Genomic DNA, 72089 nt, shown 5'->3' on the forward strand with positions numbered 1-72089 from the left:
TTTAGTTTGGCTTATTTTATTACACCGTTTAATTAATTTTAACAATTTAAATTTCAAATTGAAATGCAGAAGTTAAATACCGCCTAAGTAAATGTTAACAAACCCATCCTTAATTAATTATATGAAGGGTACACACACAAAGCCTTTACAAAAGCAACATATCTACATGCATTACTTGTACACATTTTTAACAGCATACTTTAACACCGTACCGGGTCGTATAGAAAAGACCCTATAAAAAAACCGGCCAAGGGCGTGTCGGGCCACGCTCAGTTTAGGGTCACGTAGTTTTCCGTATTTTTCTCAAAAACTACTGAACCTATCAAGTTCAAAACAATTTTCATAGAAAGTTTTTATAAAGTTCTACTTTTGTGGTTTTTTTAATTATTTTTTAAACATATGGTTCAAAATTTAGAGGGGGGGGGACGCACTTTTTTTTCCTTTAGGAGCGATTATTTCCGAAAATATCAATATTATCAAAAAACGATCTTAGTAAACCCTTATTCATTTTTAAATACCTACCCAACAATATATCACACGTTGGGGTTGGAATGAAAAAAAATATCAGCCCCCACTTTACATGGAGGGGGGTACCCTAATAAAACATTTTTTTCCATTTTTTTATTTTTGCACTTTGTTGGCGTGATTGATATACATATTGGTATCAAATTTCAGCTTTCTAGTGCTTACGGTTACTGAGATTATCCGCGGACGGACGGACGGACGGACGGACGGACGGACGGACGGACGGACGGACGGACCGACGGACGGACGGACGGACGGACGGACGGACGGACGGACGGACGGACGGACAGACGGACGGACAGACAGACAGACATGGCAAAACTATTAGGGTTCCTAGTTGACTACGGAACCCTAAAAACGAAGTTTGACAGCGGTTCAGGATTGAATCTTGTTGTCCCATTCTAATGCATATCACTACTTCGGCTCCTTAATCAGTACATATATGTATAGTACTACTTTTTTCTACTCCCGTACTGTTATTCGTGAGTTACAAGGTCGCGCATAGAACTTTAAAACCCTACATAAAAGATGTCAGGACAAGTCTATCTAGTCTATACCCTGAAAACATTTAGTAGCAGTAGCACGATATAGCTGTTACAGTTCAGTAAATACATTGCTACCAACTTAACAAACCAATTCGCAGAGTCGAGACTCCTTCGTTTTCTGCTGCGTTCATTGGCGACGCGTCGAATCGCATTCAAATGTATGAGAACTCGATTCAACTCGGCTCGATTCGTCTTAGTGGCCAGGCTTCAAAGAACCATACCATAGACAGTTTTATTTTCATGTTTGCACTCAAACTGCATATTCAAAATGGTAGGCGGTCCACTAGATAACTAAGATGACTGAAAGTAGGTATTTGTTGATTTATAATTTTCTTTCAAAATAAGTACTTGGTCGTAGAAAAAGTATTGTATGCAACGGTGTTTAACTGAGTCAAAAAATGCTCGTGGCTTCTTTATTAACAATTTTCGGCTTCGCCTCAAATTGTTACCCACGCCACTCACCTTTTTTGACCTCTTTTAACCACCAGTTGCATAAAATACTATATCGCACTAGTGCGAGTAGAGAGGTACTTTAATACCTATATCGAAACTTCAAAGGGCCATATGTATTTATTTACTGATAGATATCGTACAATACATGTGCGTAGAGGAAATTCGAAACGCCCAGATGACATCTGTACTTCCTTGCAGACATACATACATATCCCATAAAGGGGTAGGCAGAGCACACGATACTACTAAAGCTTCAGTGCCACTCCTGGCAAATAAGGGGTTGAAAGAAAACGAAACTGACATTGCAGTGACAGGTTGCCAGCCTCTCGCCTACGACACAATTTAACCCATATCCCATAGTCGCCTTCAACGACACCCACAAGAAGAAAGGGGGTGGTGAAATTCTTAACCCGTCACCACACAGGCCATTCCTTGCAGAATAGCGATCATTATGCTTAATCAGAATCAATATACATATAATGTCGTTTATTGCGCCATTGTAAAAAAAGTTACAAAACATACGAAATGTCTCATGGACTCTAGTACTTAGTTGCTAACATTTTCTTAAGCTAATTAGGATTAGATTAGATTAGATTTCTTTATTTCATGATAAAAATTACACTATAAATTTGCTACATGTCAAAATTATGTTTATCTTATTATTATAATTTTATTTAGGTACATATTATAGAACGTAGGTACAAAAGTCTTATTAAAAAAAAAAGATAAATTCATACATACCACTAATTTAATAGTTTACGATTAAGTAGCTATTTATCTATCAATCAGTCAATCAATTAAAGGTAGTTAAGTGTTTGATCTGCCAATGACTTTAGATGCAAAAATGCGGCGAAGTGGTGCACGGGATTGAGATGTGCGTTATGATAAAAGACTTTTTTTCTTGGAAGGTAAATTAAAATTACACACAGCACAGTACGACATGTCTCGTGTGGTTAGGAAATTCTGTAAAATGATATCCTTTGTAATTACCTAAAACAAAAATCTCAATACTACTAATAATACAACTAGAGAACAAATCAAATTATTTCATTCAATATTTTTGATTTGTCCCCTAGTTGTATAGATTGGCAGCACCATTTCTCTCGCTATATCGTAATCCTGCAAAGGATTCATATAGGAGGTGCAAGCACTAATTGTTCACCCTTAGAGTTGGTCAAACGGCGCCTAGCCTTATCAGAGATAACCTAGAGAAATTTCGTCGGGTACCACGGCGGGCGTGTGGTCTAGTGGTAAAGACGTTAGCCGCGTAAGCTGAAGACCCGGGTTCGATTCCCGGCTCGGCCACCAGTGGGCCTTGCCATTTTTTATTTCGTGTATGATATCTATTTCAATTTATTACTTCTAATAATACTACGGACATGTGTCTTTGACCCCAAAAAATATTTTAAATAGGGATGTACCGACTAGTCGCCGACTAGTCGGGAAAGCCGACTATCCGGCCACATTTGTAGTCGGCGATTAGTCGGCGACTAGTCGGCAAAAAAGACCGATTAGTCGGCACTTGATAAATGATACGAAAATAGTACAAAAATAAATTATCGGATGATTTATGGTCGTATTATGTACGTATTCGTTATGCCTTTGTTAGTCAAAAGAATAAATATCTGTAATCATCACAGTCATTAATGACCTAACTAAGACTATCGGTTTCATAGGCAGGACCACTATCTATTTTAAGCTAAAAAATGGAAAATGTGTATAACTATTATTGACATTTGAACCTGAACAAAATATGAAAAGCGCGATAGAACCCAAAAAATGACATTTCAAAAATTCTGGTGAAATTAGTCAATAATTATGTTCTGGCCGACTAGCCGACTAGTCGGCCGACTAATCGGCCACCCAAGCGCCGACTAGTCGGTAGTCGGCCTAGTCGGCCAAATCACTAGTCGGTACATCCCTAATTTTAAATTAACAATCATGAATAGGTAATACTAATTAGGACTAATTCGGATTGTTTTTTCGGTAAGTTTATTCCTACCGTTAATATCCCTAGCCATGCTATATCCATCAAAAATGGCCACAACATGATTGTCTTGAGTACGTTGTTTCAGAAAAGGGTCAATTATGTCATTGATCGGTATCAATCCTTGAATGACTTGACGAATTCCTTTATCTTCTGCGGGATCTGTGCCATTCCCGTCAGTCCCTCGTTCAGTACTGGCGTGATGGTGTGCGACATTGACGAAGCTTTCTTCACTAAATTTTTGGGCCGGTACGGGTTCTGCGTCAACAATAAAGACTTTATCGGGTAGTCCTGGTAATCTTCGGACGTTTCTTGGTATTTGTAGCGTTTCTCCCCCAATTTGGAGCGTAGCTTTTGCGTCAGTGTCATTTCTTCTGACGAAGCTACGGGTTGTGGTTTCTGTTTCCTCTTCTGTTTTGTTGTTACTTCGATTTCGGGTAGTTCCGGTTCCGTGTCCATCGCTGCATTTATCGACTCGTGTAGGGCTAGAGGAATCTTCCTCATTAGATGGTGAATAGGTTTCGTTTCGTCCACTGGAATTATATTCATCACTTCCATTATACCGGGCGATATGTCTCTCAATGTCTCCGTGAAATGTGGTGCTGCTTCTCTCACTGACTCCATTATCGTCTCCCCAATCGCTGCTGGTATTTCCTGTAGATGGTAATGGTAGGTCCGTATGTGGTCGGAGAGTGTAGATGTCACTAAAGGGAGTAGTATTGGTTGTGGCGTCGGAAGCTTCAGTCGTGGGATCCTCGGTGTCAGTGGTCTGCGGGGGGACAGTAGTGAGAGCAGCAACTGTCTTTTTCTGCGGCTTAGATTCTGAGGATGCAAGATCGGCGTCTTTTCCGGATAGCCTTTGATTGCGTCTTGGTTTTCTACGGCGGACGGGCTTGACAGACTCGCTAGAGTCGGGGGAAAGAATACCATCCACAAGCAAACCAATCCGCCTAATGAGCGGTATGTACCGGTGATTGAATACTGCATTGTCGTCAGCTTCTCGTTTTGCTGATTGGTTTCTTCGCTTGTTGCGGGGTGTGAAGGAGTATTTAATCTTTCTTGGTTTTAGAGGAGACCTTATTTCAAACCTCTTTCTGAATTGTAGAGGAGATATGGTCCTAGCGAGTGAGAATATATTTTCTGTAAAGAAAAAAAAGTATTAATAAGTACCTACGTAGTAAAAGTTTACGAGTAATCAAGTTATTCAAGTGCAGTGCAAGTAGTAAGTGATGTTTTTACGTAAAAGGTATTACATTGCCATTCACAAAAAGAATATAAAAATAAGGGCGATATTTTAACGTTATACGAATAATCTATTAGGAAATCATTATGATCCAGTAACAATTGTCCTACCTTCTGCTTGAGGACCGCTATATGTAACGATTTTTAAATTTTGTACCTACCTGCGGACTCGAACGGCTTATGAGATAAGGATGGTAGAAATTTACCACTATGCAACCGAAGTCCTCCGCCTGAAAGAAAATGTAAGGTAATTTAATAACCAACATTACCTACCTACATTTGTCGCAATAACTTATAGGAATATCGATGTTAAAAATGGTAAAAGGTAACTGATTTGCAGGATGTTTAAACTTAATGAGCCCTACAATTTTAATGAAAACATACCTGGAGTCTTCGATAGAAGACTTCCTATCCTGTGTTTGGCTGAAGATTTTTCTGTAGCGAATAGATCTTTCAGGAAGAATGGTTTTCTTCGGGGTATTTTAGCTAAAACAGAAATATGTACCTTTACATTTTATTTACAATATTTAAGGGTTTAACTGGAGCAGTGGTTACGAAATCGGAAAGCGAGCCCTGCCCCTAAGCTATGAAAACGCGGGGTCGAAGATGAACGGATGAACTGAACATTTATAAATTAAAAGAGTCCTTTACATAGGACATAGGTCCTCAACCCTATATCATCATACATCGGGGTTTTCGGAGCGGGAACGTTTGACATTAGCCAAAGAGTAGGTATTTACTTAAAAACAGATCGTACTCTAGCAGGTTTCTACCGAATGAATAATTAATTGAAAAATAAAATAAATAAAGATTAATCATACAGATAGGTATATACATATTTTATAATGGCCATTCATTATCAACCTCTTCAGTTTATTACGTCTATGCATTTATAAGAAAATGCTTCATAGTTTATTCTGAAAATCGTGTCAACTCTTCAATTTACAGCAGGTAATTAATTAAAGTTATTTTTATTGTTACCTTATAAGCAGAGATCGGATTTCTGTGCGTCATCTCATACTAAAAGTCATTAAAATGACGTAAGTCACTAAAAATGTCGCAAATCCGTCCGATCTCTGCTTATAAGTTATAAGACTTTTACGGAAATTAAAATAAAACTTTGTCACAGATTGTATACAACTCGCAGAGAGGTAGTTATTCATTAGGCATAATATGATATTTTCTTAGACTAACATATCTGTTTATCTCTATTCTTTCTCAAATCATTCCCGCTCCGAAAACCCCAATGTATGTATATCATGATGTCAATGGTGTTTACCTACATTCTCGAGTAACACATGCGATCACGCGTCTATCTAAAACTTCAAAAAATCAAGTTGGAGGCTCATTTGTGACCAGGGTGGCTAGCCGAATGGCACAATCGCTCACGAAACGCTCACGAAACGAAGCGCTAGTAGATATCTATCTCTATCGCGCTTGCGTATTGGCGCGACAGAGCCAGCGGCGTATCGCTTTCGTTTGGCGTCGGAGAAATGCCATTCGGCTACGGGGCAAGAGTGGCATATTGACGTTTTTATTTACCACCTTTTCAATATTTTTTGGTCTTATTCTTTATCTGAAACACCTAATTATTTTATCTAAGTAAGCTCTTAATTACGTAACGCAAATATAACTCAAGACACCATTAATATTAATAGTAATCCCGCTCCTTATTTCAAAAGCCCCCTCTTAATTAATCAGTAACTAAACATAGTGCCTTTTGTAAAGACACCCACGCTAACACGCCTAACAAGAGCGCCCGATTAAAAATAAATGATAGCGGCATTCTTTATAAATTACAAGGCAAATTGTGAAAGAATATTTGACGTGATGAAAATGGAATATATTAATATTCTTATAATTATTGTATGAATAGGTAACTTTAGTTTTCAGTTTGAAACACTCCAGCGTTAATTTTTTTAATGCTAAAAATTCTTAAAGTAGGCAAAATTCAGAAAAGTTTTTATGACATTTTAGTCTTCTAATATACGCTGTAAAAATTATTCGGTTCCCTCATTTTACACCGTGTATGATTTTGCAGTCGAACAATATTCAATGTCAGTAGGGTGGTTTAGCCGGTTATCCGACCACCTCTGGTTGTCGGCCACCACGCAGTTAATCTACAATAACATGACAACTATATAGTATTTCTTCAAAAAATGAGGGTAGATACATAAAGTCTCTTGATATTGACATGTCCTACATTTATTTTCTTGGTGACGTATTGATTCGCTCGTCAGTGTACGGAAGCAATTTGAGCAGTGTGAATGGTGGACAAATTTTATAAAAAAAATTAGGATACAACATTTTTTCGAGGTATATAAACATATTGTTTTCGTGGCTTTGAGACCATTGTTGAGGTTAAAGTAGATTGTGAATAAGTTGAACTCATGTTATTTCAATTTAAATGTTCAAAATATGTAATATAATTAAATTAAATTGGGTGGTCGGGTATCTAAATGTAATTTTACAAAGATATTTAGTTGTCGGCCCCCGGCCGAGAACGGACTTGAAGGACGTCATTTTTAATCGATTGTCTTTCCTATATTATTAGAGCAAATAAAATAAATACTTCAAAAAACACTTATTTTGAACAAAATTGATATTGCATTTAACAGCCGGCCACATGCTTTCTTGGAAATAATTGGTTAAAATCTGATTTATTTTTTGAAATATTTGGCGGCCGAGAACAGGCATTTTTAAAGTTGATTGTCGGCCTAGCCAATTTATGACGGCCGAGAAACAAATAATTTTAATTTAGTTGTCGGCCCTGCAATATATATATTCTCGACCCAGATTCAAAATAATTTGTCTTTGGGGGTCAATTAGTTGCGTTGTTTGTAAGGATTATTTAAAAAAAAAATGCATTTATTTATTAATAAATACAATAATATCCAATAGCAACACAACTTGTTCTTAGGTAATTATTATACTATACATTTTTGCTACAGGTATTTTTTTAAGGATTACACCAGGTTTTATACAGTCTAATACATCATCATTATGTACCTACCTGCATATAATATTTTTACTTTAGCAAATTTTGTTAAATTGTGTTGTGTTTGTTGTTGTTGTTAGTTTCTTTTCTCGTAATTGCGCCCTGAGTAGCAGTGAAGAAAAATTTTCGTTATTTTAATATTTTCAGTCGACGGGACGGCTTATGAGTCTTGTTTTTACGAAAGTTACTGCTGTCTGACCTCCCCTTTTTTACGTCGACTCCTGTCTTAACGAAATTTTTTGTCGACAAAAAATATATTATTATGTAATAATAAGTATTTCCTATATTTGTTCCATACAAACTATTGACATGAGCCGTAGCCTAAGGATGCCAGCAAATTCAGCGTGTCAAATGGACGTTACGGACCATTATAAACCTCAATAAATGTAAAATATTACTAAAAATACATTGTGACATTGACTATTACTTGTTTTATTCCAAAGTAAATCCTGTTAGTTCTGACATAAGATTCATTTTAAAACCCTAATAACAGTGGCCGACAACTAACTAAACAAGCGGCCGAGAACCAAAAGAAGTGGTCGACAACCGGCTAAATTGCTACTTTTTCATATTCGGAGCTATATAAAGAAAACTAAGTTAGTTAGTCATAATTTTTTATACCAAAAGGAAACTGTATTAAATTCTTTGCCTAAAAATCATACAATGACAAAATTTTGTCGAATATGTTGTACAGAAAATCCATTTGAATGCGTAGTTTTGCTAAACTGGCCGACAACCGGCTAATTCACCCTATCATCATTAGCGCAAGATTTCGAAAAACTATTCTATATGACTATGAACAGTTACAGGGATGTGGTATATTTAATCAATATGTAAAAGAATGTCCTATAATCTTTATTTATTTTATTATTTTATAATCCCAAGCTACGTTTTACTTCCAACCGGCCCCTCCTCCCCCCTCATGTAATACCTTAATACCTAAAATACCTAAAATAACGAAGCGGGAATATTTACGAGTACCTAATCATTTTACTAAACCTGTGCAATACATATTTTAGCACGGTAAGCGGGAAAATAAATAGGTACTACAGCGTTGCTGAACAATAGCAGCCGGAAGAGAAAATAATTTATGCACAATATTAATTTGGTTCTCAGTTTGGTGTCTACGCGAAGCATTTGGCCCCACCCGGCCTAGCCGAAGTGACAATTGTTGACGAAGAAACGCAGTCTGGCTCTGTCGCGCCACTATAGAAGAGCGATAGGGAAAGCTAGCTACGTTACGCTTTCAATGCATAAACGATTGTGACGTTGGTTAAGTACTGAACGGGTTTGTTTATTTACAAAATGTTGCCCGATAACTTGGGTATACTTGTGTTGTGTTCGATAACTCGAGTTCCGAATGGTTGTACTTTTAAAATAATAATTAATTTGTAATATTTTCCGAGGTTTCGAATGCGACTACTAACTATGTTACGCGCATTGATGGTTTTATTTCAGGCCTTAAAAATATGAAAATAAAATATTTATTTCTAAGTAGGCATATTATACAATGCGCATATGGCGCTTAGGTATGTATGTATATATGCAAGTAATGTAGCTCTTAGCAGCAAACAGAAAAAAATATCTACCTGCCGTCAACCGGGGCAATTTAAGGACCAAACTCTTGTTTTCTTTTAACTCCTTAAGTCCTTAGAATGGCTCTAAGACCTAAGCAGTTTCATGAATGCAGCCGTTAAATTAATTTAATAAGAGATGTTAATAAGCTCTTAAGAACTAACTTATTGTTTATCTCAAAATTACTTTTTTAATACAGTTGCTCAAAAAGTGCCCGTTTTTTGGCTGTTTAGCGTGCGAGAAGTTGTATTTTACGAACTAGTGCGTAAAAAGTATATACGTTCCATTTTACGACTACTTACCAAGCTGTTTTCATATTAGTCTAGTTTACTAAGACAGAATAAAACTATAAACATACTATTAAGTGATTAATATTTACATACATACAATCACGCCTGTATCCCATAAAGGGGTAGGCATAGCACATGAAACTACTTAAGCTTCAGGGCCACTCTTGGCAAATAAGGGGTTAAAAGAAAACGAAACTGTGGCATTAATATTTATATTGTGGGATTAATATTTAAAACGTTAATATTTCATATGTGTCGCGACAGGCGCGAATATCTAATGCCACAATACGAATTTCCTAGCGGCAACACTGAACAGCGCCCTCGTGGGTGGAACTGTGGTAAGTTATTCCAACGTGGCAAGTAGTAAGGTTAAACCCGGTATGGCGCGAAGCGTGCGAGTGCATGAAAGTGTAAGATACAGTGAGGAAGCCCACAGCTGTCCTGAGTCGTCTAAAGCTAAGTATTTTATGTTACTTGGTGCTCGCAGTGGTGGTATGGTTTCTCTATGCAATGATCTCCTTAATAGAAGAACAGTAAGTTCGTATGAGTTTAGCTTGCCACGGAACCTGCCGTGGAAGCTATTCCTGAGACCATCTTAGGTAAGGCAGACTAGGTTTCTCTGTCTGGGTAAGACTTGACGTGCCCCAGCTCTCAACTCTGTCTGGGTAAGACTTGACGTGCCCCAGCTCTCAACTCTGTCTGGGTAAGACTTGACGTGCCCCAGCTCTCAACTCTGTCTGGGTAAGACTTGACGTGCCCCAGCTTTCAACTCCACCTGGGTAGACTTGACGTGCCCCAGCGTGCGAGAGCCGTGGCGGCTTCGGCAGCCCGGCTAGAGGTGTGTCGATGTGCGGCAGTATACCTCGGCTCGGATGTTAGGCGTCCGAGTTATCCGACCTTTGATGTGTCGGCGGACTCCCCGCGGGGGGTCCTTTGAACCTTCGTCTGGCCGGGTAAGATGGTTCTCCTTTGCTGTAGAGATAATCGTATATGTATAGTAGGTGATGGTTGTATGAGAATACCATATTCATGAGCAATTAAACCCACAGATCTCGGTGGTATACAACTAGCCGCCATAAGTAAAGCGAAGCAGATTGAAGCTCCCCTGGCCCAGGAGAAGTGGATCAGAGAGAGCGAGGACAAAGAATCCTTCATAGGAGATTAAGGTATGTATGCTAAGCATTCTGTTACCCCTACACCCCCACATTAATATATTAGTGGCCGCCTTTCCCCTTTTACGGTCTTATTTATATACCGTACGTGGTTGGGGGAGAGTCGGCCACAATGGTGGTTAATGCTGGGATCCAGCAGATAAAGAATCAAGGCTTATAATATAAATAAAGAATGCAAGGCATACATTTTCAATATAATCAGACATCTTTACTAACAGAAATCATAGATGGCGCTACTGGTAACAGAAGCTGCGAGATATTATTTTATGCGAATATGTTTGAAGTGTTTTCTTACGAAGTCTGGTTCGGCATTAATTTAGGCTCGTTTAAATAAAGAGGCTGGCATTTGTATTTATTAATTGAAGATAATTTGAGTAAATAAGTCATATTTTATATTTTGCGTAACAAGCGGAATATCAATTGTACGGAATGTACGGAGTACCAACTTGAAGAAATTGCATCATGGTGGCCGGAAACAGAACGATTACGTTTCCGTTATGGATGTATTTATGATTTATTTTACAATTAGAATGTAGTTGTAAATTATCAGGAAGAATATTCAGAGATAAAAATAAATAAAAAATATTGGAGCATTTGTCTGTATTTATCAAGTATGATATTCATTAATTTAATTTTAAAAGAAATACCATTGTGTAATAGTGCCTTCGTGTTACCAACATAACCGCAAGAATAGGCTACGCAAGGCGTCTAGTAATGGTGCCAGATGAGGGCAGGTGTTGCTACACTAAGAAGATTACCCACAAAATCGACGGAAATGTAGATTGTCGGGATTATCAAGATAACTAAAGAAGATGAAGAAATCGGTTACTAAACGGATTCGACTTGGAAAATTTATGCAAGAACTAATTTTCCAATTAGACGGTTAGATAATTAAGTTATAACAAGCTGTGCCTAGATATAAGTAGGTAACCTATTCAATTTTATGACATATTAATTGTTTAATATATTGAAAAATTGGCTGATTTATAGGAGTATAATAAGAAGACAAATAATAGTCGTAATAACTAATAAGTATCTTATAGGAAATATGCGCGTAGTAAAGACGGGTTGGCACTCTATATTTTACTTCGTATGTTTTCTTTTTACTTTAGAATTATAAATTTAGTTTTAAGAATTCGGGTGTATGGCTATTTATAAGGAATCAATATAATTATTATGAGAATTACCGATAAGAGTCCGAAATTCGTTTCATATTTTATCGAAAAATTGGGGGGGAATTAAGTTGACTTTGGCAACATTGAAGGTTGTACAGTACTCGTCCGTCCATTTTGAATCGTTGGCGGAAGGTCGTTGAACAGTCGCGAGTTCCACAGGAAGGTTCCTTAAATTATACAGGTAATCATTGTAAATATTGTAATAAAAAGTGCACCGACGAAGTGATGAGCGTGTAAATAAGTTGGATCATCAAAAATTTGTTCATTTACGTTCATAGGTACAGTGAATTCGCCACCGCCAACCACACCGGACAAGACAAACAACTTTTACATCGGAATTGGCCAAACCCCGGATAAGACTACTTAATACCCGGACAAGACTACTTCTCGGTAAGTTTTAAACATCTACATTGCAGCAATACAACTTAATTCTTTAAAACAAGAGAATGCGATCGTCATTTACTTCGAAGTGAGCGACGGCGGCCATGATTGTTGTCCAAAGTTTGGGCTAACTTTGGACGTCCAACCAACCAAGGAAAATTATCTAATTTTAGTGAGGTTTCTTTCGATATTTATGAGGATCACCATGGAAATACGGGTCTATTACGTTCTTTTATTAAAATATTTTAACTTTCTAGAAATTAACGAAGTGATATTTAGTAGATGAAAATGGACCCTATCATCATGGTAATACGGTTCTTATTAGCGCGGTTTAGAACATCGGATGTACATGGCGGATTTTAATATTTTCACAGTCTATAAAGGACCTTTTTGAACATTTTCTAGGGTCCTTAAGATATATAGTTAGGTATATTTTTATTTCATCATGCATCTTATTGGAAGTTTAGAAATACAACTTACTTCCTTTCTGATTGGGTTTGCAGTTTATAAAAATAACAATTGTGCTGTGTGTATAATATAAGCTAACATCTTCTTTACAGGATATTGTGGTGACATCTAAGTGTTTTTAGATTTATTAAATAAGTGTTTCGTGAAGTGTTCCAATAATTAAACAAACAAATGAGTGAAATAAAACTAAATAATTTTTAAATAATTAACTATCAAACAAGTGAAGTAAAAATAAAAAGTTAATAAATAAATAAACCAAACAAATAAACAAAATAAAAACGTTAACTTTCATCATTTTGCAAGCGAGCTTAAGTTAGTGACAGAAGATTTTGTATTGTGGTACCAGTGTATAAACGTCAACGTCACTTACTGATTTTGACATGACTTAGGCTGCTGTAATCTATAAATGATAAACAAAGATTACACATTCGTATGTCAGTGTGTATGTTATGTTGCCTATCATAAATTTATTATTTTACTTCCTTTCATAATAATTTCAAATAAAAGAAACATCTGTTCATAATTAAGTCAATTGTTTTAATTAATTAAATTTAAATGACTTCGACTTTTCTTTCTTTAGTTTCAAACTTGAATGGATTTTAGAGATTTTTAGTTGGATTTAAATTTCAATACTTTGAGATTATTAAAATAAATAATATGTGGAGTTATTAAAAGTTAATTAACCTAAAATATTAAATTACTTTATTGGTGTGACCGTTCATATTATTAGGGAATTAAGGTTAAACGGGTTTGTTTCTGTGCGTTACAGGCTAGACAAGACTACGGTCTAGACAAACAACAGAATGGACGACATTCTTTTAGCAAGGCTTAGGCTCATTAACGACAAACTCACAACGGACTTAGAAGTAATTCCGGGTACTGTTAATTTAGAAAATTTAGTGCAGGCTCAGATCACCTACAGTAAATTAGAAGCAACACTGAAAAGACTTAGCGGAGACCTGACGGAGTACTTTAGGCTGGCTTCGACACCCGCATCTGATGAAATCTGCTTGATAAGTGGACTTCAACTTCAAGCAGAGGAGACTTTAGCTGAACTTAAGGTGAAGATTGACCAGATATCTACATCAAGCAAACCATCAGAGAAGCTGACTGAAGCGAACTCCTCGTGCAGACTTCCTAAGCTCCAGCTGCCGGTGTATAATGGGGATGTACTGGCGTGGTATGAATTTTGGGATGCCTTCAGAAGCAACATCGATGCAAGGAACCTGCCGGATGTTGACAAGCTTTCTTATCTTAAGACTTCAGTCACGGGAGATGCCAAAAAAGTCATTGACGGTCTAGCGACTACAAGCACCAACTATGCTATTGCCGTTACGATACTGAAGGAAAAGTTCGGGAAAACTTCACATCTTATAGACGCGCACTATGCAACATTATATAAAATTAAGATGGCCAAAGGCAGTGCGGATGACTATAGAAGGACTTTCAACGAAATCGAAAGGAATCTTAAGATTTTAGAATCACTAGGTGAGAACATTAACCACAACCATCTGCGCTTCATGCTACTAGAGAAGTTTCCTTCTGATCTAGTATACGAAATAAAACTTAAAGTTAAGGATGATTCCATTCAAGAACTGAGAAGCCACCTGGATAAAATCATCACTGCCAAAGAGGACGCGGAAAGGATATCGGGTAGGAAACGCCCTCAAGAGACAGAAGCTAGTACGGTCGGGACTCTTCATGTGAATGCAAAACGTGCGAGATACGCAAACCAGTCCCAACTACAACACAGTAACCAGAGTAAACAAAACCATCAGGGACGCTTTGATAAGAGACCGGTACTAAAGAAGTTTAAGGGTTTCAAGAAATATGACAATAAAGGAAACAGACCAAACCAAACTTCAACTTCAAACAAAGATCAGGCAGAAACTCAGCGAAGTACTCCAGAGGCTAAGAAGGGATTGGTGTGTATATTTTGCGAAGGGGGCCATTATAATGATAGTTGCCCTGAAGCATCTACTTTAGCAGAAAGGAAGAAACGACTTGCAGGACGATGCTACATCTGCTTCAGTAAGAATCACGTAGCAAATGCTTGCTGGAGAAAGAGAAGGTGTGCCCGTTGTAAAGGAGAAGTACCGCATAATAGAGCATTATGTCCTTTAAATTTTCAGAAGGATACAACGGAGAAGAGTCAGTCCTGACGGTTCTAGAAGAGGGAATCACAGCACTCCAAACGGCAACAGTTTATGCAAGCCCCATAGATGATAAGAATAAACAATTTAAATATAGGCTTCTTTTAGATCCAGGTTCCCAACGCTCTTATGTAACATTCCGGACTGCAAAGGAATTAAAACTTCCCGTCGAAGAAGAGAGTCATCTAGTAGTATTCACCTTCGGCGACGATCCTCCCAGAGAGATACATAGCCCAATAGTCACCCTTCATCTACTATCTAGAACAAACAAGAACATAGTAATACAGGCTAACTGCGTAGAGCATATCTCCAGAGGTTATATACCTAATGTCAAGATGAAGAACTTACCGGAGTCATATACACTAGCGGACGACGGGTCGCTAAGCGGACCTGTACAGATCTTGGTTGGAAACGAATATTACTGCAACATAACTTACGAGAAAAAGGTACAACTGGATAGCAATTTGTTTCTAATCGACTCTGCACTTGGTTGGATAATTAGTGGTAGAGCAGAACCACAGCTTAGAGACGAGTCGTACGTAGTGACTTACACTCAGACTTGCATTGAAACGAAGCTTCATCAGCCAGATCCACCTCTTTGTAATGGAGACATAAAGAGCCTTTGGGAACTAGAATGTATAGGTATTAGTGATTCCCCAAGAGCAACTAGAGAAGAAGAAGCCATCAAATATTTTAATGATACAACTTTAAAATTAAATAATCGTTACACGGTAAGCTGGCCTTGGATAACTTATCCACCGGATTTACCTAATAATTTTGGAATGGCTTTTGGTCGTTTATCAAGCTTATTGAAGCGTATGGATCAAGATACGTTATTAGCATACAGCGATACGTTTAAAGAACAATTAGATAAAGGTATAATAGAAGTTGTACCTACTTCAAGAACGTCAACGGGTAACGTCGTTCACTACTTACCTTTCCATGGAGTACGTCACCGAGGAAAACCTATGAGAATAGTTTATGATGCTAGCTCTAAGAGTAGCAAAGACACCAAGAGTCTGAACGAATGTTTGTACAGAGGACCACTCATGTTAGAAGACCTCACTGGCTTACTTATAAAATTTAGAACTCATCGGATAGGTTTAACCTCAGATATTGAAAAGGCGTTTTTACAGATGGCGTTACACGAGAAGGATCGTGATGTAACCAGATTCTTGTGGCTCAAAGATACCTCTAAACCGGTATCTCAAGACAACCTACTATACCTTAGGTTTTGTAGAGTTCCATTTGGCGTCATTTCATCACCGTTTTTGCTTAATGCGACTATTAAGCACCACCTGTCCAACGCAGAAGATCAGCAAGTCAGACAGAAAGCAAATGACATATATGTGGATAACTTTGTTTCGGGTACCGACACTACGGATGAGGCGATGAAACTCTACAAAAATCTAAAAGGATCTTTTCAAGACATTTCAATGTCACTCAGGGATTGGAGTTCGAATTCTAGGGAATTTATGAAGAAAGTCTCTGATACATGTAAAGAAGATAAAGTAAAGGTACTTGGTTTGGAATGGGACATCAAAAAGGATACTCTCCAGTTGAAACCTAACTTACAAGAAGAAGCTGTCACGAAAAGAGGAATACTGAAAACTATTGCATCAATCTACGATCCATGTGGTTATGCAGTACCTTATACCCTATCATGTAAACTCTTTTTACAAGAGCTTTGGAAAGCTGGAGTGTCATGGGACTCACCATTATCAAGCGAACTAACGGAAGAATGGAACAAGATCCGACAGAACTTAGAAGCCATTAGGAAGGTGTCGGTGGACAGATGCTACATGAAGACACCAGTGGGAAAAGGCTACCAACTACACTGTTTCACCGATGCCTCTCTACAGGCTTATGCAGCATCAGTCTTTTTAGTTTGCGGCTCGGAGAAAAGCTTCATTATTGGTAAATCCCGTCTGATACCAATAAAGGATCAGGAGAGTCTCAAGATACCCCGTCTTGAACTTTTAGGAGTACTGATTGGCAGTAGACTGATAAAGTTTGTTCTTAAGTTTCTCCAGCAGAAGATAGTAAGGCAAGTCTTATGGACCGACAGCCAGATCGTCATAGAATGGTGCAAATCTGACAAGCTCAAAGTCCAAAGTCCAAAGTCCAAAGTGTTTTATTTGTAAGTATATGTCAAACTGATTACAGTGGTGGTAAACAATATCATATATGTAGCACTATACTCTGCCTGATGGCGTACAAAAACTTCATTATGTCCTTACATACTAACATGCGAAATTGATTTTACGTAACTATATTCAACATAAATTGGGAAATTGAGTAATAATTAGTTATAATATAATTAATATTGAAATTCATATCAGGCCGTGGGCATTAAAAATTATGTAGCAAAAATTCAGAAATAGAATAAAAACAATTATCAATTAAAAATGTCAATAGTTTACGTTTAAATTCATTTAAGGGTAACATTCTAAAACTAACAGGGAATTTGTTATAAATCTTACTAGCTAAGCAGAATACACTTTTGCGCATTAAGGCAGTTTTTGCGAAAACAGGAAATAGATTCTGAGGGTACCTGGAATCTCTAGTAAATACCTCGGAAACCGTCCTGAATAGTGTTGGGTTTGTTTTAATAAACATCATAATTTCAAAAATGTATAGGCACGGAAAAGTCAAAATATTTAATTCTTTAAAATGTGGCACACAGCTATCTGTTAAGTGAAGCCCTCGAATTGCTTTCACACATTTCTTCTGCGCTATAAAGACGGCTTCTCTGTTGACCGAGTTACCCCAGTAAATGAGCCCATATCGTAAGGTAGAGCCAACGAAACTGTGATAAGCCATAAGCACAGCTTCCGTGCTAACTTGCTTCGAGAGTTTGTATAGAGCGAAAGCATATTTATTTAATTTTTTACAAACTGTCTCCGTATGTGCTGCCCAATTCAAGTGATTGTCAATCCGTACTCCCAAAAAATTTGTGTTGTTTACAGACTCTATAATCGTTCCTTCATAATTACAATCAAAAGGTCTTAAAACTTTTCTTTGATGAAAATGCATTATTTTTGTTTTGCTTAAATTTATCATTAAATTATTGTTCTTAAGCCATTCAATGATATTACATAAAGTGTGATTAATTTCATATTCATAGTCCTTATCCTCTTTGAGATCAATTACTACTGTGCTGTCGTCAGCGTAAAGAACCATTGGATAGTTAATGTGACGAGGAAGGTCATTAATATACAGCAAGAATAAAAGCGGACCTAATACACTTCCCTGCGGGACCCCACACACCAAATCTCGCTTGTCAGACCTGTAACAGACTTGCATTTGTGACTTGAGACAAATTTGCGACAGCTCCGTGTACTGCTCTCTACCACTTAAATACGATTTCATGAGATTCAGTACATTGCCACGAATACCATAGGCACTGAGCTTCTTGAGAAGTATTGAGTGATCAACGTAGTCAAATGCCTTTGTCATGTCCATATATATAGCACATACATGCTCGCCCTTATCCATTTTTGTCATAATGGGCTGCAATAAATGAAATATGGCCATATTAATAGTTTTTTGCTTGCGAAAGCCTTTTTGCTCTGACGCAAATAGGTTATGTTTTTCGAGAAATCCGTATATAGCTTCGTGAATAACTTTCTCAAAGATTTTTGAGAAGACTGTGGCAAGGGCAATAGGTCTATAATTCGATAAGCTCGTCTTATCACCCTTTTTGTATAGTGGCTTTACAATTGTCATCTTAAGTGCATCAGGATAGACTCCTTGAGAAATGCTAAGATTTAGTATGTGACTTAATGGGTATGAAATAATATGTGACACATATTTAACTACTTTGGTACTAATTTCATCGTAACCTACACTATTAGTATTCTTCAATGTCGATATAATTTTCATTACACTATCAGCAGTAGTTAGTCTGACATATACGGAATGGGGACAATTAACATTTATGTTCTGATATGCTGTATTTTGGCTATTACACTGTGTTTGATCGACAAAAAAATCATTAAATGCATTGACAATCTTTCTTGGTTCAGTAATTACCATACCGTCTTTGATGACTCTACTTATAGGCTCTTTTGGGAAATTTTGTTTCGTTTTATTAATGACTTGCCACGTTGCCTTACATTTGTTTGTAGCTTGTCCAATATAATCGTTGTTTAGAGAACGCTGTGTAAGATTTATAATTTTCCTTAATCTATAACTATATGATTTCAACGCGGCTCTATTTATCGTTGTAGGATTGCGTCTATACTCCCATAACAGCGCCCGCTTCTTTCTGCTGCAAACTTTGATGCCGCGCGTAATCCACTTAGGTTTCCGGTATACACTAATCTTAACTATTTTGTAAGGAAAACATAGTTTATACAAACATGAAAATACATGAATAAATGCGTTATAGGCTGAATTAGGGTCACTGCTGTTCATTGTTTCAGAAAAGGATAGTCTCTCGAGGCATTTACTAAAACGTATTAAATTATCTTTACTGTAGTCGCGTTGTCTTAATTTCCATTTTGTTATAGTACAGGTTTTTTTTACAGGACATTTTAGTATCTGTGCTGTGTGGTCAGATAGTCCGAGCTCTACAACTTCTCCCTTACATCTTTTAATATTATGGCCAAAGTTATCTAGACATGTTTGACTACATAATCTGGTAGGCTCTCTTATTTCTAAGTGCAGATTGTGACTTAAAAGTAAATACTCAAATTGAAATGAGTTATTATTTTGCTTTAAAATGTCGATATTAAAATCACCACACATTACAATTTTTTTGTCCTGGTTATCTGTTATTTTATGAAGTAGCATATCTATTTTGTCAAAAAAGAGATTAATATTCGAATTCGGAGTTCGGTAAACACATAATATTATAATATTGTGGTATAGTAACTCTATGGCACAGCATTCTATAGCACAATTAACACAAAAACTTTTTACAATATCTAATTCTCTGTATGTATGTTCTGACTTTACAAATATGCAGGCTCCACCTCTCCTCTTGTCTCGGGAGTAACATGCGGCAAGTTTAAAATTAGGTAGAGTCACGAGATCTTCTGTGCCGTCCAATAAGAAGTGTTCGGTGATACACAACACGTCAATAGGTCTGTTGTCTGAGGAGAGCTCTTCTAGTTGCACCGATAGTGTGTCCGCTTTGCTTAGTAATCCGGCTATGTTTTGGTGCAGGATGTTGATGTGTCTGTACGAAAAAACTCTGGCTCATGTTCTTGACTTTGCACCTCGTTGACTTCTGCATTCTGACTCACAATAGATTCGCATGGTGATCGTTGTTCACATGGTGTTGTTGAAGTTCTTGGCGGTTTTATTAACAAATAGTCCGATATTTTCTTTTGTATGTATTTTGTAGGCAATAAAGGTACAGGTACAACCTTCAGCTTTTCCGCCTCAGTTATCATGAATATACCTAAATGTTGGAGTATATTCTTCATCCCACGATTGTTAAGACGCCCAGTTCTATTTGAGAACATGTCAAGCGTCAAATCGAGATTTGAATCAAATGAGAAATGTTTTTCATGTAGTTGGACATCATTGCGTAATAAAGTATTAAAATTCTCAACTTTGTAATTATATATGGGTCGTCCACATATGTAAGTAGGGCATACTATTATTATATTAGTGTTGATAATTTGATTAACATTTGTTGTAATAAATTTCAGCAAGTCTTTGTAATCATTATTCTCTTTAATGTCATATTCATCTATAAAAATTATGCAAAAGTCACTATGTGTAAACGTTGATAATTTATTATTTAAATATTGCAAACTATTTCTTATTCCGCCGTTTAGATATTTAAAATGACAGAAATTAAAGTTTTTGAATATATCATTGTGTGCTATGATACTAGTAATGCAATTTTTGTTGTTACTGCTCAATATTGCTAATCGGTTTTTTGCAGGCGCTGTACTCAATCCATTACAGTTTATCTTTATTTCATTTGATACCTTGGAGGCTTCCTTAGGTATGTTGTTTGTCACGCATTCTGGTGGAACCATACTGTTGGTGGTGATTGTGGTAGGCAGTGATTCTGTCCCAGTTTCTTCATCAGGATCAACTGAAAAATCCAATTTCGTGCGGTTTACCGACCTGCGCTTGCGTCTTTTTTTTGTTGTTGACTTCGATGAACCACTAGTAGACTGGCAAATTTTTGAAAGCTGCTTTATTTTAAAATCCTTGTCGATTAAGCGTTTGGATAACATGTGATTTTCTGATAATAACCTTTCTATTTCCAGCTCAGCAGAGTTCAGTTTCAACGTCAAAGCTTCATTTTTTTCATTTAGTTCGTCCACGACGTAGCTATTATTTAGCCTCAGTTCAGTATAGCTTCTGTTAGGCCCATATTTGGGTGTTGAATTGGCAGTTAAACTAGACTGTGATCCATCGTCATCATCAGTCAAACCCTCGAAAGAGTTTTCTGTGGATATATTAACTATGACATTCTTTTTTCTCCGAGTTATATTGTCCCGGGAACAATGCGGTAGAGGGCTCCTAGGCCTAGTAAGTGGAGTATTGTGAAGCTGAGTCATCTCTGAATTTTTTCGACATGAGAGACAAATAAAGTTAGATTTGCTTTCAGATGTCATAAGATCGAACAGTTTGTTAGATATGCAGGTGCATTTCAAATGGTAGTAAGACTTGCAACACTTACATATCAAACAATGTTTTGTGGTTATGTTATCTTCGCATTTTTTGCATACAGGCGCCATCTCTACGTACGTGTACGACTTCTATTATGTATAGGCGTTTGTGCTATAAATATTGTTCTTCGTGAATGACTGTAGTTACCAAAAGAGAGGGTCAATTATAGCTCTCCATTCACATACGTTGGTACCGACTATCTGGGACCACTTCTAGTTAACAATGGGAATGGCAATTGTAAAAGGTGGATTAGCCTCTACACATGCTTAGCCGTAAGAGCCATTCACTTAGAAGTTGTAAAGGACTTAACTGCGGAAGAAGGTTTAATGGCCTTACGTAGAATGATTTCAGCAAGAGGTGTACCTACCTTAATAACGTCTGATAATGCGGCTCACTACAAGTTACTCTCAGAGATTCTTCAGAACCCATACTGCGTAGAGAAAGAGATAAAATGGAAATTTATACCACAATTAGCACCATGGCATGGAGGATTCTATGAGAGATTAGTTGGTTTAGTTAAAAACTGTATGAAGAAAACATTACAGAAACATTTGTTGAATGACACCCAGCTAGTAACAGCGGTGAAAGAAATAGAAGCAGTTCTTAACACAAGACCCTTAACTTACGTAGATTCAGAGCCGGATCATGTACTAAAACCTTCAGACTTTCTTACCATGGGAAAGTGTATCATTATGGAAACTTCAGATAAGGATCCTACAACGTCGCAAGGGACGGTGACTAAGGACCACTTAATTAAAGGTTGGAAGAAAGCACGGATAATTCTACGAGAATTTAAAGAGATGTTTGAGAACCGGTATCTCCTAAATTTGAGAGAAAGATATTCCCACCATCCTAAAGAACCTAGAGTAACATCAAAGTTAGCACCTAAGATAGGTCAAATCGTGCAGATTAAAGGTGACACGAAGAACAGGATAAATTGGAAAGTTGGGAAAATAGTATCTTTAAAGGAAGGCGCCGACGGTTTATGTAGGGTCGCCAAGGTACGAGTAGGAGATACAGAGTATACAAGATCTATCGCGCATCTCTACCCGCTAGAGATCGAAGATGGAGAAGAGCAGTGCAAACAAACATCATCTTATGACGAAAGTGTTGAAGAACCGGTGCAGCTTCCTGATCTTCCACGTCCATCAGGCAAGGATGACCAGACAGTGGAATCCCTCAACGACGTTGCTGAGCCTTCATCTGAGCAGAGATTCACTCATGAAGTTAGAGATCAGCAAGAAGAAGTACAGCCTCATGCCTCGCCAGTAGAGGGAAAGTGTTCCTCTAAACAAGCGGTTGAGTTTATGTCTAGTGAGTTAAACGAGCCTAAGCCTAAGTCTATGTCCGAACCAGAGCCACTCGCGGTCGTCGACCTCGAGTTTTACGACCAGAATGATCCCGAGTCACACCACCTAGAGGAAGTTACGCCAGAAGGACAACACGAAGAATCAAGACCTAAGAGAGCGGCAGCTCTCCGAGCCCTTGAGAAGATCAAGGAATGGACCAGCAATTTAGTCGCCGTGCTGCTGCCTGAGGCGGGGTGTGTCGCGACAGGCGCGAATATCTAATGCCACAATACGAATTTCCTAGCGGCAACACTGAACAGCGCCCTCGTGGGTGGAACTGTGGTAAGTTATTCCAACGTGGCAAGTAGTAAGGTTAAACCCGGTATGGCGCGAAGCGTGCGAGTGCATGAAAGTGTAAGATACAGTGAGGAAGCCCACAGCTGTCCTGAGTCGTCTAAAGCTAAGTATTTTATGTTACTTGGTGCTCGCAGTGGTGGTATGGTTTCTCTATGCAATGATCTCCTTAATAGAAGAACAGTAAGTTCGTATGAGTTTAGCTTGCCACGGAACCTGCCGTGGAAGCTATTCCTGAGACCATCTTAGGTAAGGCAGACTAGGTTTCTCTGTCTGGGTAAGACTTGACGTGCCCCAGCTCTCAACTCTGTCTGGGTAAGACTTGACGTGCCCCAGCTCTCAACTCTGTCTGGGTAAGACTTGACGTGCCCCAGCTCTCAACTCTGTCTGGGTAAGACTTGACGTGCCCCAGCTTTCAACTCCACCTGGGTAGACTTGACGTGCCCCAGCGTGCGAGAGCCGTGGCGGCTTCGGCAGCCCGGCTAGAGGTGTGTCGATGTGCGGCAGTATACCTCGGCTCGGATGTTAGGCGTCCGAGTTATCCGACCTTTGATGTGTCGGCGGACTCCCCGCGGGGGGGTCCTTTGAACCTTCGTCTGGCCGGGTAAGATGGTTCTCCTTTGCTGTAGAGATAATCGTATATGTATAGTAGGTGATGGTTGTATGAGAATACCATATTCATGAGCAATTAAACCCACAGATCTCGGTGGTATACAACTAGCCGCCATAAGTAAAGCGAAGCAGATTGAAGCTCCCCTGGCCCAGGAGAAGTGGATCAGAGAGAGCGAGGACAAAGAATCCTTCATAGGAGATTAAGGTATGTATGCTAAGCATTCTGTTACCCCTACACCCCCACATTAATATATTAGTGGCCGCCTTTCCCCTTTTACGGTCTTATTTATATACCGTACGTGGTTGGGGGAGAGTCGGCCACAATATGTACCTAATTGTTTACTTTTAGTCATACTAAACATAATTTATAAAATGGTTTATACTTTGAAAAATCGGTCATAATGAGTCGTGTAAACAGAACATGATTGGAACGAAACGCGTCTTCTACTGTCAAAGTAGAGGCGTCTACCATGTTTTAACTTAATGCACGTTCAAAAAACCTCAATATGTTACGCGATTTGTCATAATTATTTTACGTTATTTGCAATACGTCGGGGCATAAATGGATCGATTAAATTAAAATGTAGTTGTACATTGAACAATCGTCCCAAATCGTAAATGTTTATGTTTTTATGGCACCCAATGAAATAAATTATGTTAGATGAATAGCAAACTCGAAAATATGCACGCAAGTTTAAAAGCTTCAAAAATACGCCTTTGAATTGTCAAATAATCCGTCAATGTCCATGGGAAAATTGATAGTTCGGATTGTTTTATTTCGTTGTAAGTAAGTAGTAGGGTTTTTTCGCAACTGTATTAAAAAACGTCGTTCGTCACACGTGCGAGAATGTCATTCTTCTCACACTTATAACGAAATGTACTATTTTATTAGGTAAAGAAATATTTCCAGGAATTTATCTAAATACAACAAAAGGACTTTTGTACTTACCCAATATTTTAGGAAAACGTGATCTTTCCAAATTTTGTCGTGATTCTGATGGCGAACTTTCTTTTGTAGAAAAGGGCTTTGCCGAGTGCGCTATACCTGAAAAATAAAGAAAACAAGTTAAATGAAGAATACCGCGTTATATTGTAAATATACCTTCTCTACAAAAATATTTTTTTTTCCACTGACTCCTGTTACTATATTGTAAGCGCTTGTTGTTGTCCCAGAGTTGCGAAAGGCCTACACGAGCTCACGCGACGCCTTCATACCTTCCGCGACACTGACGACAGCTTAACTCTGCCGCTCGAAGCTCATTTTTGACCGACTGTTTCCTTGACCGTACCGTATCTGGCGGTCTGGTCGTTTCCAGCAGAAAGCGATGGTTTCAGCAAAGGACGGGTCGATTTATGAAAATTCTTATGGAAAGCGTGTACCAACGTACTTAACCAATAGGGTCTATGACACTTAAAATTATTGTTAGTTCTCTTTAAACCCACTCTCTCTTCACTTACACGTTACAGGCAATGAAAATGAATGCAATGCCCACTGACAACATGGCAATAATAATACCTAGGTATCTACTTTAATGCTGTACATTTAACTATTGTGTCTGAATATTAAACAGAATTTAACGACGCTAGTGCAACGGCGCCATTACAAGCCCCAAGGGAAGTGTCGGTGTTGGTAAAACTCGTAAAATAGGAAAATTTGTGCAATTTCTAAAAGCGCTGCTATTTGGACTACACTATCTCTGGAGGTAAATACCAGTCCATTTTTAGTCACACAAATTTAGCTGTATCACCACACGGATGTACTGTCAACAACACAGTTGTGAATACAGACAAAGTGCCAACAATATGTATACACATCTCATCATCACAGATCAGTCAATAATGTTCTGTATACCTACATATTTTTGACACTTTTTCTGTATTCACTGCTGCGTTGTTGACTGTCGCAGCGTGTCGCTGCACGACTATATGACTGCAGCTTTAAGGCGCAGCAACGCTCATCAATAGCTTCTCAATGTCAAATTGTTTTTTTTTTTTTTTCATAATATGTATTGTCCTTGAAGTAGTCACACAGCTGCAATCATGCAGTCTTGCAACTTTTAGTCTTTTTCACGAAAAAGTATAGCTAGTGAGTAGATTCATGTTTGCATGTTTCTAGTTAAATACTGCCTCGTGTAAATAAGTCTGCATGGTGTTATACGAGATATTTTTTCAGAGTAGCTGACGACGAATCCCTACACTTTTTCTCTTCAGTGCATTCTACGATATGTATATGTTTACTATAACATAATAAAGGAAAAACATACACTTTCTAATAAATAAATAAATACAGTTTCTAATGGGTTGGCAACGCGCATGTGACACTCCTTGAGTTGCAGGCGTCCATAGGTTACGGTGGCCGCTTTCCATCAGGCGGACCGTATGCTAGTTTGCCACCGACGTAGTATTAAAAAATACACTTAAAAACAATAAAATTTAAATAAAGAAGCAATACGTTTCCGGGTACGTAGGATAAACTCGCCTAATTACCTAAAAGTGACGTCACAAGCCCCCACTCCAGAACTTTGATTCCCTGTATCTTTGTATTTTTACACGACTGCCCCAAAAAAAAGAGTGTATTGTTTTCAGCGTTCATGTTTGTAAGTATGTAAGTATGTATGTATGTGAGTTTCTTTGTTCCACCATAACTTCTGAATGCCATAACCGATTTATTTCATTAATTAGATAAATCGAAAAATATGTGTTCAGTATTTTTAGACGATCTAACTGACGGAAACAGAATTCCATTTTTTTTAATGTAGTATGAGGCGAGCTTACCCTTCTCAGAAATATTTAAATTAAACATTACCTGATTTAGTATTCACCGACTTCTTTTCCTGTTGTTTGCTTTCTGCGGCAATAAGTTCGTTCAGTGATACAGTCTTAGCGCGCCTCGGTTCTGAAAAAATATACATTCAGACTGAGTGCAAGGCCTGAGTGGACCCTCAGAGCGGAGCGTTTCGTGGGGCGTGCCAGCGTGGCATCCACCTTATGCAGCATTGACGCACGAGTCTCACGACCAGGCATCGGACAAAAAGTGCCTATGACGTCAAACCACTTATAGGATGATTTTAAATAGTATCTATGATTTTCATAAACAATTATCACTTATCTGTTTATCAACCTCGTTATTAAACGATATCGCCACTTGAAATGAGTAAGTACGTACGTTACGTTTTTTACTAATCTTACCTACTGTAAACCTAACCCTGTTACTGTAACTGTTTTAAACCTATTTATCTGAGGTTCCCACAAATTTATTCAGTCCTAAATTAATTTCAAATAATCGTACTTTATGTTAACAAATCTCGTGAATTTTTTTTTTTATTAGCCTACTGTAGTGTCCCACTGCTGGGCAAAGGCCTCCCCTCGCTTCTTCCACTCAACCCTGTCATGTGCGTAATTTTGCCAGCTTGGATAAAATGCGTTTAAGTCGTCCCGCCATCTCTTTTTCGGTCTGCCTGAACCCCGGCCTGCACCCTCCACGGTGTTCCGTGGGTCCCACTCGGTAACCATTTTGGCCCACCGTTCAGGGTGCATGCGGCAGACATGTCCAGCCCAGTTCCACTTAAGCGTAGCGGTCTTGACACCTACATCTGCAACTCGAGTTCTGGAGCGCAGTTCCGTGTTTCTGATTCGATCAGTTCTGCGAACACCCAGTATACTGCGCTCCATCGCTCGCTGGCAGACCTTGAGTTTGGACTTTAGAGCTTCTGTTAGTGACCACGTTTGAGCGCCATAGGTTAGGATAGGTAGGATACACATGTCGATGAGTTTGCGCTTGAGACACAGAGGAAGGTTACCCTTCATTAGCGCCTTCATGGACCAGAAGCTCTTCCAGGCGTTATCAATACGTCTATTGACTTCTATGATTTGCCTGTTTTCGAAGGAAGCTATCTGGCCCAAGTAAATGTACTCATCAACATACTGTATATCCTGCCCATCTACCGTGACCCCATGTTTTGCCCGATTGGTCATTAACTTAGTTTTTGCTCTGTTCATTGTGAGTCCAACTTCAAGGCTCGCTGTGCTGAGATCTTGGAGCATGTGTTGCAATTGAGATGCTGTATGGGAAAAGAGGACAATGTCATCGGCAAAACGCAGGTTAGTTAACCGTTTATTACCGACAACAATGCCCGAACCCTCCCAAGAGACCGCCAGCTTTTTAAAAATCTCCTCCAAGCAACTGGTGAACAGTTTAGGAGACAGCGGGTCACCTTGTTTAACGCCTTTCTCTATTTTAAAAATAGGACCAGGTGCGTGCAATTTAATGGCTGCCGTGCAATTATTATAAATCGTTCCAACAAGTTCAACGTACCTTGGATCTATACCTTGGTTGTGCATGGCGGAAATTATAGCGGAGTGTTTGATGCTGTCAAAGGCTTTGCTATAGTCTACAAAAGCAAGATATAGAGGCACGTTGAACTCGTTGGACTTTTCTATTAATTGGTTTATAGTATGGAGGTGGTCTGTTGTTGAGAAACTCGGACGGAAACCGGCTTGATCTGGTGGCTGATGTTTATCCAGCAGTGGGGCAATTCTGTTCTCTATGACTTTTATAAATAATTTGTAGATATGAGAGGTTAAACTAATGGGCCTGTAATTATTGATGTCTGACTTATCGCCTTTCTTGTGCAGAAGTACTATATTTGAGTGGCATAATTTGGAAGGGACTTTACCGCTGTACAGAATTGAGTTGAATAGATTCGTTAAATATGGCAACAGGGTTATTTTTCCAGCTTTAAGTGCTTCAGTTATTACACCGTCATCCCCAGGGCTCTTCAGATACTTCATGGATGGCAACCCTGGCTGTCAAACGATAAGCAGCTGATTTTGCTAGGTCCCTTTGAAATAATTATTTTTTAAGCATATTTTAAGTATTAATTAGTATTTAAAGCGTGAAATTAGTATATTTAACATTAAGTTTTGTATAAATATAAGTAGTGAAGTGCTTTAGTGACGTTTACAAGTGTCTTTGATGTCTCAGGTTTGTAGCCGTTATAGGTTATAAATTTGAAATATCTGTTCGCCTTTGTACACTTTCTGAGTCTTATTATCACTAGTTAGTACCGATTGTGTTTCTTTTTCAGTGTTAATCATTGTACAAGGCTAGAACAAGTGTAGGCATAGTGAAACGTCACTATTTCATGTAAGTAACCGCTGAGCTTGAGTAGGCAATTCCTTGCTTTGTTTTGTTTTTAATTCTTTTAAAAACCCATTTACAATGCAAACACGCAGAGCAGCTGCCGCCGCTGCAGCAGCGGCTCTCCAGCAGGAGCCTGAGAAGTGTGATAAGCTCCAACTTACCTTGCTGGAATTAAAACAATCCAAGGAGTTTAGTGCTCAATTGCTCAGTGAAAGAGAAGACAGTGAGAAGGAGCTATTATTGATAATTGATAAAAACGATAAGTTAAAAAAGGAACTGTGTACACTAGAGAGTGATTTTAATAATGTAAACTCGGAGCGGGCCCGGCTTCAGGAGACGGTTGACAGGTTTATGGAGTGTAATGCTGCATATGAACAGGCCCTGAAAGACATCGACTCATTGGAGAGAGCACTGCACGACGCCCACGAACACATCTACGAGCTACGGGAGGCCCAAAACCAAGCAGCTGCGGCACACACTCAGACCTTGTTCGAGGAACTGGTCCGGCCTGCATCTCAGTTGGTTACCGCAGCAATTGAAAACCCTTCAGTAACTACAGACTTAACCAATGATGCCACTACACCAAGGTTAGTAAATTGCAGCGGAAACAAACTAAAGAAGTATATAAAATTAAATAAACTGATCAAAAAAAATCAAAAGATGTCAAAAATTAATAAATTGTTTTTTAAAAAATTGAGATTTTGTAAAGTTAATATAAGTTTAGTAGATAAGTTAGATTTGTATACAGCTCAGTTAGAACACAGTAGATTACAGTATGAAACTGACACACAGGCATTAAAGTTAAAAATTCAAAGCCTAGAGGATTCAATAAAATCTTTAGATGTGATAAATGAGAGTTCAAAAAAAGTTATTAGTGAATATTCTTTAGCCATGGATGATTTAATATCCCAGATTAAGCATAATTCAGAGCGGTTTGAGTCGTTGACAAATGCCCAGGCATGTGCATGTAAGCAAGTGACTGGAGATTTGTCGACCAGTGCGCTTGACCCAAGCCTGTGTGACAGTTTACCGCAGGGGCAAATGAATGATAATGGCCCCTTCCACACTTCACAACAAAGCACACCTAAACCTAATGTTGTTATGTACTGTGATGAGATTGGGAGCAATATGAGCTCATTTTTAAATTTTTACTTAAAGGGACTTAGTACAATCAATAACTGTCTGCCTCATAGCAGCTTTGAAAATATCATTAAACAAATTTTAAACGACAGTAATATCAATAGTAAGACAACACTGCTTATCTTTATGGGGAATAGGGGTAATGTAAACAAAAATAATTTAGTAAAATATTATGAACAATTAAACACATTGGCAGTGCATGAAATTATTTTCTTTACATTCCCCTATTGTAACCAGATGTCAGAGGCAGAAAAAAAAGAAAATAACACTAGATATAAGTTGAATGTAGCTTTATATAATCTTTGTACATATAGTAGTAAGGTTAGCATAATTGACACTAACAAATTTGTTAGTAAATACCATATACCTATGGTGTTTTTGACTAAAGGTAAATGTTACCTTTCAAATTATTATAAAAGACAAATAGCTTTATCGCTATCCTATTTATTTGACATTTCTGCCAAGAATTTGGCAGACAACTCTGCTCCTATTGAGCAGCAAAGTATGAACTTGGAATTGGTTCCAGTCATAACCAATGATTTAAACTAGCTTCTAAGACAAAAGATTCTGTCTCTGGCAATTTAATTTTAAGTAACTATAAGAATCAATACTGTGAGCAAGGAAAGTATATCCACCTGGTGCATCAAAATATTCAATGTATTAGAGGAAAAGATTTACAAATTGAACTATTCATGACCGAATTTTATGTAGACATTTTATGCATTACTGAACACTGGTTAAAAAACAATGAATTAATGCCTCAATTTAATAATCACCAGGTGGCAAGTTCGTTCACCAGACATAGTTCCATACATGGTGGGTCGTTAATTATAATAAATAGCCAGTTAAAATTTAAGGAACGTAAGGATATTGTTTCCATGTCTGTTGAACGGACTATAGAACTAAGTGCTGTAGAATTGGAGCAATTTATTGTTGTCTGTGTGTATAGGCCGCCATTAAGTAATTCTGAAACTTTTGAAAAAAATATGGAATCTGTGCTACTTAAAATATCATCTTCTAGTAAAAAAATACTTATATGCGGCGACTTTAATGTAAATATCTTGGAAAATTCAACAATAAGTATCAGATTGTTGAATCTTTTCAAATCATGTAATCTCAATCATATTTTTATGGAGCCTACTAGAGTGACTGCCACTTGTGCCACCTGTATAGATAATATTTTCACTGATATTTTTCCTACTACTAAAGATGTAATTAGCAACTTAGAATCAGACCATTTAGGCCAATTGATAGTATTTGAGACATTAAGGAAAAATACTTTGAGAAAACAAATAACTTTTGTACCAGTAACCTCCGACCGCGTGGAACGAATGAAGCAAAGTTTGGTTCAGGCGCTACCCTCCCTGTCTTCCGATATGAGTCCTAATAGTATGTATAATTCATTCTTTCACACTTTTTTGCAACATTATAATGCAATATTTACTTCAAAATCGGTCGTAGTTAGTGGTGCATCAGTTTTTAGTGAGTGGGCTACTGCAGAGTTACATCAACGAAGACGTGCATTGTATGCCTTGTATGAAGAACGGCGGTTTAATACGAGTGATGAATTTAAAGAACATGTTAAGCAATATTCGAAGAAGTTCAAGATAGATTGTCATATCGCTAAGCGAAATTATCTTAGTAATAAAATAAAAAATAGCTCTGACATTATTAAAGCAACGTGGAAAGTAATTAATGTGGAAACTGGTCGCTCGAAACACGCAGTAAAAGATATTAAACTGAATATTGATAACAAAATTATAGATTCCAATTTTGAAGTAGCAACAGAGTTCGAAAAATTTTTCACCGAGATACCAGCATTCACAACTAAGGATTTAAATTCATCACCCTTATCTGCCGTCACATTATTAGAGGAAAACGTTCCTGAGTGTTGTAGAGACCTTTATTTTGAACATGTTTGTACCTCAGATATAGTAAAGGCATTTAAATCAATTAATGTCAAAAAAACTAGTGACCTCTGGGGGGTCTCCGTCCATGCCGTAAAATCCTTAGTTGAGGTTGTAGCGCCTGACTTAGCAGTTATATTCAACAACAGTGTTGACTGTGGCGAGTTTCCTGATCTAATGAAACATAGCAAAATAACTCCTTTATTTAAATCCGGCAGCCACTCTGACCCCACTAACTTTAGACCAATATCTGTGCTGCCAACTTTCAGTAAAATATTTGAAAAATTAGTTCTTTCTCAATTAGTACGACATCTTAACGTTAATAATTTAATGCATAATAAGCAATTTGGCTTCACACGGGGTCGCTCGACAACCGATGCTGGTGTTGAGCTAATTAAGCATATTTTCGATGCCTGGGAGGAGTCACAAGATGATTTAGGTATCTTTTGTGATTTATCTAAGGCCTTCGACTGTGTTTGTCATGAAACATTGATCAGGAAACTACATTATTATGGAGTCAGAGGATCAGCACTAGATTTACTCAAGTCCTACTTAAATGGTAGAATACAAAGGGTAGATGTCAATGGACAGAGATCAACTGGGTCATTGGTCTCTATGGGTGTACCACAGGGATCAATATTGGGGCCTTTCCTGTTCCTTATCTACATAAATGACTTGCCATTCCTTGTAAAGACCCACCATGATATAGTATTGTTTGCAGACGACACCTCACTTATTTTCAAACTCAAACGACAGCAACAAGCTCACAGTGATGTAAACAATGCTATCTCTAAAGTAGTGAACTGGTTCAATGCTAATAATTTATTATTAAATGAAAAAAAGACTAAATGTATTAAGTTTGTCACTAATAGTAACGTAAGGAATGAGCAAACAAGTGTCGTTGTGAAGGATGAGGAATTAGAACTGGTAGATAGTACAGTTTTTCTTGGTATAACTTTAGATTCTAAACTTCAGTGGGGTCCCCATATTGTTAACCTCTCGAATAGACTTAGTTCTGCAGCTTTTGCAGTGAGCAAGATCCGTCAGTTAACAGACGTGAAAACAGCTCGATTAGTTTATTTTAGTTACTTTCACAGCATTATGTCATATGGTATTTTACTTTGGGGCAGTGCTTCAGAGATAAATACCATATTTATTCTGCAGAAGAGGGCTATTCGAGCAATATATAAAATGAACCATAGAGACTCACTTAGAGATAAATTTAAGGACATTAATATAATGACAGTGCATTGTCAATATATTTATGAGAATATTATGTATGTACATAAAAACATTTGTAATTTTAAGAAAAACTGTGATGTACATAATATAAATACTAGAAATAAACATAAACTCGCGGTGCCCTTCACACGGCTCTGTAAAATTAAAAAATCATTCATGGGTAATTGTGTTCGATTTTATAATAAACTTCCGAATCATATTACTGACTTGTCAATTAATAAATTTAAGAATCATGTAAAGCGTGTACTCATTTCCAAAGCTTATTATACAACACAAGACTACATGAATGATAAAACAACGTGGGATTAATTGTTATTCGAAATGGTTTCTTATTTTTACGTTTATTATTATTATTATTGTTGATGAAATTAATATTGTATTTTTTTGGACATTGGATTTTTCCTAGAAATATTCTAGACATGTATTTTTATATATACATATACCTAATTATATATTTTTTGTTTAACGATTATTTTTATATGAAATTGTATATTATAGACTCAATATTATTATGAACAATAATTTACAACAATAAATTGCTCTGATAATTAGGTTAGATTAAGATCATAATATATATGTAATGAACTATTCATAAGAGCTTGTAACTAGGCCTACATGAATAAAGATATTTTGAATTGAATTTGAATTGAATTGAATTGCTCTTGAGAGCTGCGTTAACTTCGCCACCGGTTATAGGGGGGATATTTTCTGGGCAGGGTGTGAATACATATTTTATTCACTAACATCATCCTACCTGTATTATGAATTCCATAGATTTATTTATGATTATTTTGTTACTTCATTAATGCTACTTTGTTACTACATGTCACACGGAAGTTTAAATACCAACATCCTGTGTAGAAGATTACCTACGTCATTTTTACGTCATCCGCACTTTTTGTCCGATGCCTGACGACACTTATATGAGCTTCAATTGTTTGACATACACGCCCCGCCCTGCCGCACGCCCAATATGAGCGTGCACATATGCGGGCATTTTCGCGAAAAAGATTCAAAAACTTTTTTTTAATTAGGTAAATTTACTATTTTTTCCTACTCAGAATTACGATCCCTTTTCATCCTCCGTCCGATATCCGTCCCAAATTATTTTTTTACACTTAATTACCATTTTTTAAACACTTTGTACAGCGGTTACAAAGTGGAAATATGCAAAATAATAGAAAATTTTGAGACCAATTTTTTTGTGTCTTGTTTTTTGTCCTAGATCGAAATGGCTCGTGATTCTGAGTAGCAAAAACATAAATTTTACCTACCTCAGAAAAAATGCTACTATTTATTCAGGTGAACTGTTTAATTTACTTAAGGAGTAAATTAAACAGCACATTCGTACTCAATAAGCGTTTAATAATTTGATAACAAATCTTTAGGTATAAATAAGTAGGTATAATATATCAATGCGGTTTTATGCAAAGTTAGAGGTATAAAATATAGACAAAGACAGTTGAGTCATGAACGTATATTAGACTAAACATGTGGCTTTCACTTGGCTCGTGCTTCAGCGATATTATGCAATAGTATTTTTAACCCCCGACGAAAAAGGACGGGGTGTGTTAAGTTTGACGTGTCTGTCTGTCTGTCTGTCTGTCTGTCTGTCTGTGTGTGTCTGTCTGTTTGTGTGTGTGTGTGTGTGTGTGTCTGTGGCATCATAGCTCCCGAACGGATGAACTGATTTTAGTTTCTTTTGTTTCAAAGCTGAGTTAGTCGGGAGTGTTCTTAGCCATGTTTCATTAAAATCGGTCCACTATGTCGCGGTCGGGGGTTTTTTCAAAATTTTAATTTTGTGGTTAGGTTATACCTATTTAATTATCAACTGATCAAAAAAAGCCAAAGGTCACACGGTGTCGGAATTTTTATTTGTGTTGAGTATCTGTTAGAATAGTGTGTTGTACGGTCAACCAATTTGAATCCTAGGCCACTCTAGAACCCTGTCTTATTTAAAACATGTTCTATTTGCCATAAGAAGTCACATTGACGTTTACTGTGCAAAGGTTCTACAGTGGCCTAGGATTCAAATTGGTTGACTGTACCTTACCAGATTTAGTAATTTTAGAGTTATCTTCCTGTTTGTGTTGGTTACTTTCTGCAGCTAAAAGTTCATTGAGTGACACGGTTTTTGATCGCTTGATTGCTGCAAAAATAAAAGTGAATATTTTTTAGGTTACTACCTACTCCGAACTATAGAGAGGCAAGTCTGATTTTTTTACGTATTAAATATATAACTGGTAAAATAAAGTTGAAACCAGTGTCATATAATACGACAGTGCAATTACTAGTGCTGTATCAAGGATCATTTATATAGGATTCACAATCTTCATACTAAGAATAGTACCTCGACTTTTTAGGGCCATCTATTAAAAACTATCAGAAATACATTGATGGTGCCTATTTTTTTTTTTTTTCAAAATGTGTATTGATATCATGATATTAAAATACCTAAAGAAATATGTCATTTATTCTTATAAAAAATTAAAAAAAACACGCAAAATATTTGAATAAAATATGATTTTGGCCATTTCCAGGCTGCGAAACAGCGCCATCTAGCGCGCTTTTAAGCCTAAAAAGCCCATACATTTCAGGGGTACGCTTATTTGTATGGGCTTTTTCTGCCCCGTATTATATCATTCTTGGCTGTTTATAGCTTATATACATATAATATGTCGGACTTACCTGAGGGTTTAGTATGTTGCTCCTGCTTTTGTTTTCTCTCGGCGGCGATAAGCTCATTCAGCGAGACTGGCTTAGCTACTAAGTCTGTGGACAAAAAGTTAACTCTATATAAAGGGCTTAGAAGATAATGTTGAGCTGAGCTAGATCGAAATTGAGGATTTATAGCGCAGGGAAATTATGACCCTTTTTTTATTCTACATGAGGAAATCGAATCATTTTAATAGCGTATTCTCATCATATTAGAAGGGTAAAATGTCATATAAGTTTTTCTGGATGTCACCTATTTTCAGAGTTATAACTATCCTCGTTGATAGATATCAAAAACTAACTAGTGACTAATTGCAAAGGGTATTTTTCTAGAAAACAATTGAAATTTTTAAATTTAAGTGTCAGTTTTACCAATAAAATTTACTTTTGTATGTAAAAATACACATAAAAATTTTTTTGCGAAATTTGCTTGACGTTGCGCGTCGTAGGTATAACATTTTATCTTTATTTTGCCCTTAAAAATGCGTAGTTGAAATATTTCGGTTTCCTTAAGTTACACCATGTATAGTAGTTTGGGAATGCCATGATTGCCACTAGAACGTCCCTTATGAAATTAAATTCTATCAAATGCAACTCTGAAAATGTCAAGCGAAGTCTGGTGACATTGTGCCGCGTATTCTTTCCAGAATCCAGACAATTATATGATTTGCCCCGATTTTTTTTACTTGATATTGTATTAAAACTGTCAAATATTAATTAGCGCCATCTAACCGAGCATCATCAATAGGTGTAGCGTCATCTGAACGGGAATATATTTATTTCTTGGTACCTACCTACGTTTTTTTCTTACACTTTTGTGAAAAAGATATTTAATCAATTTATATACAAACACTACTGGCGAAGATTTTCACGTACTACTTGAACTTATTTTTTTTTTTTTTAGGAAATAGATTGATTCATAAGCAATAATACATTATGTTTTATATACAGAGTGGGGCCTGTAACAAAGGCGAAGAATTGAACTCTAGGCTATTCTCCTTATACTGATCAACATTTGTTCGGCGACATTTAAAAATAACTTGTATTTTGATTTTTATCACCCTTGAAAGTTTTTTCTAAGAGGTAATGTATTGCGAATTCTGTTAAGTCTAAAGTGTGACAGACAACGTCAATGACAACAATAATGGCGTACATTGAAGCTAATATTTATTTTGTATGAAAAATTAAAAATTTAAAGACTTCATAATTTTTAAAAGTCACTGAACAAATGTTGATCAGTATAAGGAGAATAGCCTACAGTTCAGTTTTTCGCCTTTGTTACAGGCCCCACTCTGTATAAACTAAAAAAAACATTAACTTAATAAAAATAATATGCCGCGGTCCCGGGTTCGAATTCCGGTAATGGCATCTATTTGTGTGATGAGCACAGATATTTATTTGTTCCTGAGTCATGGATGTTTTCTATGTATATAAGTATTTGTATATTATGTATATCGTTGTCTGAGTACCCACAACACAAGCCTTCTTGAGCTTACAGTGGGAGTAAGTAAATCTGTGTAAGAATGTCCTATAATATTTATTTATTTATATGCAGTATTATGTACAGCTTAAAACTCATTTAACTTAAAATATTTTACCTTACACTTTTTTGTCTTATCATATATTTGCTATTGGCTAAAATACGTAGGCACTTCTCCCTTGGGTAAAGCGAATTTACATAGAAAATATTTTGTATCATCTTAGTGAGTATGCACGAATATTTAATAGCGGGGGCAGACCTAAGGGATTTGTTTCACTAGTTTCAATTTGTTTTCTTTTGCATAAGTACAACCTCTATGCACTTACATTTAATATAGTATTTTATGCAACTGGTAGTTAAAAGAGGTCAAAAAAGGCGAGTGGCGTGGGTAACAATTTGAGGCGAAGCCGAAAATTGTTAATAAAGACGCCACGAGCATTTTTTGACTCAGTTAAACACCGTTGCATACAATACTTTTTCTACGACCAAGCACTTACTTTGAAAGAAAAATTATAAATTCAACAAATACCTACTTTCAGTCATCTTAGTTATCTAGTGGACCACCTATAGGTAGTTTCAACTCAGTTGAGGCCACGCACACTATAACACTGTCATGTAATGACAACGAAATTTTGAAATTAGTGTTCTTACCGTGTACCGACTGCAGATTCAACAGTGAATTGCAAGAAAGACCAAAAAGTTTCTATTTACTATTTTGTTAAGAATTACGTCTATATAACAATTTTCAAACAAAACAGAAAATAAAATATCTCGTATGTGATTAATTAATTGTCAGATTATGATTGTAATATAAATCGTAGAAATCAAAGATAATATGTAATAAATTGCCTTATTTTATCATCGTAGCTGTTAAAATAGTGTTTACCTATTTTTTCATTACTTATTAGCAGACATAGAAGTCGCAGTAGCAATAACGTCACTTAACATAGGGACATCCTTCCGATATAAAATATATCGATAAGTAGCTGAATACTTATTTGGAAGTGAAATTTCATATGAGCTATAAAGTTCACCGGATAATTTAATTTAATAAAATAATATCGTTTGTCCTTAGCAAAATTTTATTCGTGCCACCGCGACTTCCAGCTAGTAATACTGAGTTCACATTATTACAAATTTAAACGAAGAAATAGCAGCACTTGATAAAGAAACGAACGTTTCACAGTATTTTCAGAAAAACCCAAGAAAACGAAGAAAGAAAGATATAGGGAAAGGGAACCTATGATAGATAATTTAACCGAAAACCAAAACCTTATAATCAATCCTAACGAATCAGATGAAGATATGCCAAGTGACGGTGGTTTATAAAAGGATTTGTGCATTATTTTTTACTGCTTTTAATACCATTAATGATAAGTATATCAATAAATAATAATGTTTTTCAAAAATATATTAATCGTTTTTTTTTTTACATTCACTCACTCATTTCATTCATTCATTTTTTTGCAATCAGTACTAATCGTCATTTAGCTGTGTGTGTTATCATTCACTTCAACCTCCGTGGAATTACCTATACCATTTCGAATATGCAGTTTAAGTGCAAACATGAAAATAAAACGTTCTATGGTATGGTTCTTTGAAGCCTGGCCACTAAGACGAATCGAGCCGAGTTGAATCGAGTTCTCATACATTTGAATGCGATTCGACGCGTCTCCAATGATCGCAGCAGAAAATGAACGAGTCTCGACTCTGCGAATGCCAGGCTTTATCTGACATTCTAAGGTTGGCAACAATGTACCTATTTCATACAATATTTTAATTTTCTACGATGAAGTGATTGGTTTGTTAAGTTGGTAGCAATGTATTATTAAATTAAAACGGGACTTAATCGCGTAAAACTTACGTTTTATATTAACCCGACGTTTCAGACATGACATTACGTCCGTGGTCACGGGTAGACTGGCTGGGAGTTGTATCAACATCTTCTAGCTGTACGACATTTTCGAACTAAATCATTGATTCCACGAAGATGAAATTTGCCCTTCATTTTGATTGAAATTACGATGTTTCCTGATTTCAATCGCTTCACGTAGAACTTTCGTAGTGATAGTAAAGACGTTCAGTTGAAAGGAATTTGGGATTACTGCAGTTCAATCCAGTGGTTGTGGTCCTAGGGACTCTAGCAAATGCTCGGCAACCGCAGACATTACCCCCTTATTTGTCGTTTTTTGACCGCCGATATGTTTTCTTTGACCCTTTCCACCACCGCTATGGTGCGTTTGGTTTCTCCAATATAAGAACTGTGTACATTTGAAAAACATGACCCCCCCCTCCCGGAGCCGAATGGAATTGGCCATACACGCGAAACGAACCACGAAACGCCCCTGAGGTCTGGCCTGTTGCCACGTGACAGCGATAGGGCATAGAGAAGCTACGATCCGCGTTTCGGAGCGTTTGTGCATTCGGTTACGCACGCAGGGGTTAGATCGACTCAGTTGGAAGTCGCACGGTCTTACCGCTAGGTCAGATTACAATCCAAATGCACAAACACTTACGATAATATCGCGATAAGCTAGCTATCTCTGTCGCGCTTCCAGACTGAGTTTCAATCGGCGTCTAGCATCAACGATTGTCATGTCGCTGACAGTAACTTTATAGTAATTGGGCCTTTTTTTTTTCAAAGTTGTCCACCCATCTTTTTCTGTAACATGGGTATTTTTACGCGATTCCTGCTCAGAATCGCAAGGTCTTTTGATCCTGATAGGAGAATAAAAAATTCACAAGATTTCCATACATTTTTCAAACCTTCCATTCCTTTACCACCATACAAAATGTATGAAAAAATGGTAACGGTATGGTAAAAAAACCTTGAGACATTTTTTTTCTCCTATTAGGATTGAAAGAGCTTGCGATTCTGAGTGGAAAAAAAAATGGCCCAATAACCGGTAAGTACCTACTTAAACAGTTCCATGTCTTCGTAAGGTGCAAAAAACTTTTAACTGCAAGGACAGGAATACCCACAACAGAAACAAAAGCACAAAAATACACGTACAAAAAATCTTACCCCTTTGCGGGATATTTACCGTTTGAAAGTTCCGGACTTCCTATTTATGTTAAGGCAGAATAGGTTCAAAGGAGACCAGCAGAAGGTAAAATGGAGGTTGGGAATTTTTTGTTCCTTTTAAAATAACTTTTTTTTCGTATAAATTTTTGCAGTAGATACTGTCGCTTAGCCTATATAAGCTTAACCTATATTTTACTATTTACAACGCTCCAAAAGGTCAACCTCAACATCATACTCCTTTATCGTTATCTCGGCAATCCGCTTTGACAACTAATCCCAAGATTTGGCGTAGGCACTAGTTTAACGAAAGCGACTGCCATCTGACCTTCCAACCCGAAGGGTAACTAGGCCTTATTGAAACTAATGCGGTTCTATGCGCCGACCGCCGCAATGTACCTTTTACCATAAAACGTCACGTACACTTGCATAAAATACCTCTACAACTCAAAAACTTGTGATAAACTCACAAATAAGTATCGAAGCCTGTTGATGACGGCCTCTTTATGTATAAGAGATCGAAATAACTTTTAGAATTTGTACAATGTACACTGGCTCTTAGTAGGTTAACACAGTTGTACTCACGCGTCACGATGACACAATTAACAACCACACAGAGTAGCCATCTCCTGATTTCCATTTTCAAACATTTTGCACCGATCACTCCGACCCGGTAACGTCGCAGCCCGTTTCTCTTCTGACGTTCCGTTTAATTGTTGACAAAAGTTACAAATCAGCAATTTAATCATTACGTGTTCACAGTCGGCGGTTGATTATTGCCATTTGCACGAGTCGGAGTTTTTGTGAACCAGTGAAATGTGACCTCGAGATTCGTAAAATCTTATTACACTTTATATCCCCTGTGATGTCTGTCTGTGTTTGTTTGTTTGTAATAAATTCCAAAACTAAAAACATATATTGTAGAAACTCATAGATGAAGGGTATGCGACGTCATCATGGCATCACTTTCCATTATAACAATAAATATTTTATGACCGATAGCCAGTTTCTCAAAAATCTACGGTATAATGTATACATCAGATACATGAGAGTGAACGTTGTACACGATGAAATAAGATTTTTTAGATCCTCCTTACCAAATACCCTCGGTCTATATAAGGTGTTAACAAATTAGTCACGGATATTTTAAGGGACATTAATTAACATTAAAACAATTAACTTTACTAGAAATTAAAAAACTTTTCATGTGATTTTTTTGTTTTCTTTTACCGAACAAAGAATGTATTGTAATTTTCATCTAAAAATAATCACCATGTACATTTAACCTGACAAGACGTTTATCACTAGCTGTCATGTCACTCATGTCAATAATTGTATGTATTAAATGTCATTATGGTTCAGCGGAAAAACTGGCCAGTTACAGTTAAGAGATACTAAAACCTGTTCAATGAGTTTTTTGAAATGATTACACTAACAGGGTGTTTTAACGTAGCAAATTTGTTTCCTAGTTTTCTCAAAAAAAAAAAACATAACATAGCCTATGATATTTCATACATAAATATACTCCTGCGGGCATATTCATCATTCCCTTGCCCTTTTCCCATTATTTGGGGTCGGCGCAGCAGATCATCTTCCTCCATTTCTCTCTATCAGCCGTCATTTCCATACTAATACCTTTCACTCTCATATCGTTGTTCACACATTCCATCCATCTTTTCTGCGGGCATATTATAATTATGCTTCTAATTTTATCACTTATCCACTTGGATAAATCATCCGTCACGCTTTGGCAAGTACGTGAGTGTGAGAGTGACAGATGTCTTATCCACGTGGATAAGTGATAAAATTGGAAGCATGATACGCTGGCAGGAACGGAGTACTATCAGCCGTTAAAATATCCGTGACTAATTTGTTAACACCATATATTGTTTTCTGTCTGTATGGCCAAACATATTTTCATCTGTGAATGTAATGATTCTTGAGAAAGATTGTACTTAAAATGATTTGTATGCCCAATTTCTTACTTGTCCTCGCTACGCTATCGGAACATTACTCCTGTTTTAGCATTCGCTTAACTTTGTAAGTAGAAATTGTCACGTAGTTATGCATTGTTTGTTTTGCCGTAATTTACATTTCCGTCTGATTCATGTAGGTCAGGGTGAAGTTTAATGAATTTGCTTACACAGGCGTGTGTGTTTGTTTTCTTGGTGGAATTTATTTATAGGTATTATGGACCTTGATAAATAAGGTATGGAAATAATAATTATTATATATTTGTTTTGGATTAGGTTTCAATGAGTAATAAATTGTTTTTAAAGTAGAAAAATAAATACGAGTATCTACCTCAGCCGAGCCGTTTCTCTAGCTTACCTACTATTACATTCTTAAATCAAGTTAAGATAACTTACTAAGGGTTGCAATGTTCGGGTATAAATTATATGGAGTCTGATTAAGTCACAGAAATATTTAAATCAATAAGTATACCCCATGCAAATGAAAATGTGATAAAATAATTGAAACCTTCCCAAAATTTTGCAACTACCAGTAAGAATATAATATTAATAGCTTTTGCCCGCGGTTTCGCTCGCGTTAGAAAAAGACAAAAGTAGCCTAATGTCACTCTCCATCCCTTCAAATATCTCCACTTAAAAAATCACGTCAATCCGTCGCTTCGTTTTGCCGTGAAATACAGACAAACAAAGAGACACACACACTTTCCCATTTATAATATTAGTATAGATTAAATAAAATTCGGTTACGGGCAAAGTTAAGTTTAAAATAACTATGTTTCTTTTACTTACTGTTATATTTTAAGAAATTGACACTTGAATATTGCAGACGATTGTTTCAAGCTTGTGCACAATTTTGTTCAGCGGCACGTACGGGCCGCTGCTTGCATACGGAAAATTCGCTCCGGATTTTTTTTTTCATTTTATTAAAGCGAAAATGCTCGTATCGAGGGGCTCATAAATGTTTTATGACTTTAATACATTTTATACCACGTGCACGCGCGTCATTTAAGCTAATATTTCAACTTTCAACTGCGTAACATTGTCGGTAATTTAACGCTGGCAATAAATTATCACATAAAATAGTAAGTAATGGCACTTTTATATCAAATGTTTCGATAAATAATAAAATAAGGGCAGTAAAACAAAGAAGTCGCCGGGGTCGGGGCTATCGTTAAAATATTACGATCGCACAATATCAGGGGATGAAATCTTTAATCGCACGCCAGAGTTTTACGCAGAAGTTCAGGGAGCTCTCTGCGGCGTCTCGGCGAATAGATAAGCCTGCCTTATTGCCTTACCAACCATTTCAACTATTCCCTGCAACCCTTAAAAAACATATGTAACCAGGGGTCCATATTCCACTGGTTTGTCTCAAGCGAACGCTCGGCGTTTCTCTAGCGATTGGAGTAGTAGTGATATGAACCCCGAACGACTTTCGGACAGCTAAATCATATGCCGTAAAACCAATCGAGCAGACCTTATACGGAGCTTGCTGCTCAATTACCTATATCTACTTTGATTTGGAATCCTTAGATATTTTTCATTAACTTTGAGCGAGCTCGGCTTCTCAGGAATAAAATTCTAGAGAAATTCCAAGTCCCTTGGAGCGCATGGGTTTCTACACCGGATTCTTTATTACCCATCTTTTTTTTATACCACGTCGGTGGCAAACAGGTTTACAGAGTCCTGCCTGATGGAAATCGGTCACCGAAACCTATGGACGCCTGCAACCTGCAACTCAAGGGGGCTTATATAGTTAGTATGCTTTTACTTCATAACAATTTGGAAGAAATAACGAAAAATAATTTTAAAAATATATCTGAACCTATAGGAAAATCCATATTTATACTTATATAATATATAATATATAAGTATAAGTATGATCAACATCTTCTATACGAGTTTTTGAGATATACTTTTAAAATTATTTTTCGTTATTTCATACAAACGACATCCGATTATGAGAGGGAAGTTTTTACGTTTATATTATAATATATATAAATTATGTAATATTATAAATGGGAAAACGTGTGTGTTTGTTTGTCCGTCTTTCACGGCAAAACGGAGCGACGAATAAACGTGATGTTTTAAGTTGAAGGGCTGGCAACTTTTTGTCTCAAGCTTTTTGACTTAAGCGAAGCCGCATGAAAAGGCTAGTTAATAATATTTCGGAAATGAAGCTTCCGTTACGAATAACCAATGGGCGTCTATAAATTAAACTCAATGCAATAAACAACTTAGTCGAACAGATATCTTGTGTGGGCCGAATCCGTAGGCGTATCATCCCTTGTGTGTACGAGTATTACAACTTATACTTGTAGTCGAAGCTAATAGCCAATTATAACTTAAATGTTTGGGCTATTAGAATAAGAAACTTCACAAGTCCTTCCTTGTTCAGTTATACCTATCTCATTTCTTGCCATGTAATATTAGGGGACATGAGTGACAACACGTTGTTTGCGAACGCTGGATGCATATGTCCATTCTGAGTCGCTAAAGCATAGCTTGTATTTCATTTTAGTTAAAAACTTTTGAACTAAATAAGCATTAAGCATCTTTTCGAGGACAACTGGATAAAGTAAGAAAGTTGGATGTTAAAATCTGTTCATTAAACGGCGCTGTCGCTCGATCAGAGATGCTGCTTAAATCATCAGTAAAGATGCACAAGGCCTACTGATGATGATGATGATGATTAAATGGTCCTTGGGATAGACCCTGTCTCGTTTTCAGCCAACAATTTAGTTTAATATTTTCCGTCAGCGAACGAGTGAGCAGGAATATGGTTCAAAACGAATACCAGCCAATATGTCAAAACGGACTCCAGAATATACCAATTTTCAATATCGCGAATGTCATTGACAAGCGAGTCAATATGCGCGGTTTAGGAGGAAATGAATCCCATAAGTCGTGGCAACATAGTGGCCAGTTCGTTATAGTACACAGCAGACCCGCCCATCTCGTCCCGCGTTACGACCGTCCGATTTGCGTACAAAATTGCTACCGACGTACACGGAAAAACTAGATCCGACAGACGTTCAGTATAATATGTTAAGATTTCACTGTATTAAGGAGTGTCAGCTTTAGAAAACTTGATTTACTCGTAACCCTAGAAGTTTAAAAGTCTGTAATTTACTCAAAGGACTGATAAGATTATGCCGCATGCTGTAGCGGTTGCGCGTTTAATGGGCTCGTTTGCTCAAACGTATTTGGAATAAGGGATTTAATGGGTACTTAGTACCTACTTACTTTAATATTTTCAATATAACATTTTAAGTTCTCGCGTTTTGTACACATTTTATAGACACAACACAGAGTGTTGTGTGTCATGCGGTGAACAATAAACATTGAACAAATACGGGTAGATCAATTTTATGTGTCTACCCCGAACATTTATGGAAACGAATATCGGGTAGTTTGGTGTAGTTTTTATGATCAAACTAACTTCTTGAAGTGAAGTTCGATCGAAATTATATGAGTCACTTCATTTGAAGATATAAATTTATATTAACATTTACACCTCTATTAACACTTCGCTGGGACGTGAGTCTTCCAAGACCACGGCTAGTGAAAACTGAAAACTGCCCAAAACGTTGGATAAAAGGTAAAAATGTTATTATATCGCGTTCGACCCGTGCAGTCAATTCACAAACAAATATAAAGGACCTAATTTTAATAGGTGTTGCATGTTGATTGATGATTGTTGTTGGCGTATTGAAAGATGTTTGTGAATTATATCGTACCTAGTGGTCAATAATAATATATTACACTATACTCTTATCTATTTCTGTTTCATCGTATCTTTGATTTGGTGGATAAACGAGAAATGTTCGTCCAAGAAATGTCAGGTTAATATCCGGACTTTAGGATATTTCATTTTTTATATGGCAACCCAAGACAGGCGGAGCGAAGTAATGCGGAGTCGCCAGAAGCCATCTCCTGCGGAAATTTGTGCTCCCCGCGGTTACTCGTATCATCTGTCGTGTACACTGGCTATACAGGGTGTCCCAAGACTACGAGTATGAGACGTGAAGAGAAAGTAGGTACCTTAAATATAGTAGATACGGTATTTTGTTGAAAGAAGACTTTATTTTATTTCTAAAACTTAGTAATTCTGCATTAAAAAAAATTCTTAGAAATACCTGCTTTGTCTGGAAATCGAATCGACTAGAATGTAAAAAATAAACCCTACTTTTATGATGCCAATCGAAAGAATAGCCAAAAAATAATCTCTTTTTAAGTAACATAGTATTTTAAAAGACATAAACAACGTGAGAATAATAATTTTAATCAAATTTTAATAAATTAATATTCAATAGGTAATTTTAATATCATGCGAACGGCTATTTGATTGGAACTCACTTCCTGCATGTCTATTTCCAGCCCACTATAATTTGGATCATTTTAAATCAAATGAGATTGTGGTCAAATGATTTACCTGTTGCTCATAAAAAAAATAACACACCTGACATGAAACTGTCAAACTCTACTAAGTATTCTTAGAAAATCTTTGAATGCTGAATTAGTGCCTTTTAAAAATGAAATAAAGTTTTCTTTCAAAGAAATAGCCTATCTATGATATTTAAGGTACATCCCTTCATGTCTCATAGTCTTGGGACATCCTGTATGTACCTACAGGGACAGAACAGTCGTAAAAATAGTGCCTTTGATAGTCGGACTTGCTTAGCAACAACCAATTGGGCATACGTAAATTCTAATTTAGTGCTGCACGTAATTTCGGATTAAACTCGGCGTAATGATTTGCTTCCAACATTATGAGCTGCTGCGGCTGATAATTGAAGCTAGCATTGTAGTTAGATTTCTAGGAAATACACGAACTAGATATGTAGGTATAATCTGCTTGATTGGGTAAAGACATTAAGCTAAGTGAAATTGTAATGTAGGCGTGATATTGAAAACTAGCTTTTACCCGCGGCTTCGCCCGCGTAATAAAAGTATTCTTATTGAAACGTTTACAAAATATAATATTTTCATTTGGATCCGTAGGTTTCTTTATAGGTACATCTGTCCGCGATTATTTCGATTAAGGTAAAGCGGGGCAATTCTCGACTGGGGGGGGGGGGGGGGGGCATTGTAACTGATCTATTTGCTGTACGGTCCGGTTTTGGCTGACTGTACCTTACACATATTACTATTGTTTTTAAAGAAATTCTTGCAATGATTGTAGAATTGTTACACAGCGACCACAGCGTAGGTAGTAGGTACGAATATGTATGTATTTTACCTATATAAATATTTATACTGGGGAAACTTCATACGACCCACATAGCCAGTATCTCGACGCTATGGCGGTAGGGTAAAAAGTACTTCCTTGCATTATCGCTTACAATTTTTTCCATTTTGCTTATACTTATTGCAAACGTAAACCTATAAAAGGCAAGCAAAACAACGATCTTCTTACAGCACATTGAATGTAATAGTTATTACGGATGCAGGATACTCGCCGATGCCTACTTACTAATCCCTTCCCACTGAGCCACCTGCATTTTACACTGCCTAGATATCGATTGCCGACCGATTATTACGACCCCAATCCCTATTCTTATCCCCGTCCCTATCTCTATCTTTGTCCCCGTCCCCGTCCCCGTCCCGTCCCGTCCCGTCCCTGTCCCCGTCCCTCCCCTATCCCTATCCCCGTTCCCGTCCCCTATCCCTATCCCTATCCCTATCCCTATCCCTATCCCTATCCCTATCCCTATCCCTATCCCTATCCCTATCCCTATCCCTATCCCTATCCCTATCCCTATCCCTATCCCTATCCCTATCCCTATCCCTATCCCTATCCCTATCCCTATCCCTATCCCTATCCCTATCCCTATCCCTATCCCTATCCCTATCCCTATCCCTATCCCTATCCCTATCCCTATCCCTATCCCTATCCCTATCCCTATCCCTATCCCTATCCCTATCCCTATCCCTATCCCTATCCCTATCCCTATCCCTATCCCTATCCCTAACCCTATCCCTATCCCTATCCCTATCCCTATCCATATCCCTATCCCTATCCCTATCCCTATCCCTAACCCGTTCCTGTCCCTTTACCTGTCAAATTATCATGCTAGGAGGTGAACTTTGAAAAATCCTTTCTTAGTGGTCCTCTAAGGAACTTCCGTGTCAATTTGAAATCTCTTGAACCAGAAGTAAAGATAAAAACTAAACCTATACTTATGGCTATTTTGGATATTTTAACCCCATTGCACAACAACAGGGGAGAAAATTTCTTTTCCACCTCATTAGATTTTAAAATCGTTGTATTTATCGTGATCAGCGACCCGATAAACCATAAAAACGATACCCATATTGTGTTTTTGACTTTACCCCCTTTGCACCCCTTTAGGGGTCAAATTTTCAAAAAACCTGAAACATGTTAGTCATATGTCTTTAGGAATCCTCCTGTGAAGTTTCGAATAAAATAGTCAAACTAATCTTGTTTCCCCATACAAACTTTGAACCCCCATTTCACCCTTTTAAGAGGAGAATTTTGAAAAATCCTTTCTTAGTGCTCCTCTACGCCATATAAGGAACCTATGTGCCAAATTTGAAATCTCTAGGACCAGCGGTTTCGGCTGTGTGTTGATATGTCAATCAGTCAGTCAATATCTTCTTTTATATATTTAAACCCCATTGCACCACAACAGGGGAGAAGGTATTTCACTTCCGCCTCGTTAGATTTTAAAAACGTTGTATTTATCGTGATCAGCGACCGGATAAACCATAAAAACGATACCCATATTGATTTTTTGACTTTATCACCCCCTTTTCACCCTTTTAGGGGTTAAATTTTCAAAAAACCTGAAACACGTATTCAGTCATATGTCTTAAGGAATCTTCCTGTGAAGTTTCGAATAAAATAGTCAAACTAATCTTGTTTCCTCATACAAATTTTGAACCCCCATTTGACCCCCTTAGGAGGTGAATTTTGGAAAATCCTTTCTTAGTGCTCCTCTACACTATATAAGGAACCTACGTGCCAAATTTGAAATCTCTAGGACCAGCGGTTTCGGCTGTGTGTTGATATGTCAGTCAGTCAGTCAATATCTTCTTTTATATATTTTTTTGATATTTAAACCCCATTGCACCACAACAGGGTAGAACGTATTTCACTTCCGCCTCGTTAGATTTTAAAAACGTTGTATTTATCGTGATCAGCGACCCGATAAACCATTAAAACGATATCCATATTGATTTTTTGACTTTATCACCCCCTTTTCACCCTTTTAGGGGTAAAATTTTCGAAAAACCTGAAACACGTATTCAGTCATATTGTCATATATCTTAAGGAATCTTTCTGTGAAGTTTCGAATAAAATAGTCAAACTAATCTTGTTTCCCCATACAAACTTTGAATATAAGGAACCTACGTGCCAAATTTGAAATCTGAACTGAACAGTCACAGCTTCTTCTTTTATATATTTAGATGAACTGAACACACACTTTCCCTGTTAAAATAACTGCTTTTTTTTATATAAATGGCCTCAGTCCCATTTGGTGGGACTACTTTGCCAGTGTCAAGGTGATATAAGCTAATTGTTTTAGATTTTGGTACGGTAAGTGCGACGTTGTTCGGTAGTGTTGTCGACGTTGTCGTTGTGCTTTTGATATTTTATTAAATCTTCCCTGTTTAGCTACTACTACTACTTAACTGTCTAAGTGATGGCTGATTTACATAATTGCCTATCTAAATAGTACATGTGTGAACTCATTTTTGTACTAATAAGATATTTTTTTGTTGTAATGTGTACCTATGCATATTATTTTTATCAATTCATCAAAAAAAAATACCCATATCAATTGCTAACCATTTCTAATATCCGTAAATACCCGTACGATTAAATAATAACATACTACAAAGAATATGTCCATAACATAAAATCGAATGACACATCAAAAATAAATCTGAACGGTAAACAATTCGAACACAAATCACACACAAGGCGAAGCTCAAAGGACGATATTGCCAGCCCAATTGCGATTATATCTATTCGGCATCCATAGCTGCTACTTTTAGGCGGTAGCGATTTGAGCGGCCGCGGCAGGAGGTTTTATAAGGCATAAACCCTGAGATAGCGGCTGTAAAACTTGGAACTGAGGCAATATGCCAGCTCCCCATTCCTGCTTTGTTTTAAAACGACTAGGCGGCTACATTGTCGATACAGTCCTCGCACCCCATTCGAGAATACAATCATCGTAAACTGGAGCCACACTGTTACTCAGTTTGTCGCCATATGTGAACACTAAACGCGGAACAAAAATACTCTGGTATTTACACTTATCTGGGTACCTATGTAATTAATCTCTTATATACGAACTAAATGGGCTAGTTTATAGATAGATAGTGAGCTATGTATCTATCAGAAATAGAGCTACTTAGGGACAGTATTTTGTTCGTAATATTTTGATGCCACAAATATGATATCATAACTTTTTATAGCAAAGCCAAATAGTGTCATCAGTTTCCCGAATGGTCCCAAAGAAGTATCACTCTATTACGGCGGAATAATACCGTCTCGCCCAAATCCGTTTATCGCTACAGTGGTAAGACCCTCCAGAGGCGGTTCAGCCTGTTTAGATACATTGCACTCGATATACTTTACTCAACCGGGGAGTTTCGGCTCCCTTTGCACAATTTTGTACGGCCGTTTCGACAACATAAAAACAAATAAATTTTGTACAACAAATTCAAGGGAGCTGTTGTTGCGGGAATAATGAGATATTTGCGCCATTCAAAACACGGTGTTTGTATAGAATTAGAACGAGTTGTAGAAAAGTTGGTTCATATTTTAGACGCAGATAACTCTTCTGTCCGCCCTCCTGAAGGTTACTGGCAATGGTAATGTGAAAGCGATTCGACGTATTTACATAGAGCGGTTAAAACGATATTCTGATATGATATGAGTCTGATTTTGCTGAACATGATACGATTAATTGATGTCTTTGGCGGGTCGGGACTTCTCAACTGTTTGTAATGTTCATTGAATTATTATAGCAGTATCTTCATTGATTGACGACATTTATATGAGAGAAGTGTCTAGATTAAGTTTCACTGTACCTAATTCTCTTATATTGTAGTATTTTACCTAAAATAAGTAGGTACCGCAATTAATATTAGCTCGGAATTTACCTTATAATATGACGTAGATATGTCAAATTATAAGGAAAATAGCTCACCTGTCCGTTACGAAAAATTAAATACGTAATTTACTACTTAATTCACAATAGTACATATAACTCCAATTTATGTTATTGGCTGTTATCAAAACAAGTCTTCGCATTACAATTCTACGCTAGTTCGAATCACGGCCCAATAAAGTTTAAATAAACCCTTTAATTTATAATTCAAAGAAAAAAACTATATCGAAATCTAGATTCGCTACCGTGTATCGGTGGAAGTATAAATCGACGTTATACGAAGCGTGACGACAGCGATACTAACTCCCGACTATGGACGGTCGTAAATTCAGGAAGTAACCGACCACCAGCGGACGCCGGGCCTTCGGATTTGCGTACAAATAAAATGGGCACTTTAACAACCGGAAAATAAAATGCTGACCCGTTCGGAGCGCAACGATACTGCCGAAATGGATGATATTTTATGCTGATTAAAATGCTGGAGGCTTAATTAACTCTTTTTGCGATTTTGTTATGAAATGTGAATGCAAAGGTATACGTATGACTCACTTTATTACCTACTGAATTCGTAAAGTGGAGATTTAGCACTTTCATTGCGATTCATTGCTAAAGAGTAACTTTTTAAAAAATAAATAGGTACTTATTTATTGGCAGAGTGAGTGACAGAGTAGCGCTGATTGTCACAAATACACTTCATCCTAGTTATGGGTATGTGTAACGTTAATTAGGCAGCCGTTGGACTAATTTGATACCATACAATTTAATATGGAAAAGCCGACAAAATGAGGACAGTATATAATAATATAGCACCACAGACCAACCCCTATAGACATCCATCACAAGACGACTCGCGGTCGCCAGCCTTCCTAGTATTTGCACTGATATAACCGCGGGCGCTCGCCGTGCCCGATCAGTAATGACCAAGTAACAGACCCGAAAGCAGCGCGTGTTTTTCGCACTAAAAAATTGGAAAAGGGTATTTTGATGCCTTAAAGATGTCCACCTGTAGTGTGAAATGGTGTGGAAAGGTAACAAGAAGCTCAAATGTAAAAACAGACGGCATTACATTCCACAAATAAGTCATATTTATAATTTATTCAGAGCCGGCATACATTGGTCAACTAAAAAAGGTACATTTTTTGGCCACTTACGCGTCAGTAGAGGGACGAGTACACAATACAGTCATACTTCTGTCCCTTTTCATCTGGCGCGACTGCCCGCCGTCCTTGAAACGGCCAATCACAGCGCGCTTAACACATTCCCCGCCCGCTCCTCGCACCCCAAACACTGGTGACTCGTATCGCGAACAAAATATACAAGATTGCTACTCTATAGGAGTTCTCTGTGTATAGCACCCATCGTGCAGAAGCAAAAAAAAAACTATAACACTTTCTGTAACTTCAAATATTGCGCAGCTCTTTTTAATCCAAACTTACCTACAATGATTATGTCGTCTTTAAAACCCTTAAGATTTGGAAGGTATTTATTATGTACTTATATTAAATTGATATCCACCTCTGTGGGCTCCATGTAAAGGCACTTGGGTACATAATACTCAGATGACAGGGGCCGTAATACCGGTACCCCACTAGCCACTCTCGCACTAGCAAACAAAGATGGCGCCCACAATAGGAGGTTCTTTCATTGTCTCTGTTCTCATTTTGATTTACCATCCCTTTGTGGCGGTAACCAACCTGAAATTATGCATTAAGAAAGCCGCTATCTGACGCAATAAATTCACACGTATAATTTAAATGGAAACAATGCAGGTAAATTGCATTTTAAGATATGAGTCATGCTTTTTATGGCATAAAAAACACAGTGTGTAAGCGTAATATGGGCGATAAACTAAACCAGACATAGAACACAAATAAGTGTTACTGTTGCTATCATAAATAAAATTAATAGCTGTTTTTGTGTTATTCTTAATTTTTGAAAATGTTCTCAGCGACAATGTATAGATATTGTACTGTAAACATGGTTGCGATAACAGGCAATGACAACTGTCAACGAGTCTTTTAACACGAGTTAGTTTGCATTACATTGCTGGCCGAATTATTTTGTAAGGATTTTTTTTATAAATGAAATACACTAAAGAAAAAGCGATCAAGCCCACTGCATGGTGGCGAAGCAGTGAATCATTGAAATTTATATACCTAATTAAACACCGTGTTTTATTGAATTCCGTTAACTTTAAGGGAAGGTTTTTTTTCTTTTTAAATACAATTATTTCTCTAAGAAACTAGCGTAATAACTCTTACGGTTATCGAGTTATTAAAAAAAATAAAGATAATTGCTGAACACGTGTGTGACAGCCTTTACCAATTTTTAATGTTATTTGTTTTGACATGTGCCGTCAATCACTTGACACTAACTTGAATTTTATTCTTAAGGGTCTCTCACACTAACAAATTAATTTATTATGTATGAAAATAATGAAAAATATTTTTTGCGAATTTAACCAAAAGTGATATACTGGGTAGTTCCTGATAATGAACCTAGCTACGTGTCGAATTTAACGGAAGACAAAAAAAACAAGATGTAGTAGTAGTGTTACTACTTAAAAAAACAAATCAAAAATATTAATTAAAATAATTTGATTTGTTCCCTACATCGATATTTTTTTATTTCAATTTCAAGTAAAAGTTATCTTTACCTTTTGTATATCGTCACTACTTTTAAAAAAACTTGTATCTTCGTCTGTCAATGAAAAGAAAATTGTAGTAAGTATGTATGGAATGCATATAGACTTAGTGCGTTTTAACTTTGAGAAGCAGCGTGAGATACGAGATTTTTTAAAAGTAGTGACGATATACTATTTTCACCACCGTTAAGAGATTTACGCGTAGTTAGTATACTTAGTTAAATTTACGAGAAAACTAGAGTGGGTTTATTAAGATTAGTATTAAAACAGAAGTAGGTGCTATGTAAGATTGTGTGAGCTGCGGCAGCTATCCGCGCAGGGCCTTATCTTTCGGTTTATGGGTCCTAACATCGGTTCACGAGGCATGAACCGACCATTACAATCTTCTTAAGGCACTCACCTGTTTTTATTTAGATAAACGTCGCCTTAACCTGAGATAACGACTTCGATGGATTCTTTCTTACGTCGGTTATAGAAATTGGATGATATGTACATATATAACTGGGTGGCTTTTATGATATTGCAGTGCCAGATAGTTTTGTAAGGCCCAATTGCACCAATCACTTAACTCAGGGTTGGTGGGCTGTCATCTGTCAATTTTCATATAAAATGGTGGGTTAACCCTTGGGTTAAACCTCCATTTTCGTTGGTGCAAGTGGCCCTAAGGGTTATAAAACATGATATATGTATATAGGTTTGATACACCAATATTGATGAAGGTTGAAAGTCGCAACGACTTGAGTAAGGTCGCCTAGCCAGGATCTCCACAGCGATGTAATGTGAGCTGATACTTTGCAGAACCTTTCAGCCCAACGTCTTCAAAAACCATTCATCAGTTAATCAGTTACAAGAACGTATTTATTAAACAACTAGCTTTTTCCCGCGGCTTCGCTCGCGTTAGAAAGAGACAAAAAGTAGCCTATGTCACTCTCCATCCCTTCAACTATCTCCACTTAAAACATCACGTCAATTCGTCGCTCCGTTTTGCCGTGAAAGACGGACAAACAAACAGACACACACACTTTCCCATTTATAATATAAGTATGGAGTATGGATACAAGTTTAACAGTAGACTTACTAAATGTCAAATCATTTTTAACCCCCGACGCAAAAACAACGGGGTGTTATAAGTATGACGTGTCTGTCTGTCTGTCTCTGTGTGTGTCTGTCTATGGCATCGTAGCTTCCGAATGGATGATCCGATTTAGATTTAGTTTTTTTGTTTGAATGCTTAAGTTAGTCGGGAGTGTTCTTAGCCATGTTTCATGAAAATCGGTTCACCATGTCGGGGTTTTTTTCATAATTTTAATTTTCAAATCAAATCATTTATTCGTGATAAACAAGATACAACACATGTAAAACAATACAAGCACATTCAAAATTTTAAAGAAAAATGAATAATTAAAAAACAAAGAAAAAAAAAACACATATCGATGAAATAGTTTACCACGAAATGGTCCCGCCTCAGCGTAATGCTAACCACAGGGTCAGTCAGCGCTAATCTTCCGGCGAGACCATTTGTGTGCCACGGACGCAAAAACATGCAACACGGCCTTAACAATTTTGTGGTTAGGTTATTTTCTACAAGAAATATTATAGAGAATTTCAAGAGATTATTGAGATAATTAATAATCGCCCTTCTAATCTATGACCAATATCGCACAAGGAAAACCAATAGACTCCGGTAAAATTTATTTATTGAGCCATTGAGTATGTTGACGACCTCAATTCACCTGTGGATATCCTCATTATTCAACTCATTATTCTTTTTTAGAAATTTTCTCGTGATGTTAACCCGTTTGACATCCTAGCTTGTTGGGCTGTACTGTTGAGATCATTCATCTGCAACTGTAACATGTAACGGAGGTTCTTTCCCATTAATACTCGTATTTAGCAGATAATTTTTGTTCTGGAGAGTTTTTAACTTGTCCAATCGTGTCGAACCCTCATTTATTTGGCTCGCACGTTTCAATAGGTCGTCGTAGGCATGTGCTTGCCGCGTATTACTTGAACTTTTCTAGCGGTGGCGAGTCTATAGCTCAAATGGACCGGTCTTACTGATTTCGTGATCCCTAATATTTCTCGTCTGGTCTTTGCACCTATACTCGTATATCATAGGTTTGACAAAAGAAAAAACCGCCAAATTAATAAGTCTGCGGTAGCTGAACATCTGCTACAGTCGGGACCAAACCACTGGATCGAGCTCCATAGTCCCAAAATTTTATCAAAGGAACGTCTGTTTTACAGCAGAAAAGTACGCAAAGCGATTGAAATTAGAAAGCATCGAAATTTCAACCAGAATGAGGGGCAGGGAATTTCTTCTTCGTGGAATCACGTAATTATTTTAGCAATTGTAAGCGTGAAAAAACACCTAATAGGGACACACCGGCTGATATCGTGAGTGTTGTGTGTAGGCAAAGTGACAAACAACCCTTGCGCAAAAGTGAATAATCAAGAACAAGTGCGGGTAGTTCAAAAAACTCGCGCGGCTAGAAGATGTTGATGCAATTCTTTGCCAGTCTACCCGTCACCACGAACATAATGTGATGTTCGAAACGTCGGGCCAAATATAAATGTACGTGTTTACGGGATTAAGTCCCGTTTTGTTCTAAAATTAAAAGAAAAAAGGTCCCTAAGTAGGATGTCCACAGTGATCTAATGAGAGCTGATACAGTTCTCCTCATCTTACTATTTATGGTGTTGAACAATAAAGGACTATGCCAAAAGTTGAGTTTATATTTAATAACGATGCAGGAAGTTTTGAAAAGTAAAAGAAAGTGGACACAGAGAAGTTTACGAAGGTGTAAGCGACAGATGACAAGTGGCTTTTCATTAAAAAAAATATTTCTAACCGAACATTTGACAGCCTTTGCAGAATTTGGGAAATTAACTCACTGTCAGTTTTGTGACGATAATTAAGCATGAAATTGCTTTAAAAATATTTTTTTGTGTTAATTACATAAACTTTAAGCGACAGTCTAACTACATTCAGAATGTGAAAAAAATAAATTTTTAGACAGATTTTATGCTTAATTGTCGTCACAAAACTGACAGCGAGTTATTTTTTGTTAACAACTTACGCTAATTGGGGGGTCCCAAATTCTGAAAATGCCCATTTACGCATTAAGGGAGCACAGAAAAGAACAGAGCCCCAACAATGTATACTTGCTAAGGGCCTATTTAGACGGTACGAGAACTCACATACGATTTTTATTACATTGCAGTATTTGATGGCTATGCAAAATTAAATGTAAGCTCAACAGCCCGCAATGTAACTAAAATCGCATGCAAGTTCGCGCGCCGTTTAAATCAGGCCTAAACATTGCAAACTGCAGCGCTAACTAATAAAGCAACGTAAACTAAGACGTTTGCTTCCCCACTTAAGCGGTCGACTCTCTAAGCACTTAGAACAAGGAACAGCGCGTACAGCGCTTAATATTTCACGTGCGACCGGGGCCGGAATGCGAACGGAACAATTTGCCAATAATCCTATCCCAGCGCAATAACTGAGGTGGCGGCCACCAGAAATGGGTGTTATTGCCCATGAATGATTTCTGCGCAACTCATAAGACGTTGCCGGATTCCCTTTGTGTCTGCTATAAACGGTGCTTATGTGCTGTTACTGGTCTATCACGTCCGCTTATGAATTTAAGCCTTTATGCTCTCGTATCGAGTCCGAAGTAATATCGGAATAGTTCATAATATTAGGTAAGTGATTATAAGGGGTTACCCTCATCTGGCAGAATAATTTCGGTCAGAAACACATTTCGCATAACATGTTTCTCAGAAACTTTTGGTCGAATGGTAATTTTGTAGAAAAAATAGTTGGCATTATTACTACCACGCATACGACACATTTCGCAGGATATTGTTTTGCAGAACATTACTTTGGCCGAACTTGATTTCGCATTACTTTATGTACCATAATAATCACAAGAGCAAAATTATGACACGTTATCAAAAAGGAAATACTGTTCCAGAGCCACCGTTAAGTACGACGACGAGCGAAGCGAGGAGGAGTGTTAGCTATCTTGCATCCCTAATACGTTCGAATCGCTATCAAAAACCGAATTGGAAGGAGAAGGACAACTATGCGGCCTAAATATTATGCACAAATATTATCTGCGAAAGTACTATTATTCGACTAGAAGACTATTATGCCCATTAACATTATGCCAACATACAATTCGGTATTGTAAAAATCTGCGAAATGATTTATTTATGCCAAAGCATATTCTGCGTTTGCCAAACTGTGTTTCTGCCAAACGTGACTTCTACCAAGAACTATTATTATACGAAACTAATATATGCGAAAAAAGTTTCTGCAAGACATTAGTGAACTGATTATAAGTATGATCGGCAATCGAGATCGGGCTGTGGTCAGTGACCCTACCTGCCAAGCGGCGATTGTACTGGGTATGGGTAAGATTTCTTATAGACGTTGTCTTATGTACGTATTTAGAAAGTTATCTTGCATGAACGAGTATGTCAATTAAAATTAATAAGAGTGACAGTAATACTATTTCAGTAAGAAACTTTTACCTTGTCATTACTCAAGTTACTTGAAAGGCCGATTTAGAGTGTTTGAACCTTGAGTTCCCTTTTGTTCGCTTAGCCTCAGACTGGGTCGGAGCTGAAAATTTAATGTCGCCCGACGGATGGAGACAGAAATAGAATATTTAACTAATCGGTGTTCGCGGTGAATCAAACGACGCCGCATAGGTTGGGACGCGGATCAAATTAAAATACTAATTGAGCCTATAGGTCAGCCATTCTCAAAGTGTGCTCCGCGGACCCCTAGGGCTCCGCAAAGCCTCTCTGGGGGCTCCGTGTGAATTTTGGGTACCTGATATGCAACTTCAACTCTCTTCCTTAAAACCAAATATTCATTGCACCAATTGTTAAAAAATAAAAAACAGTTTCATGTAATACCTCACATTAGAATCTAGTGATTAGATTTTACTATCATGATTGCTAATTAAAATAAGGATTGCAATAAAAAAAAATTAAGGGTTCCGTCAGATGTTTTACTTTCTAAAAGGGTTCCATGGGAAAATAAGTTTGAGAACCGCTGCTATAGATATAGAGCATCATCCCATCCTCTCGCTTCAATGTATGGCGTTATCCCGGCATTTGTTACGCATGAGGCTCATGGAGCCGGCATTTGCCGCGGTCTCATGGGAGCCTGGGGTCCGCTGTGACAACTAATCCCAAGATTTGGCGTAGGCACCAGTTTTACGAAAGCGACTGCCATCTGACCTTCCAACCCAAAGGGTAACTAGGCCTTTTTGGAATTAGTCCGGTTTCCTCACGATGTTTTCCTTCACCGAAAAGCGACTGGCAAATATCAAATGACATTTGGCACATAAGTTCCGAAAAACTCATTGGTACGAGCCGGGTTTCGAACCCGCGACCTCCGGATTGAAAGTCGCACGCTCTTACCGCTAGGCCACCAGCGCTTTTTCGAGAGGACTCGAGCACCAGCTCGAGAGGACTCAAGCATGGGGGCAACTAATTAAAAACTTTACCTAAATATATCTAAATTTTAAAACAAATGGAAACGTGATTGCCCGTGCAGTGACGGGTTAAGAATTTCACCACCCCCTTCCTTCCCGTGGATGTAGTAGAGGGCGACTGTGGGATATGGGTTAAATTGTGGCGTAATAGGACGGGAGGCTGGCAGCCTGTCACTGCAATTTCACAGTTTCGTTTTCTCTCAACCCCTTATTTTGCCAAGAGTGGCAATAAAATTTGAGTAGTTTCATGTGCTATGCCTACCCCTTCATAGGATACAGGCGTAGGTAATTGTATTTATGTATGTAAGAAAACGTAAAAGTCACACCATTTTTGTAATATTTTATTGATTGGTATGTTTTAAGTACTAGAGGCATTATACTTACTTATATCTAAGCAGCATACTCACATTCAGATACATTGATTAGGTATCTAAATTATTTAAAATATAATTTTTTGCATGTATTAATTTTAATATCATTGTATATTTCATCAGTCTAACTGATTGTTGGCAAATAAATTAGCTCGGTGTGCTCAACAGAGCGAGGGGATACTTTACTCCGGGGCAAAGACTGCTCTTGTACAAGTCGCAACTTAGACCCCACATGGAGTACTGCTGTCACCTTTGGGCAGGAGCAACTGGATACCAGCTTGGACCCTTTGACTCGATCCAGAGACGCGCTGTACGAATTGTCGACGATCCCAAACTCACAGGCGGTATTGAACCCTTAAGTCTAAGGAGGGACTTCGCCTCCTTATGTATGTTCTATCGCCTGTACAATGGGTTGTGTTCTGAAGAACTGTTTGACATGATGCCAACGGCCACTTTTCATCATCGCACCGCTCGCCATCGACAGGGCGCTCATCCACACACCTTGCAACCTAAACTCCCACGAACGCTCCGGCTGTGGAATGAGCTCCCTGTCGAGGTATTCCCGATGAACTACAGTATGGGGTTCTTCAAAAAAGGAGTGTACAAGTTTCTAATGGGTCGGCAACGCGCACGTGACACCCCTAAAGTTGCGGGCGTCCATAGGTTACGGTGACCGCTTTCCATCAGGCGGGCCGTATACCTGTTTGCCACCGACGTGGTATTAAAAAAAAAATTGCGCATAGCTTAATTACCTACTCTGACAATTTGAATAATATTAACTGGCCCCGTAGCCGAATGGCATTTCTCCGACGCCAAACGAAAGCGATACGCCGCTGGCTCTGTCGCGCCAATACGCAAGCGCGATAGAGATAGATATCTACTAGCGCTTCGTTTCGTGAGCGTTTCGTGAGCGATTGTGCCATTCGGCTAGCCACCCTGATAGGTTTGACCAGTAATTTCACTCATAAGTTGATGTTTGAAATCTAATTTTATATACATTTAATCAAAATATATGTATAGGTAATGTTATATATAAATGTATATAATTATGTGTAATATGTCATATGTCTCAGTACCTGACTATTCCGACTAACCAATTACTACATACTAATTAAATACGTGTTCTAATTGGATGGGAAATGTATTAGTTCATTGATTCACAAGCTAACGCCTATAACCAAATGTGCAACAGGGCAACGCTAATAATCTGTTTGATTGTATACACGCAATTTGTATTAACAGGAATGCAATTGATTAACACTAGATACAAACAGACTTAATTTGAATTATGTTAGTAGTTGAGACTGAAAACACACCTCGGAAAATGGCGATCAAATATAAAAAAAGTTCCTACGCACACTGTCTAAGCTAGTGTATAGTGGAGTAAAAGTAAGGTACCCTGGACATAATTCAATAACTCGTCCTTTTTGATATTTTATTGGGTATTATTATTAAGCATCAAATAGTAATTATGTACATAGATAAAAAAAAAGACGATCGTATTCATATCTTATAAAAATCATGAGATAAAGTACATTATCCCACTTTTCGCTAACAGCAAAATAGTTAACCGAAAACTTTGTTAGATTAACTTTGTGGTGCACTCAGATGCGATCAGTTATTAGCGATATTACACAGAAAATAAATCTGATTGTGTACTTTTTTTTACCGTTTTCATTTAATGTGAATATCTAGGTAGGTAAAAATGGTGACCATGATATATATATCAATTTGCATTGTATTAAGTATATATAGACATTTAACACCGATCTTAAACATATATTTTTAACGCTTAAATAAACATGAATTTCTCAGTAGGTATAAATTGTAACTGAGATTTTTTTGCTTAAGACCAGGTTTTTGTGTACTATAATCATGATTTTATCAAAATTAATACTGTGAAGGTCGCGCTTAAGAAACTGTAAATGTCAGTAATTTAAAAGGGTGCAAAGTTGTCGTAGAGCGGCTGTCGCGGGGCGGGGGAGCGCGCGGGGCGCGGGCCTGGGAGAGCGCGCCGCGCACCGGCCGCGTCACCGCGGCGGATCGGTTAATAGGTTAGGGACGTAAGGTACCGGCCACACCAGAGCGTCGCGTGTCTCGGGGCGCGGACGGACGTCCGCGCCACGCCACCTGAGTGTAATTCAAAAATCGTCTCCTCAGTACATTTTGTATAGGAAGGACGTAAGACGCGCCCCAGGCGGCGTGGCGGCGGCGTGGCGCGCGCCGCGCCGCCTGGGACTTGGTGCCAATAGGACCATCTCGGGGTTATACCCGTTCGATTAAAAAAATAATTTGAAAATCGGTCCACGATTCTCGGAGATATCGAGTAACAAAAAAACCGACCAAGAGCGTGTCGGTCCACGCTCAGTGTAGGGTTCCGTAGTTTATCGTATTTTTCTCAAAACAATTTTCCTAGAAAGTCTTTATAAAGTTCTACTTTTTTGATCTTTTTTCATATTTTTTTAAACATAAGGTTCAAAATATAGAGGGGGGGGACGCACTTTTTTTCCTTTAGGAGCGATTATTTCCGAAAATATTAATATGATCAAAAACCGGCCAAGAGCGTGTCGGGCCACGCTCAGTGTAGGGTTCCGTAGTTTTCAGTATTTTTCTCAAAAACTACTAAACCTATCAAGTTCAAAACAATTTTCCTAGAAAGTCTTTATAAAGTTCTACTTTTGTGATTTTTTTCATATTTTTTAAACATATGGTTCAAAAGTTAGAGGGGTGGGGACGCACTTTTTTTTTCTTTAGGAGCGATTATTTCCGAAAATATTAATATTATCAAAAAACGATCTTAGTAAACCCTTATTCATTTTTAAATACCTATCCAACAATATATCATACGTTGGGGTTGGAATGAAAAAAAAAATCAGCCCCCACTTTACATGTAGGGGGGTACCCTAATAAAACATTTTTTTCCATTTTTTATTTTTGCACTTTGTTGGCGTGATTGATACATTGGTACCAAATTTCAGCTTTCTAGTGCTTACGGTTACTGAGATTATCCGCGGACGGACGGACAGACAGACAGACAGGGGGAAACTATAAGGATTCCTAGTTGACTACGGAACCCTAAAAAACATTCAGTCGAATTGAGAACCTCCTACTTTTTTTGAAGTCGGTTAAAAAAACAACCTTTATTGCCGGCCGGCAAACGGCTAACCGATTGAAACAGAAACATAAATGAAAAGAGAGGGCGAACGGCGACACCTGTGTGTCGGCGATTTCAAAGGTAAGCGCACGTGCACCCGATCTCGCTACCTACGCCCAGGTGCGGGCGCGGCTTTCGACCTTCGCGCCGTGCAATAGAATTTAATGTCGGCTGCTCGTGTGCGGTCTGTTTGTTTTATAGAGTGGCGGCATTTTCAACATCAAAGGGCAAAATTCTGCAAAATTTTGTGCAAAATTCTGTTATATCAATAACTTCTCACGTCACTAGATTATCGACTTTGAATGTCGAGTATATTTATAGTATCATCACTTTATTTCAGTGTACGAATTTCGTATGTGTTAAAAATCATTGTTCTAGCTTCATAAACCAGGGAGGAAATAATGGAGAGCGTTTATATGTCTTGTTTTGCCTTAACACTTTCGCTACCAAGAACCCGACTGTCGGGCACACCGCTCGTAGAAGCGTAGCCGATTACATGGGTTTCCCCGTATGTAGCGAAAATGTCGTAGCGCCGCGTAGAGCCCGGTTTCGAAAGTGTTAATTCAATATCATCACATATTTTTGTTGCTGATAAAATAATACATCCTATATATCAAGGCCTTGTAGCTCGGCGAAAGAATCGTGATCGCGGAGTGCGCCGGCACTGATTATAATTATTTTGTCCAGTTATTATAATAACCTATACAAAAAGTACCGATAGAATAGGTATTCTAATCTATATCTGCATAGAACTATTTAAAACAAACCACAAAAGTTCATAGTTGATCGTTATTGGTACAGTCAGCAACTCAGCTGTGAATACAGATAAAGTGCCAAATATATGTATACACATACCTTAATGTACCAAGTACCAACACTTGTACAGGAAATAAAATACTCTATACATATTTTTGGCACTTTGTCTTGCCAGCTGTGTTGTTGACTGTACACGATCTAAAAAGGAGCCGAACGGTTATTATAATTACGCGGCGACTTGCGTAGTCGGCGGCCGCGCGATACATAGTGCTGTCTCTGTTCAGGCCCCGTAGCCGAATGCCATTTCTCCGACGCGAAACGAAAACGAAACGCAGTCTGGCTCTGTCGCGCCAATACGCAAGAGCGATAGAGATAGATATCTACTAGCGTTTCGTTTCGTGAGCGTTTGTGCCATTCGGCTACGCACCCTGTTCTCACTACCACGAATTTGAAGAACAATATTGCTGTCTCTCTCAATCTTTAGGCGTCATTCATATATTACGTCATACTAAATGTGACAATCCATGTTAAAGGATTAAAAAAGCGTGACATTGGGGGTCCAAATAGTAGTCCATAAACCACGTCTTTGACCAACGTGAGTGATATCTCTGTCACTCTTTACGTCTTTACTAACAGAAATTTAAATAACAATAGTGCTATCTCTGTCACTCTTTACTAACAGAAATTTAAATAACAAAAATGCTATCTCTGTCACTCTTTACTACCAGGAACTTAAATTATTATAGTGCTATCTCTATTCTCTGTCACTCTTTACTATCAGGAACTTAAATTGTTATAGTGCTATCTCTGTCACTCTTTACTACCAGGACCTTAAATTATTATAGTGCTATCTCTGTCACTCTTTACTGTGTGCGGGAAGTGCACATACCACGAGTTTGACTAACATGAGTGCTATCTCTATCACTCTTTACTACCAGGAACTTTAATTATGATAGTGCTATCTCTGTCACTCTTTACTACCAGGAACATAAATTTTATTATTACAGTGCTATCTCTGTCACTCTTTACTACCAGGAACTTAAATGATTATAGTGCTATCTCTGTCACTCTTTACTTCTAGGAACTTAAATATTTTTTTCGGTTTCGGTTTTGGTCTTGGTTTCGGTGTCGGTTTTGGTGTAGGTTTCGGTGTCGGTTTCGGTTTCGATTTCGGTTTTCGTTTCCATTCCCGTTTCGGTTTCCGTTTTCGTTTTCAGTTTTGTTTTTGTTTAAACTAACAGAACTAAAACTAAAACCAAAACCAAACCAGAAACGGGAAACCGAACACGGGAAACCGGATATCGGATACCGTATATCGGATGCTGGTTACCGGTTACTGTCTACCGTTTACCGGATACCGGTTACCGTCTACCGGTTACCGGTCACCGTTTACCGGATACCGGTTAACGGTCATTGGTTACTGGTTACCGGTTACCGGTCACCGAATACCGGAGACCCGTCACCGGTTACCGGATACCGGTTACCGGTTACCGGATACCGGTTACCGGATACCGGTTACCGGTTACCGGATACCGGTTACCGGATACCGGTTACTGGATACCGGTTACCGGATACCGGTTACCGGATACCGGTTACCGGATACCGGTTACCGGTTACCGGATACCGGATACCGGTTACCGGATACCGGTTACCGGATACCGGATACAGGATACCGGATACAGGATACAGGATACCGGATACCGGTTACCGGTTACCGGTTACCGGTTACCGGTTACCGGGTACTAGATACCAGAAACCAGGTTTTGATTTCTGGTTTCTCATGTTACAACGTGTATAGATTAGTCGATACCAAGTCGGACACTTCCGATTAGGCGATTTCGGCTCGCATTGTTACGCAGCATTCGAGTGTTGAGTTTCTCACACATGAGGCCCCCTAATAAAATTTGTACCACTCATATTATTGATTTGACTCTCGCAACACAAACACCTCATGCCCACACAAATACACACAAAATAAAATCATTCACAAACTTCAAATCATTCAAAAACTCAACAGTCACACGCGCTCCTCGCGGTCCTCTAAGAACTCCCTCGCGAGAGTCGACACTTCAAAATGAAGCGACATCGCATCGGCTCATCATCCACAAATCCGAAAAGATCCACCGATAAATTTGTACCGGAAAGACCTCACCGCGACAATGTCATATTACCCAAATTACTTCAAAAATCCTCTGAAAGTGAAACAGTTCATTAGGTTTACCGTAAGAGTGAGTGAGACAGACACGCACTGTGCTTCAAATTTGCCTCGCCAAAATACGTTACACACGACTCGAAAGAATACAGTCTTAAGCGCCGCAAGCTTTCATACATATTACGTTGTTGTGATCCAAGCATCTCGTCAAGCTCGATAGGTACTATTATTGAGCTAACGACTTGACCAGTTTAACGTGACCTATCGGACTAATTGATTTGTATGACTTTTGTCACTTGTAATAAGGGAGCTCTCTTATACTGGACGGTGAAATATTTGTTATCGAAGCGTTTTGAAAACGCGGCGCCCTTGATATGAAACACGTGTTGACGACTCGCCGCCCGTTCCCGCTACTACTATACTAGCTATACCTACTCTGTGCACGACCTTATTCTGCAGGTAATAACGTTCATATTAAAGCGCAAGTAAGAAAAATATCAATTAAGTAATGAATCTTACATATTTGTTGTTTAATTGATTTCGTATAGTACTAAGAATATATTAACGGCAAAATTTACCATCTTTCAATTTAGTTAGGTATTTTTCCTTTCCTAAAATTATCAATATTTAAGATTTTGAACAAGCGCCAAAAGTATTGGTATAAGTTTTAATAATTTATCAACACACGTAATATTATATTCATAATAAATTGCAGGATTACGGTTAACAATATTTTCTAGTGAAATACGCCTGAAAATGTGTAACTTACTAAACCTTCTTTATAAATGATAGTTCTGTATGAATTATTTATAAAAATTAGATGTTTTTATATGAAATGCAGGTGTCACAACATAATACAAGCACTTTTTCCGGATTACATTTAATACTTTAGTTATAAAATCAAAAAATATTCAAAGTTCGTTTTTATTTTTTTTTAAATTGAATCAGAACCCTAATTTGATTAATAATTTGTATTTTAACTATCACTAATGATACTTTATACGACAGAAAAAGAAAATTACGGTTATCGAATTATGTCCAGGTCAAGCTATTTTTCCTGGTCTAGTAGGCGAATAACGCGTACCATGTTGGTATGAGTGAGATATGACAGGTCGACTGGTCGCGTTCTTGACAGGCGATAACTGTGAGGTAACCGAGAGCGGGTGGGCGGCACTTTCAGCGGAAAGCATGGAGTGGCCATACTGTACGATAGTACTCTTTATTATACTGTGCTTAAAACTTGACCTTACATAGCCTGATTTTGTGAAAAAGAAAGATAAGGTACAGCGGGGCAAATCTCGACTGGGGGTCAATTGTAACTAATTCATTTTTTCCATTATTACACTATGATGTTGAGTTCTTCATGTATCCACTGAACACGCCTACCATATATAACCGGTGGACACTCTATTTAATAATGCAAACACTATAAAACGTGTAAAAAATGGACCAGTTACATTTGTCCCCCAGTCGAGATTTGCCCCGCTGTACCTTATACGAAGTATCTTGCATGTTTGGTTAACTCCATTTAGGTATGGCTTCGTTTTCTCAAAAACTTTGCTAAGGAATACAAAAGTACTTGAGCCCGGTACTTTGCGAGTTATTTCCCAAATTGTTCAATATCACAAGATTTCCTTTTGAATGCCAAATACTGAAATTATTCGCATGATGTGGGGTTTGGTGGTAAACATACTTCGGTGCGTGTTCAGCTTCTAGATGAGTCGGCCAAGTTGCTGGCGGATTCCTTTTGCTTACATAACTTGCAGTGTCGTACGAACCAGTCTAACCTCTAGGGATAGGCTGCCAAGAGACACGTTTAAGAGGAAAAGAGGACGGGACGGTGACTTCTCCATTAAAAATTTTGTCCTCAATTTTTAAAGGACATTGGATATTGAAAACATAGGTAAAATATTTTTGCACAATTCGATAATTTTCACCTTAGCTAATGTTAGGGACATTACATTTCTAATGAACACAAGTTAAATTATAATCTATTGAAAATATTTCAACTTGTGCTGTCTTAAAGTAGTCACACTACTATGTATATAAATTTGAAAGAAAAAGTGACCAAGTCCTCAGGCACCAGAGGACTTGGTCACTTTTTCTTTCATATGTGTAATTTATTTCGGTTTTGACATTACATTTTATAGAAATAGAAAAAAACTTTATTCAGGACGCTTAAACAATAAAAATTACAAAAACATGTCACAATAATTGCATTTAAACATCATTGAAAATGTTTCCACTCATCTTAGTGTCAAGGTACCTTTTGGATACCTTGACGCTGATCTTCCGTGGTAACCCTTCCGAATTATACATTCTTACCATTTGTCAGGTTTTAAAGGATTTCAAAGCTTATGATTTCTGTTTTTCCACTTTTTTATTTTTTCAAAGTACCATAACACTAAATTAATCACACGTAAATTGTATAAAATATTTCTAAAAAGTCAATATCCAGGGATTAAAATACGACTAGGAAAGGGAAAGGGCAGTGGAAATGGAAAGTGTGTGTTGAAATTATGAACAAGTCACCACACGGAGAAGTAATTTCAGTCTTAAGATTCGCTTATAATGGTTGTAAATTCTTATGACTAGCCTTCAATCTCCAAGCAACCATTATACCTCCTGCATGGTAGAGGAACAAGTGAAGTTAAGCTGCAAGTCTAGCAGGAGACGACGTCATACAGTTTAATACGCGAAACGTGCTAAATTAGTGTTTGAACTTCATTAGCGGTTTTATATTGTACAGTGAGCTGCGAAATTATATGGAGAAATTATAAATGAATTCATTGATAAATTCGCCTAGCACTATTATAGATCACTGTACCACAAATTATTAATCAGTTACTTACGTGACAGATCCTTCACTTGACCGCAAAACGACAAATACCTACGCTTTATTTAACTAATATTAATAAGTTACTACGTAAAACTCAGAAGAATAGGTACGTGCCACGCGACTACAGAGGCGGGCGCGGCGCCTCTCGGCCACTTGTTACCTCGAAGCAACTGCTAGCGGGGTAGGTACCGCAAATAAAATGTGCAATGTAATTAATTAATTGTTGATATTTATTTTTTTACCGCTTTTACTTATAAATTTTTAATTATGACATTATATTACCCAGGGTGCCCTAGCAATATATACATTTTTGACTGCTTAACATATTTAGTGATAAGTAATTATTTTTAAATTTTTTGACATTGTTTACATTTTGAAATAAGTAGGTTAATATAACATAGTATTCATTATTTTATTACTATTATTTGACTGTATTTGACTTTTTCTTTTACATTTTTGGTTGATTATTGCTGTATTTTGATTTTCTTTGATTGTTGTGTGTTTAGTTAAGTAGTTATTTAACAAATATTAATGAATTTTGATTATGTTTTACAATCTGACGATCTTTTGTGAATTCATGTTGTTTTGAGACATCTTTAATTGTTAAATACCATGTTATTTTCAAGGAGAAATAAATAAATCTATCTATCTATCTATCATAGGCCTGACTGTACCTAATTTGCTGTCAGATAATGGGTGTATGTAGATTTTAGTAAGGTCAGTGTGGGGAAGACCGTCTACCCGGAAAGACCGTCTATTGACAATAACTTTTGTGTTTATATATCTACGGCTCTCACACCTCCGAAGGTATACCAGTTTTTCATCCTTAAGCCATTGGTCTTGAATACATATCCCTAGGACGAACACTAGTTAATAATAAACTTGATTCGTGTTTCGAACTCGAGCATCGAGTTCAACATGGTTCCGCAAAAAATTAAAATAAAATAGAAGTAGTCGGAATATTTGTATATCATGTATGTAACGTAGTCATTTAATAACCGTTCTTTCTGACTAGTACTATTAATCTACTCAAAACGCGTTCAATTTCTTGTTTTATGTTCTGAAATATGTAACTTAGAAATTGTGCCTACTCAGAAAGTCCGGCATAAAAGAGAAAGGCAAGACCGGCATACGATAAACAAGGAGTTGCCAACCTTTTTTAGGCTTTATTGGAAATAAGCCGAGTGTAAACAATATCAATATATAAGTACGTTTTTTGCTTATGATAGTTGTACCGTTTTTGATTTTAACTTCGAAATACAGTTTTGGTAATTATTCGTATGGTGTTACTAATATCATTAGAAAGTATTAAAAAAAAATGACATAGTTGTGAAGAATTATAAGTAGTGAACAGAACTAAGCCTACTTACACTGCATTACTCATCATCATATTTGAGATGGTAGTGTTTGTATAGTTTGTGCAACATGCGGCGACAAATATTTCAAAAGAGAGTTGTGTATTTTTAGAAATAAAAGTAAGCATTTTGAATCCAATTATTTATTCAAACAGAAAACATAATATTTGCGCACCCTTGACAAAACATATTTGGTAAAGGTTGTTCGTCAGACGGCAGAAACTGAATCCTGGAGGCACAGAGGGTCATATCGAAACTATGACTAGTGGCATAAACTGTGCACTTCTCAAGCAAAATCATTTCGTCTTCCTCGTCGATATATACGCTGGCGTTAGGAAGTGCATCAAAAAAAGATCCTATCAATACATTCTTCGGAAGATGTATAGACATTGATTTAAACTTTCACGATTATTACACATCATTATTTTTAAAATCGGGACTTAATCGCGTATAACTACATATTAAACTGACCTCCAACGTTTCAAGGACGACATATCGACAGTCGTTAAATCAAATATCGTCAGTGTTGTATGTCGACAGAGTAACATCCCTAGTGCGCAAACAGTTCAAGTTGATAATCAAAACCAAGTGCGGGTAGTTCGAAAAACTCGCGCGGCTGTCAGAAGGTGTTGATGTCATTTCAAGCCAGTCTTCTCCGAGACCACGGGGACAACGCCGTCCTTGAAACGTTGGAGGTCAGTTTAATATGTAGTTATACGCGATTAAGTCCCGATTTTAAAAATAATGATATGTATAGACATGACTTGTATATAACAAATATTTATGTATTAAGTATACAAATATTTATGTATTAATGACATCTGAATCTCTGCTGAGTTTTTGAAGTCGTAATCGAGCAAAATGGGGCAAAGGGTGTTTATTGTATCCTGAACGAAGTAAAGGAATCTCTAATCTCGCTACGCTCGGGATTCAAAATTAGAATCCTGAGCGTAGTGAGGGATTCAAGTATTAACGCTCAAGGTGGAAATAATTTTGTTACCATGTGACATATACAATTTTTCACGTCACCTATGAGGAAATTACCAAAATATTAATAATGAATATACCTACTGCAAATCAGTAGTACGAACTTAATCTACAACGATCATGAAATATAATGTCAAAACTCTTTTCATTGAATTAATATGTTATACTGGCAACATAAAATCCTTGAACAGAAAAGAACCACTCAGCTCCTCCAAGACTCGAGTTTGTAATATTCATACTCCCCGAGTTACACACAATGTTTTTCATCACACTTGCAACATAAAAATATGTTAAAAGATAAAAAAATTGAATACGGTATTAGAAATTTCATAACTCCCTTGGGAGAACGATTTTTCTATAGAATTCTATAGAGTTATAACTCACGCTCCGCCTGCGTGTAAAATCACATTTAGTGTGCGAGTGTGATGAAAAAAAATTACGCATTCATTCATACTCTGTAGTGACTATAGCAAAACCAAGCATTGCTAAGAAATGTTACCAAACTAATTCACGTATCTTAATATCCTATTACGTTTTCTTAATTAACATAGTTTCAAAAACAGATAAGTAGTTGGATTTATATGAGCCTGTAATATCGTGACTAAATTGTATTCGCAGGTGTTCGTTGGAAAAACAGTATTATGCAATATCTGGACCTGAAAAGAAAAGGTTATGCACCCCATCTA

At 37.5% G+C, this 72089-nt stretch overlaps 2 protein-coding genes across 3 annotated transcripts; one reads left to right on the forward strand and one right to left on the reverse strand.

The window, feature by feature from the left end:
* Nucleotides 1-2760: 2760 nt before the first annotated feature.
* LOC125242596 lies at nucleotides 2761-41229 on the reverse strand. 2 transcript variants are annotated; one of them, XM_048151385.1, is made up of 9 exons: nucleotides 41096-41229; nucleotides 35982-36065; nucleotides 35347-35442; nucleotides 26668-26757; nucleotides 24811-24906; nucleotides 5137-5238; nucleotides 4914-4982; nucleotides 3455-4650; nucleotides 2761-2932 (listed from the first exon to the last, which is right to left on the reverse strand). In XM_048151385.1, the coding sequence occupies exons 1-8, from the start codon at nucleotides 41148-41150 to the stop codon at nucleotides 3479-3481; spliced, it is 1764 nt and encodes a 587-aa protein (XP_048007342.1). In that variant the 5' UTR covers nucleotides 41151-41229; the 3' UTR covers nucleotides 2761-2932; nucleotides 3455-3478. The 2 variants fall into 2 exon arrangements, with proteins under 2 accessions (XP_048007342.1, XP_048007343.1); XM_048151386.1 differs by having other exon boundaries at nucleotides 2761-2927; nucleotides 3450-4650.
* On the forward strand, nucleotides 21761-24062 carry LOC125242597. The gene is made up of 2 exons (XM_048151387.1): nucleotides 21761-23237; nucleotides 23950-24062. Exon 1 carries the CDS (start codon nucleotides 21933-21935, stop codon nucleotides 23175-23177), a length of 1245 nt encoding a protein of 414 aa, XP_048007344.1. The 5' UTR covers nucleotides 21761-21932; the 3' UTR covers nucleotides 23178-23237; nucleotides 23950-24062.
* Nucleotides 41230-72089: the final 30860 nt, after the last annotated feature.

Source organism: Leguminivora glycinivorella, chromosome 3, assembly GCF_023078275.1.
Source record: "Leguminivora glycinivorella isolate SPB_JAAS2020 chromosome 3, LegGlyc_1.1, whole genome shotgun sequence".
NCBI classification, from domain to species: domain Eukaryota; kingdom Metazoa; phylum Arthropoda; class Insecta; order Lepidoptera; family Tortricidae; genus Leguminivora; species Leguminivora glycinivorella.

Bases quoted from the DNA above. Each gene is read 5' to 3' on its own strand.
- LOC125242597 (XM_048151387.1), top strand. From the start codon at position 21,933: ATGGCCTTACGTAGAATGATTTCAGCAAGAGGTGTACCTACCTTAATA.
- LOC125242596 (XM_048151385.1), bottom strand. From the start codon at position 41,150: ATGGAAATCAGGAGATGGCTACTCTGTGTGGTTGTTAATTGTGTCATC. The intron at 26,758-35,346 runs GTAAGGTACAGT...ATATTTTTTCAG, and splicing joins CTCTAAAATTACTAAATCTG to AACCGAGGCGCGCTAAGACT. The intron at 24,907-26,667 runs GTAATGTTTAAT...TTTATTTTTCAG, and splicing joins GTCGGTGAATACTAAATCAG to GTATAGCGCACTCGGCAAAG.